At 40.2% G+C, this 71,261-nt stretch overlaps 2 protein-coding genes and 2 non-coding genes across 5 annotated transcripts; 1 reads left to right on the forward strand and 3 right to left on the reverse strand.

Annotated features, from left to right (window-relative positions):
* Window positions 1-1,027: 1,027 nt before the first annotated feature.
* Window positions 1,028-1,119, reverse strand: LOC128379688 (small nucleolar RNA SNORD88). The gene has a single exon (XR_008323457.1). It is a non-coding gene; the product is annotated as a small nucleolar RNA SNORD88 (small nucleolar RNA).
* A 788-nt stretch (window positions 1,120-1,907) lies between these two features.
* Window positions 1,908-1,999, reverse strand: LOC128379689 (small nucleolar RNA SNORD88). Its single transcript, XR_008323458.1, has one exon. It is a non-coding gene; the product is annotated as a small nucleolar RNA SNORD88 (small nucleolar RNA).
* A 4,109-nt stretch (window positions 2,000-6,108) lies between these two features.
* Window positions 6,109-30,229, forward strand: si:ch211-51c14.1 (protein kinase C and casein kinase substrate in neurons protein 3). Of its 2 annotated transcripts, none has more exons than XM_053338516.1 (10): window positions 6,109-6,209; window positions 9,422-9,489; window positions 20,209-20,365; window positions 21,737-21,972; window positions 23,852-24,007; window positions 25,798-25,973; window positions 26,802-26,922; window positions 27,037-27,107; window positions 27,236-27,315; window positions 29,969-30,229. In XM_053338516.1, the coding sequence occupies exons 2-10, from the start codon at window positions 9,430-9,432 to the stop codon at window positions 30,076-30,078; spliced, it is 1,167 nt and encodes a 388-aa protein (XP_053194491.1). In that variant the 5' UTR covers window positions 6,109-6,209; window positions 9,422-9,429; the 3' UTR covers window positions 30,079-30,229. The 2 variants fall into 2 exon arrangements, with proteins under 2 accessions (XP_053194491.1, XP_053194490.1); XM_053338515.1 differs by lacking the exon at window positions 6,109-6,209 and adding an exon at window positions 6,626-6,768.
* Window positions 30,230-35,409: 5,180 nt separating this feature from the next.
* LOC128378945 (alpha-2,8-sialyltransferase 8F-like) lies at window positions 35,410-38,646 on the reverse strand. Its single transcript, XM_053338531.1, has 5 exons — window positions 38,576-38,646; window positions 38,020-38,164; window positions 36,175-36,287; window positions 35,960-36,052; window positions 35,410-35,869 (listed from the first exon to the last, which is right to left on the reverse strand). The coding sequence occupies exons 1-5, from the start codon at window positions 38,644-38,646 to the stop codon at window positions 35,410-35,412; spliced, it is 882 nt and encodes a 293-aa protein (XP_053194506.1).
* Between the last annotated feature and the right edge of the window lie 32,615 nt (window positions 38,647-71,261).

Genomic DNA, 71,261 nt, shown 5'->3' on the forward strand with positions numbered 1-71,261 from the left:
TAAAAGTTATAAACTCCAGAGTCTAAATGTTTACAGTGAATAAGTAAACACAGCTGCAACTTTGATCAATCATTTTTCTGGCAAAACTTAAATGAGTTTCTAACTTTGTACAATGGGGACAATTTGATGTTTTTCTTTGGGTCACATGACTCAAGGAATTAAAGCAAAAGATTTAGATTTAGTGCCACAAATTAATCAAACTTCATGGCTTTTAGTTCATTTTATTATATGTATAATACATCTTCAGCGTCACATTGTCACTGCCAATCAATTAAAAAAGCAATGGTGACACATTTATAACTGCTACAGCATTTATACAAGTTATAACCTCCACAAAGAGTCTAAATGTTTAACACAGCAACTTTGAATTATAGAGAACTTGTCATTTTTCTGGCAAAACTTAAATTGAGTTTCCAACTTCTTACAATGGGGACAATTTCATGTTTTCTTTGTGGGTCACATGACTCAAGGAATTAAATATCAGAAACAAGCAACCTGAAGACAGAACTGCTTCTTAGAAGATATGAATGCAATCTTTCTCCATCATTAATGTTTCATAGACTAAATGAATAACCAAAATCATTAGTTAGAAATCATTAGTTGCAGCCTTAATAAATGTAGTGTTTCTTCTACAGTGTGGTTTGTAGTATGAAAAGTGAAGCAACAAGACAAAAGTGTTTCAGATGAAGAATTTTATTTGATTAAAATCAGAAACACAGTACAGGATCATTTTACAGTAGAAAGAACATTAAAGAGGATGACATTACATTTTATCAGCTGATCAGGTTTTTGATGTCTGCAGGAATTACCAGAAACACAAGGAAGAGTCCTCGAGAAAGCAGAGCTGCACTTCTATCATTACAGATATCCAGAGCAGAGTGTAACAGATAACAGATCAGCTTTCAACACCATACCTGCACCAGGAAGTCGTCTAGGAATGACCTCACCTCTTTGAAGACCTGAAACAGACATATGAAGCGTTAATTTCTTGTCATGATCTTCATCTTTGTCTAATCTGTAGTTTCTTTTTCTCCTCAGTAACTCTGGCTTGTCAGGGCCAGAGGTGCACTTTTGTCTTCATACTGACTCAGAGCCCAGTGCAAGTCATCAGGGGAGAAACGGCTAAAGCTAAATGAATGCTATTCACACACAGAACATATAACAGGAAGTGGACTGCAGCTGTCCATATGTTCAAGTATAGTTTAACTCCATGATATTGAGTTGAAACCTCGACTAATAACGGCTTCTTAAATCCTCGTTTCTGTAGTCACAACACCAAAATCTACAGTTCTGTGACATTTGAAGGTTTTATTTGCTAAATATTCTCAACGCACAGGTTGCTACTGGGTCTGTGACACCTGTCGAGTATATAATCATGTTTCTTACAGACCTGCTACACTTAAAATCTAATAATTGGCAGCTGAGTCCTTTTTTAAGCAAATATGCACAACACTTGCTGGTTGTGGCTTCTCATATTCTCTTAGTTATGGAGAATAGTAAATAATATGTTTGCATTTTGGATTTTTGATCAAGTCATTTGAATGATTTGATGAGCTCAGCATATTTATGACGGGTATTTTCCCCATTTTCAGACACATTTAAAGACTTAACTGAGCAGTCAACAGATCAATAATCAAAGTAATCATTCATTTCAGAGCCTGATTTATTCCTCTGCAGTGTTTCACAGTGTGCCACAAATTTGGAAAATGTTCATCAGAAAATTGTTTCTTGAGCAAATATCTACCAAGAGAGCTTTTATAAAATGATATGAAAACAGTGCCCTCTACCTACCTTAGTTGGACTTTATTGAAGAGGCAGCTTCACGTATTCAGAGACCTGAAAAAAGGACAAGAGGATGAGTTACTGTACTGCCAAGATCATCACTGTTGGATCATCATTAGCTCTGTTTTCTCCTCAGTAACTCTGGCTTGTCAGGGCCAGAGGTGCACTTTCTTCTCCATTATGTCTCAGAGCCCAGTGCAAGTCATCAGGGGAGAAAACCTTCAAACTCTACCACACATAAAAAGGTTTACGATCTATTATTTGACTTTTTCTTTCTTGTTCCTAAAGTTTAATGTTTGAGCTTCACGGTGCAGAATGATGTATGAGCAGAGTTTGACACGAAGAGGCTGTTTTCTCATTTATCTGCTGAAAGAGGAATTGGAAATCTGATTTTTCTTTATAGGGTTAGGCCTACAAGCACCATGTGAGACACCAATTAGTACTGAGCCAATCCCTGTCCAATAGTCAATGTGAAGCCTCAAGTAGGAAACTTATTTTTTATAAGTTATGGATTTTTATTAAATAGCTGAGAAGCAGATTAGATGCATATCTAAAAGGATATTAACAAGTAAATTGAACTATTTTAGTGTAACAACCATATCAGACAATTCATTCTCCAAAGTAGAGTATTTTATAAACATCTTAAATCTGAATGAGGAGTTTTAAGACTTTGCACCACATGGTCACACAGATGTTGAAGGAGCAGCTCATACTGTTCAGGGACCTTTAAGAGGAATTAATTAAAAAGAGCAATATCAATCTTGATTTTGAGTGTTGACAAAAATGTGTAACTACTCATTTAAGTGTTATAAAATGCTCTTTAATGATTGGAAGCTACCTGACTTGAGTGGTTAGCTTACATGCTAATGCTAGCCTGACCACGTGGAGTTAGGCCCACAGATACTGACCAGCTACTTTAACAGCTAAAATATAAGTTTTAACAAATGGCACAGTACCAAACCTCATTCATAAGAGAGGTAATTTAATAGTTTCTTGTTCAACACCGTGAGGATATGAGTCCTTAAAAAAAGGGTAACATGCTAACATGCTAGCAGTCATAGCCACGTGTGTGTGTGTGTGCTGAGTTTGGGATGTAATTAAGCGACGTAACTGCTCAAATGTCTGTAAAGGAAATTAAGTGTTTTAATTAAGAGTTGCTAATTTTACCTGCAGTTATTAAACAAAATTAAAAGGATAAAATTAATCGCAAGTATGCATGCTGCTTAATCATAGCACAGAAAGACAGTAGTTAGGTTGCAGAAGCTCTACTAACAAGTCATTATTCCTCATTGCAATATTATCCTAAACTAAACACATCTTATGTTAATAAACCTAATATTAGTGAATATATCTCACCATTTGCACCAGAGAAGTAGCAGTTGAAGCCCACAGTGTCTGCAGTCCAACTGAGAGAGAGAAATGTGCTGCAGCAGCTTCCTCGTCTCTCCATTTATTGCCGGCTGGAAACTGGAGAGGTTAATATCTGTATTAGCGCCCCCTGCTGGACAGGAGGGTAAGTGTAGGGGGCAGATTCATATTAAAGGAAAGGTTAATCTTTTTTTTTTAAGTGTAAAATAACAGTCAGGGGTCTATATTAATAATTAAAGAGGTTTTCCTTGCTGTAATCATTCCTCCTGTTCATATTAACTATTAAAAGATTCCCTTCAAATGTGCGTTCAGTGTAAGTCAGGGGTGTCAAACATGCGGCCGTGGGCCAGATACGGCCCGCCGAGGGGTGCGATCCGGCCCACTTGCCATCCAGTGCTCTTTTCCTTCCTTCCATCTGTCCTTTCTTCGTTCCTTCTTTCCTTTCTTTGTTCCTTCTTTCCTTTCTTCCTTCTGTCCTTCCTTCCTTCCTTCCTTATTTCCTTTCTTCCTTCCTTCTGTCCTTCCTTCCATCTGTCCTTCCTTCCTTTCTTCCTTCCTTTCTTCCTTCCTTTCTTCCTTCCTTTCTTCCTTCCTTTCTTCCTTCTGTCCTTCCTTCAATCTGTCCTTCCTTCCTTTCTTCCTTCTGTCCTTCCTTCCATCTGTCCTTCCTTCCTTTCTTCCTTCTGTCCTTCCTTCCTTTCTTCCTTCTGTCCTTCCTTCCATCTGTCCTTCCTTCCTTTCTTCCTTCTGTCCTTCCTTCCATCTGCCCTTCCTTCCTTTCTCCCTTCCTTCCTTCTGTCTGTCCGTCCTTCACTATCTCTCTTTCATACATTTCTTTCCTCCTTCCTTTTGCCTGTCTTTCCTTCCTTCCCTTCTTATATCCTTATTTCCTTCCTTCCTTCTTTCCTTCCATCTTTTTAATGATCCACATTTACAGTCATTTTTTAGCATCAAATTCCCTCTTAGTGTTTCCTCTGTTGAGCTGTGGTTGAAGTATAGCAACAAAAAGAGAGACTTTGACTCTAAAAGGACTATAACATTGAAAGATATCTACTTGATTTGACTCATTTGGATGATCAAAGCTTCATATTTCCTTCAGATAAACTTTTAAATCCATTTTTGCACAAAAGGAGCGGAGGACTCATAGTTGTACCTCCTACTCCCATTTAAAAAAATATATAATATCAGGAATTTATGCATCTTCCACATTTATATAATTGCAGATTACCTTTGCAGAGATGTTTTATTGTATATTTTATTTATCACTTTTACCAATATGTGGGTACTGTTGTGTCAATTTTGAATGTATGCTCAATAATGATACCATATCTTTCCTCACCTTAATATTATAAGTGGATTATGAATCATCTAAACGTCATTAACAGGAAGAATAATTACAGTAAGAAAAACCTGTCATGTGATTGTTGTTATAAGACAGACTTCAAAAGGTTGAACCCATCCTTTAAGAAGAATTCTAAATATTCCCAGCTTAGCCTTGATACGTGAACTAAACTACAACACATTTTCCATTATGATTTTAAAATGCCTTTCTAACTACGTGTCTGCTCATTACAAATACATGTTAGTAGATGTCAAACAACATAATTACCATTGTGTACACTTGCGTAGACATTCATGCAACTTTTTAAGTGTACTTTTTGTAATCTGTATTTGAAAGTAAGGATGAAATAAATTCAGGACTTTTTTTATTGAGATCTAAACTTGTCTCTACTTGAATAAAACACTTCTGGATTTTTTCCGTCTATTTAACTATAAAAACAGAAAACAAAGGTTTGCCTGACAGCTTTAATCACTATAATAATTCAGTCTCTTTACAAGTGTGTATTGTGAATTCAAATCATTTAATGTCAACCTTATTCCACCTGTTTACTTTTTTCCGCCTTTTAGACTATTATCATTTTAATTGCAGTGTTGTCACGATACTTGTCTACAATCCCTCCAGGTTTGATTATAGGATTATAAACGTAGAATTACTAGTTCTCCTAAGAGCAGGTTGCAGCTGGCTGTGAGCTTTGCGACGAAGGACGGACGTCTAGTTATTTTACGTGACATGTTCTGGCAAGGTGAAGCTTCACAAAATCAGCATAGCATGAGGTGTTACGTCACCACCACCAGTATGTGAGGGGAGAACAATCCTTCTTCTTCAGGGGTCTCTGACTTCAAAGCATCTCTGCCAGAAAACACACACACACACACACACACACACACACAGGATGTATCCTCCAGCTGTGGAGGCAGGCCTACCAAACTATCCCGAGGGACTGGTGTTAGGGGGTTGGAAAAAGGGGGCATGAAGAAAAGCACACGGGGGGACGGAGTTTCCCTAATCTGGTCATGTTGCTTTTATGCATCTTTGTAAAATAGCTGTTAAATAGGAAATCCTGTTAATAAAGGCTCATGAGCATTCACAATATACTAGTTGGTGACTCAGCTTTTGTATGACATGCACACACATGCACACACACACACACAAACACAACAAAAACACAAGAACACAAGAACACTTTATTAGCACTGCTCTCTGATTGAGGTGAAGCGAGGGACAGAAAGATAAAGAAAAAGAAAGAGAGAGAGAAAGAGATAGAGAGAGATAGAGATAGAGATGGTCACCGACATGTGGTGAAGTACAAACAACAGGAGAATACTTCCTGCAGCTGTTTTAAAGAGAGAGACAGGCAGAGAGAGAGAGAGAGAGAGAGAGAGAGAGGAAGGGAGAGGGAGGGTGTGAGGGAGGAGAAGGAGGGAAGAAACAGGAGAAAAAAGGAAAAAAAAAGAAGCCAACTCATCTGATACAAACAGTGGGCCAAAGAAAGGGGGAAGAGCAGGAGCAGCACTGTCCAGAACGAGTGGAAAAATCAGGAGGCTGAAGAGGAGTGTACAGAGGACGGAAAGAGAGAGAAAGAGAGAAGGAGCCCGAGAGTGTGCAGGAAAAACTGGGACTGAAAAGAAGTTTTTAGCCTGAAAAACAAAAGAAGGAGAAGGAGAAGAAGAAGGAGGAGGAGGGGGTTGAAGCAAAGAGGGCCCCAATATTGAGAGAGGTAAGAGACTGGAAGCAGCTTGTTAACCTTCATTGAGTTTTATGGTTGTATTTTAAAGTGATCTGATGGAGTGATTGAGCTCCTATTTCTGCTCCGTGTGTTCATTTGTTACTATATATTTCCTCTATGCAATGTGTGTGTGTGTGTGTGTGTGTGTGTGTGTGTGTGTGTGTGTGTGTGTGTGTGTGTGTGTGTGTGTGTGTGTGTGTGTGTGTGTGTGTGTGCTGAGTTATGTGTGACAGATGAAACGGGGACAGGGGGAGGAGTGAGTGTGTGTGCCAGACAGGGTGCAGGATTCAGGGGGTGAAAGAGTTGGTTGGTTGAAAGCTCCAGATGGACTCTTATAACTCACATAAGAGTCAGTTTTAGTTGGTTCTTTTCTTTTCTTTTTTTATTAAAGTGTAAAGTTAAAGTTTTAGATACTGGAAAAGTCAAGTAATAGTTAGATGAGTGGAGGACTTTTGGAAAAGTGAGGGAACAAATTTCCTGTCTGACCTTGCCAGGAGATTATAAAAAGTCTGGAGAACCCATGGTGGAATAAGATCTGTGCTTGGAGGTGGTAAGTTATGCAGTATACTCTCCATTGTGCTTATCAGACAAAGAAGTAGTATGCAAATCCAAGTACGTGATATACATACTTTAATGTTTGCTGCCAGTTCTTGTAGCTCATTGGACCTTGGAAAGCAGGGAAGATCAGAAAGTACAGCCAATGTTTTCTAATTAGTGTTTGTTTCTCTTTAAAGATTTAAGTCTTAAAGTGCTTATAGATATCAAGAATACAGTAAAATCCAAGCCTATCTGAGGCCCTTGAAAGCATATTTGAATTGATTATAAGGGCTCAGAAATCATATTTGAAAGGCTTTTGGTGCCACAGAATTGATTCCAGTAGATATGGATTTGTGCATCTTTATGCTTATAAAGAGTATGAAATCATATTTGAAAGGCATGCAAGAAGATCACAGCTAAGCTAGCAGATGGGAGGTTGCACTTTTTACAACTTTGTATAAATCTTACATGTGTCATCTTTTATCTTACATGTAATTCAAACCAAACGTCAGAAAACTGGAGGCTACCCAGTAAAAACTTGCACAACATTATTTGAAATAAACCAGCGAGATCAGAGCTCCCCCCCCCCCCCCCCGCCCCCATGCTCTTCTGAAAACTCGGACACAGTCATATCCCCAAGGAAAGCCAGCCAGAGAGGGGACAGGAAGTCGAGGTCAAAGGTTAAAAGAGAGGCGATTCATTATTTTTGTGACCTCCTACAGCTCCGGGGTTGTGTAATCTTCGAGACCCCAGCGGCAGGGACACGATAGAGGCGAGCTGAGGAGGATCCGGGTAGAGAGACACAGTGAGAGAGAGAGAGAGAGAGAGAGAGAGAGAGAGAGAGAGAGAGAGAGAGAGAGAGAGAGGCATTGCATTATGCTCTTAGTGGAGCATGTGATGCCCCGTGAACAGCAGGATGTGGAGGGAAATCATTGAATCTAATTGTGAAGCCTAGCAGAGGCATGAGGAGAGGATGGCTGCAGGGAGGAAAAAACAGGCAACAGGCAACAGGCTGAGTCTGGGTGGAGTTCAGCTCCGGGTGCATTGAGGGTTTAAAAACACCAAAAGGCAAAACCTGCTGTTTAGTGAAATATTTAAAAAGTGGAAAATTTTTCTATTGGGAGAATGGAAACCACACCGTCATAAAAGAAACATTTAAAGATCTCAATTTTTTAATGTGGATCATTTCATTATGAGTCACACAGAACTTTCTAGGTATTTACGTCATTTTCTGACCATGTGAGCTTGTGTCAGTTTAAGTGCATGTGAGCTTGTGTTTGTCTTTTTGCATAAATAATAAAAAAAAAAGAGCAGATAAGGCCGCCAGCATAAGAGAGGGGGAAAAAAATAAAAAGTGAGCGTGAATGATAGGATGTGCTGACCTTTACCCCTTGTTTATTTTTGGATAGCTCATGTTTCAAAGCTGGGAACGCTGGGATAAGATACTCCATGTTTGCTGATGTTGTCATGGCGCATGAGACCCTGCCTCCATTTACTGTACGCCTCCTGGTTTAGATTTACTGTACACAACATCCAACGACAAATGGGTGCAAAGAGTTTACAAGATCTCCATTATATGAGTAACACGTGGTAACAGTACAGCGCTCACTAATTTGAGGAGATATCAAATGCTTCCATGTCTACAACCATGAAATAGATGCACTTTACAGGATATGGCTTCATAATTGATAATATTTTTCTGTATGGGAAGATTTTTTGTGGCTGGCTCTGAATTTAATAACTGTCCTAAATGTAGGTTGGGAGATAATCGATGAGAATAAAGTCAAGGAAGGAAAGAAAGGGAGGGAGGAAGAAGGAAGGAAAGGAGGAAGGAAGGGAGAAAGGAGGAAAGAAAGGAAGGGAGGAAGAAGGAAGGACAGGAGGGAGGAAGGAAGGAGGGAGGGAAGGAAGGAAAGAAGGAAGTAAGGTAGGAGGGAAGGAAGGAGGGACGGAAGGAAGGAAAGAAGGAAGGGAGGAAGGAAGGAAGGAAGGAAGGAGGGAGGGAAGGAAAGAAAGAAGGACATAAGGAAGGAAGGACTGAGGGAAGGAAAGAAAGACATGAGGAAGGAAGGAAAGGAAGGAAGGAGGGATGGAAAGAAGGAAGGAGGGGAGGAAAGTAGGCCAGAAGGAAGGGAGGAAAGAAGGAAGGAAGGCAGGAGGGAGGGAAGGAAGGAAGAGAGGAAGGAAGGAAGGGAGGAAGGAAGGAGGGAGGAAAGAAGGACATAAGGAAGGGAGGAAAGAAGGAAGGAAGGAAGGAGGGGGGGGGGAGGGAGGAAGGAGGGAGGGAGGAAAGAAGGACATAAGGAAGGTAAGGAAGGAAGGGACGAAAGAAGGAAGGAAGGAAGGAAGGAAGGGAGGAAGGAAGGAAGGAAGGAAGGAAGGAAGGAAGGAAGGAAGGAAGGAAGGAAGGAAGGAAGGAAGGAACAGTCAAAACAGACGGGGTCAATTTGACCCGGGAGGACGACAGGAAGGTTAAAGCATGTCATGTGGGGTTTTTGTCATTGTGTTGAATTGGCTCATTTTTAGATGGATAACGTTTTAATGCTGATACTGAAATGACGAAGCCTCCAGAATCTTCATTAGTGAGAAAGGTCAACGTACAGATGATTAATAAGCAGAGAGTGATACCAAAGTTTGACCTCATCACTTCCTCTTTACTCTCTCAGACATCAGGATGTCGACGCCGCCGTCAGAAAACAGCTCTGAAGATGATTACAACCGCAGCTTCTGGATGGTAAGGTTGTATGTGTGTGTGCGCTTTGTCTGTGTGTCTATATGGAAGCCTATGTGTGTGTGTGTGTGAGAGAGAGAGAGAGAGAGAGAGAGAGAGAGAGAGAGAGAGAGAGAGAGAGAGAGAGAGAGAGAGGAGGGAGAGAGAGAGAGAAAGAGAGAGAGAGACACAGAGAGAGACACACAGAGAGAGGGGAGAGAGAGAGATAAAGAGAGAGAGAGAAAAGGAGAGAGAGAGAGAGACATAGACAGAGAGAGAGAGACATACAGAGAGACAGAGAGAGAGAGAGAGAGAGATAGAGAGAGAGAGAGAGGGAGAGAGAGAGAGACACAGAGAGAGAGAGAGAGAGAGAGAGAGAGACATAGACAGAGACAGAGAGACACACAGAGATAGAGACAGAGAGAGAGCGAGAGAGAGAGAAAGAGACAGAGAGAGAGAGAGGGAGAGAGAGAGAGAGAGAGAGAGAGAGAGAGAGAGAGAGAGAGAGGTATACAGTAAATAGCTCTTTCCTTGGTGTCAGTGACCTTCTAGCTAAAACAGTCTAAACAGTTTGTGTCGTTCAGGTTTCATATCAGCGTAAACAAGGCTGTGCTTTCATTTTTAAAAGTGAAATACTCACTATCTTACTCTCTGCCTGCCTTTCTCTGGGTCAACTGTGTGCTTTTAGGTCATTAGATATTGGCTGTCTGTGTTCACTCAACAAATTAGACAAGGCCACTACTCAGGGGAAACAAGATAATTATCTTTTTCTTTTTTCTTTTTACATCTTCACTGCAACATAAAGGCTCTTTTATGTGTTGTGAGTTCTGCTGGATCATTTCTGCTGGATAAAAAGTACAGTATGAAATAATGTCTACTGTACTTTTAAAAAACAACAACATGGTTTTGTCCCGAAGTTACTTTTCTAAACTTGCTTTCAGTCTTTGTGGCTAAGCTAAGCTATGCTAAGCTAAGCTAACTGGCTGTAGCTTCATATTGGACATGACAGTGGTATTGTAAAAAACTCTCCTGGGTCAAATTGACCCCGTTTTTGTTTTGACTGTTCCTTCTTTCCTCCCTTCCCTCCTTCCGTCTGTACTTCCTCCCATCCCCCTTTCTTCCCTCCTTCTTTCCTTCCTCCCTACCACCCTCCCTTTCCTTCCTCCTTTCTTTCCTTCTTCCTCCCTTCCTTCCTCCTTTCCTTCCTCCTTTCTTTCCTTCTTCCTCCCTTCCTTCCTCCTTTCCTTCCTCCCTCCCCCTTTCTTCCCTCCTTCCTTCCTTCCTTCCTCCCTCCCTCGTTTCCTTCCTCCTTTCTTTCCTTCTTCCTTCCTCCCTTCCATCCTTCCTTCTTTCCCTCCTTCCTTCCTTCCTTCTTCCCTCCTTTCTTCCTTCTTCCTCCCTTCCTTCCTTCCTTCCTTCCTATCTCCTTTCCTTCCTTCTTCTTCCCTTCCATCATTCCTTCCTTCCCTCCTTCCTTCCTTCCTTGACTCGAGGACAACAGGAGGTTAAATGACGTCATAATGACTGTCAAAGACTGAAAAGTGCAAAACCAGGACCAAATTCAGACCGTTTTATTATTGAAGGTAGGCCTACTGTATGAGCTGGTTGCTTTCCAATCGGTTAATCATGTTTTTGATTTATTGATTAGTTGTTGGAAAAATATCAATTAAAGCCAAAGGTGACATCTCAAAAGTCATAACCAACAATCCACAACCCAACAGATATTCAGAAGACTTAAGAAACCAGGAAATATTCACATTTTAGGAGAATTTGGACACTTTTCCAATTAATCGATTATCATAATAGTTAAATGGACTAATCATTGCAGCTCTGATGTCATAGCTTGGAAACCTAGACGAGATTAAGACAGGAAGTAAAATATATTAATATATCAATATCAAATGAATAAATGACAAAGAGTAACGACATGAATAATACCATTCATAGAAGAAACAATTAACTACACAATGTTATCTTGAGTAGAGCTTTAGATCATTTGCAGCACACTGTAAATTAAAACTGAGCTTATTCACACCAAATAATAACACTCGATGAGACAGCTGATGATGCACCGCCACAAAAAGCTGAAATGATTCACAGTTTAATTTCAGCGTTTTAGCCTAAATCCTATAATGTCTGTCACGCCTTATTTTTTATTGCAAATGACTGTTGCACTGCTGTAAATGTAAATCCCTCCAATTCAGCACCAATAACAAACATCATACTACAGGATTTTAATATTTTTTTTGAAGCACTCCACACTCTGTTGACAAGACATGGAGCCGTGAACATAACATTGGAAGTGGCCTGGCGACGTCTAATTCAAGCGTGCTACCGCTTTAACATTGGCTTTGTCTCCCGTTGGCCTTAATGGGCTGCCCCACTTTCATCTCTCGCTCTCTTTCTCTCTCCCTCCTGTAATTTTGGCAGCCTCCCGTTGTGTTGGATGTGTTTCCAGGCCAGTTCCTGTCTGTGTCATCCCACCGCCGCCATGCTCAAAGGCTGTCTGTCATTAAAACTGTGAACTTAAGCTCTTCTGCTGTAGAGTATACAAGTGGGGCTTTTCACCTTAATAGACACATACATCCTGCTGTGACACTTTGGACCCTTTACTCCCATACAGACAGTATGTGTCACCCACAAGGCACCATATAATCAACCTCTAATATGACTTCACTCAGCTCCTCTGACTCATTGTGCTGCCTGTTTAAAGAGCTCAGTATGAAACCAAAGATCTTAAAGCTGAAACAGACTGTCCGTAGATGTTAGCCTGGACTGATCTGGATTGACGATGCCTCTTTATTCTTTTTAAGACAAACAGTTTCTGCCAGGTGTTCAGTTAATCTTTTTTTAAGTGCCGTGCTGTGTTGTGTCTCATGAACTTTGTTTGAAAAGCACTTAAGGAAGGCATCGATATCAAATATGACACATATATATACTATTTCTACTTCTATTAATACTACTACTGAAGCTACAATACTTACTCTCTGCTATTTTAAACTACTACCACCACCACTGTTACTACTTCTATTAACCCTCCTGTTGTCCTTGAGTCAAGGAAGGAAGGGAGGAAGAAGGAAGGAAGTATGGAAGGGAAGAAGGAGGAAGGAAAGGAGGGAGAAAAGAAGGAAGGAAAGGAGGGAGGGAGGGAGAAGGAAGGAAGGAAAGGAGGGAGGAAGGAGGGAAGGAAGAAGGAAGGAAAGGGGGAGGGAGGAAGAAGGAAGGAAGGAAGGAAGGAAGGAAAAGAGGAAGGGGGAAGGAAGGAAAGAAAGAAGGGAGGAAGGTGGGGGGAAGGAAGGAAGGAAAGGAGGGAGGGAGGAAGGTGGCGGGAAGGAAGGAGGGAGGAAATAAAAAGAGAAGGAGGTAAGGAAAGGAGGGAGGAAAGAAGGAAGGAGGGAGGAAAGAAAGACAGAGAGAAGGAGGTAAGGAAGGAAAGGAGGGAGGAAAGAAGGAAGGAGGGAGGAAAGAAAAAGAGAAGGAGGTAAGGAAGGAAAGGAGGGAGGGAGGAAATATAGAGAGAAGGAAGGAAGGGAGGAAAGAAGGAACAGCCAAAACGGACGGGGTCAATTTGACCCGGGAGGAGGACAGGAGGGTTAATACTAATACTGAAGCTACAATACTTACTCTATGCTATTATAAACCACCACAACTGTTACTACAATACTACTACTACTCTATAATGAAGTGGCTGTAGCTGTATTCATAGTATGCATGCTGCAGTATAGTGTGTAGAAGGTGCTACTATAATACTTTTACTGCACTTTAATTGCTGCAAACTGTTGCTCCACTTCTTCTGCTTGTGGTTTCACTTTGTCTGAGCACTGACACGCTACGGATCTCTGGACAAGATCAGTTATATACATGAAATGGGATTTTTTTTTTTTTTTTTTATTCCAGTAAAGGAACCGTACCGTGGCCATTTTCCTTGATACTTGGTTTTTTGTAGCTTGGACAGATTCTCTAGTAGCGGATTTGCATCTGCCTCTGAGATTGGCCAACTGGGTCTCTGCAGCGTTGCCGTTGGCCTCGAACTGGATTCCTCAGCTGTTTCTGTTTAATTCGCAGACGAGTTAGAGGAGAGTCGGTGTAAACCACAACAGAGGCATAAAGAAAGAAAGTAAGGAAAGAAACGACACAGAGAGAGAGAGAGAGAGAGAGAGAGAGAGAGAGAGAGAGAGAGAGAGAGAGAGAGAGAGAGAGAGAGTGAGAGAGAGAGAGAGAGAGAGAGAGAGTAAAACATTGATGTAAAGATCACTAATTTGATTCCTGATCAAGGCCTTAAAAAAACGAGTGTTTTATTAGAAGCACATTTGCTGCTGTGCTTTTGATTTGAAGGCTGTTGAAAGTTGGGGGATGGATTCACTCACTTTTTTTTTTACTTTTTTTTTGGTTTGGTGCTGTTTTTCCTCCAGTCCATCCACACTTGTCCTGAAAAGATTCCTTCCTAATGCAATTCCACAGTCCTTGTTCTGTGTAAAAATGCATTCCTCAAGAGGACATCACATGCTTTTTGTGGCTTCCTGTCATATATATACTGTTATTATGTCTGACGTCTAGGTTAAACTTCCTGTCGTCCTCCCGGGTCAAATTGACCCCGTCTGTTTTGACTGTTACTTCTTTCCTCCCTTCCTCCCTTCCGTCTGTGCTTCCTTCTTTCCTCCTTTTCTTCTTTCCTTCCTCCCTCCCTCCTTCTTTCCTTCCCTCCTTCTTTCCTCTGTCCTTCTTTCCTTCCCCCCTTCCTTCCATCTGTCCTTCCTTCTTTCCTCCCTTTCTTCTTTCCTTCCTCCCTCCCTCCTTCCTTCCTTCCTCCCTTCTTTCCTCTGTCCTTCTTTCCTTCCCCCCTTCCTTCCATCTGTCCTTCCTTCTTTCCTCCCTTTCTTCTTTCCTTCCTCCCTCCCTCCTTCCTTCCTTCCTCCCTTCTTTCCTCTGTCCTTCTTTCCTTCCTTCCCTCCTTCCTCCCTTCCTCCCTTCTTTCCTCTGTCCTTCTTTCCCTCCTTCCTTCCTTCCTTCCTTCCTTTTTTCCTTCCTCCCTTCCCTCCTTCCTTCCTCCCTTCTTTCCTCTGTTCTTCTTTCCTTCCTTCCTCCTTTCCTCCATCCTTCCTCCCTCATTTCCTTCCTTCTTCCTTCCTCCTCCCTTCCTTCCTTGACTCGAGGACAACAGGAGGGTTAAACATGGTCAGAGGTCCTAAACTTGAGGTGCACATATGTAAAAATGTGGCCTTCAAATCTAAAACCAGTCAATCTGCTTCTGTTTTGTTTGCTAAGCTATTTCCTCTTCCTCCATGCCCACAAACGACCGTCTGTTCCTTAATCTAATAAAAGGGGTGAAGCTTCCTTAAGTTGATCAATCATAACATATTTGGCTTATAGGGAAGAGACAAAAGCTAGGATGGCCTGTTTTAGACAGACCTGTTGTCCTCCCGGGTCAAACTGACCCCGTCTGTTTTGGCTGTTCCTTCTTTCTTCCGTTCCTTCCGTTCCTCCCTCCCTCCTTTCCCTCCTTACCTCCTTCTCTTTTTCTTTCCTCCCTCCTTCCTTCTTTCCTCCCTCCCTCCTTTCCATCCTTACCTCCTTCTCTTTTTCTTTCCTCCCTCCTTTCTTTCCTTACCTCCTTGTCTCTTTCTTTCCTCCCTCCTTCCTTCTTTCCACCCTCCCTCCCTCCTTTCCTTCCTTCTTCCTTCCCTCCTTCCTCCCTCCTTTCCTTCCTTCTTCCTTCCTTCTTTCTTCCCTCCTTCCTTCTTTCCTCCCTCCCTCCTTTCTTTCCTTACCCCATTGTCTCTTTCTTTCCTCCTTCCTTCTTTCCACCCTCCCACCCTCCTTTCCTTCCTTCTTCCTTCCCTCCTCCCTCCCTCCTTTCCTTCCTTCCTTCCTTCTTCCTCCCTCCCTCCCTCCCTCCTTTCCTTTCTTCCTTCTTCCTCCCTCCCTCCCTCCTTTCCTTCCTTCTTTCCTCCCTCCTTTCCTTCCTTCTTCCTCCCTCCCTCCCTTCCTTCCTTGACTCAAGGAAAACAGGAGGGTTAAAGAGCCAGTATAAGATAAATAAGGTGTTTTTTTTAACTATACATCATGCAAAGATATTCCAATAAAAAACTATAGACCTGGAAGTGTGCATCATATGTCCTCTTTAAGCTCAACCCAAAGCTGATATGAGGCTTCAGCAGATCAAATCCTCCAAAGTCTTTTTGCTATAAAATTCCCTTTCTGTGTTTGCCTTTCTTCCCTTTGGTTCAGCAGGGAAGCAGAGTCCAGGAAAACACAAAAGGGAATTTTGTTGTAAAGCGACTGCCCCCTTTGGAAGATATCCATCTGATTGAACTAATTTAGACTCACAGAAGCTTCATATTAGCTTCAACCGTACTTCTGATTTTGAGATAATATTTTTGCACAGAACAAGCACTGTAGATTTTGTTCCCTCGTCTCTCACATTGGAACTGTGCTAGAAAAGGGATCGTTTCACATTCGGAACGGAGAGGAGGAACGATTACAGACACCCAAAGAACCCTTTCATGTGCGTATATAGCATGAAGATAGACTTGTGAAAAAAATATGAACCTATTCTTAAGCTTAAGCCTATGAAAGGAAAAAAAGCAGCAGGGTAGAAAAAATCATTTATGGAAACGGGAGATAAGAATATATGATGGGAAATTTAAAAATCATATACCTATATAAAATATGCATTACTAAAATTAGAACATTTCAAGAAGGAATATGTGTAACTGAATTAAGACATCTTTCTTCTAAACATTAGACTGTCTTTAATTGATTGATCTACGTTACCTAATAGCATTGACTTACAAGTGCTGCTAGCGCTGCCAACATAAATTGACTTAACTGATTGACCTTTGCAGTGCCCCTGACTTTAATGAAGCACCAATTAAAATTCTAATTAGGATCTAAGAGCTCATCAATTAGTGATGAAGTGCAAACTACAGAAAACGCTGATGCTCACAATCGAGAGAAAAAGGTTGTTTGTTGTTATCTGAAAATTGAAATATCTCCTTGCAAAAAAAACAAACATGAAAGTAACATTACAGTATATGAAAAGCATGCAGACAGAGATCAGCGCTATAACCTAATTATGAATCTAATCAGAGTGATGCAGTTCCTTATAATATGAAAATCAAATTTCATAGCAGTAAAAGTACTAATAAATGTGTAACTAATAATATTAATGATGACGATACGCTGCTCTGCTACACTTAACTTCCCCGAGTAATTAATTTATCAATATAGGAACTGGAACTCTATTATTAATGTTTCCTGTAATACTTACAATATTGGAGTTTCCGACCTTAAACAACTCATTATGAGCAGAAACAGCTAGCTGAGTTAAAGCAAATAAAACAAATTGAAATAATAATAATACGTAATACACACAAAAAATAGATTTTTTTACTTTTTTAATTTTTTATACCATACCTACTTGTGTCTATGTTGTATACATGTATATGGGTCAAAGACGTATAAGGTTTTCAAAGTAGCAAAAAAATAAAACAGCTAGTACAGTTCCCTAAAAGGCTTTTTTATGTTCATTGGAGTGTCACCTATGCACCTATGCATATTCAAGAATAAAACCAGTAATTCATTTTTATTGTGATTAGTAAGAATATACTGTGGAAAAATGTCATTCAGTGTAACACTAATTGTTTCTTTTATGTCCATTTATCACATTTATTTGGTTCTATATTTATGTTTAGACTGTCAGAAATATAACTACCCAGAAAAACATTACATTATTTCATTTTGAACACCACATATTTGATGCGTCATTCGTACAACTCTAAATTTGTTGAAGGTTTTTAGCAAACATATACTGCCTTTAAGATTTGTTTTTGTCTCTGTGAGTCAAAGAAGACAAATTACTGTATTTAAATATAAAATATTGGTGTTACACTGTATGACAATATATATATTCTGCTAGCATATTAGCATATTGTAGAGCTTCTCATTCATTATCACCATAGTTACATCTGTTGGCTGTGAGAAAGCTCCTCTCACTTATGTCTTCTTCTTACTCATGTGTATATTTGAATTTCATGCTCTATACAATGAGGGTTTTGTTTCCGATGAGCTAACACAACATGCCAAGTTATGTTGTGCCCAGAAATGTAAAACCAGCTGTCTAAGTGTGTCAGTGACTCCCAGATAGAGTATGACACACAGAGTGAGAAGGGAGAGTAGGAGTGAGTGCTGAGTAGGAGCTGACGGCGGCTGCCAGGAAAATCGCAGAGATTTCCAAATTCCACATCCACAAACAACACACTTGCTTCAGATACACTCTAGGCCTTTTCCTCTTCGGCCCTCTTGTCCTCCTTCTCCGTCTGGCTTTTTATGGCCAGGCCTCGTCCTCTCTGGTCCACTGACCACACCCCACACTGCCAATGGGAAACTTAATGCTAGTAAAGTGTCACTTGGGGCGAATAGAGGTTGACCTTAGACGACTGTGGTAGAGTCACAGCTATGAAAAGTGATGAGGATGCATGCTGACTACTGATAGACTAGTAGAGGTAGTGTTTCTTATAGAGGCTGGAGTCGTGGCAGTAATACTAATAGATATTTTACTTGGCAGATTTTTTGACATTAAAGTGTAACTCTAGTTTAAATGTTGTGTACGTGGTGGTTTAACTTACTGGGATGCTCCAAATGAAACAAAGCTTTGACACTTTGAGAAATACGCTCATTTGTTTTACTTTCTGAGAATTGCAGGAAATAAGAAGACATAACTCTCATCTAGTAAATATTAAAGATGCAGTCTGTATAATTTAGTGGTGTCTAGCAGAGCGGACTTGGCAGAAATTAAATATAATATTCATAAGGGTTAGGGTTAGTAAGTATGTTTTAATTAGTGTATAATCACCTGTAAATAAACATCATTGTGTTTTTGTTACCTTTATATCCACACACGGAGAGGGTCCTCTTCTATGGAGGCCGCCATGTTGTACTGCTATGTTTCTACAGAAGCCTAGAATGGACAAACCAAACACTGGCTCTAAAAAGGGGCCTTTCATGTTTTTCATGAGTTTCACTGCCGCTTTTGGTTCTCCTTATTCACTTGGAAGGGGAGAGAGAGGGGAGGTGTATTATTTTAGTCACAATCTACAGCCTCACCACTAGAGGTCTCTAAATCCTACACACTGGTCCTTTAAACGATATGCCTGATGATTTTATTAATTTATTTTTTTACTGGACACAGGGATCAGTTTTCACACAACTAGTAAAGACTCCAGGAAGTTACTGCTTTTGGCCAAGAAATAGTCCGGCACATGACCCTGTAATAAAACAGTGAATTTGTGTTTTTACGATTAAATAAATTATGTATAACCTGTTAATTAGAGAGTTTTAGAGGTACTGGTAGGTTGATTTTATTACTTTTAGACAGAGCCAGACAAGCAGTTTACTCTATGCTGAGCTAAGCTAACTGGCTGCAGCAACTAGATATGAGAGAGACATCTCACATTTGGCTTAGAAGTTAGATGAGAAGATATATTTACAGTGCTTTTACTGCTTGTCACAGTAGTAGTCGGAGTGAAAATGTCTATAGAAGGAGTATTTGTAGTTGTAATAGGAGTAAGTTAGTTGTATTAGGCTAATATTGATAGCAGCAGCAACAGTACTCAGTGTACAATTAGCACTTGAGACTTAAGGCGTACCTTAAAATAATTGTCAAGTAAAAAAAAAAGGAACAATAATCTTGTATTTTTCTCTTTTTTATGTGTCTATATTTTTCATATAGGCTTCTTCTTGTTCCTCTTTATGAAGCATAGTATTGTGTGGAAGTAAATAAAGTTTACTCACAAGAAGTAGCCGGTAGTAGTGTGAGAAGTACTACTAATGATAGTAGTACAGGTTTAGTGCTTGTAGCAGCAGTTTCTACTCTATGCTATGCTAAGCAATGCTATGCTATGCTAAGCAATGCTATGCTAAGCTATGCTAAGCTATGCTATGCTAAGCTAACTGGCTGCAGCAACTAGATATGAGAGTGCCATCTCACATTTGGCTTAGAAGTTAGATGAGAAGATATATTGAACTATAACATTATTATTATTAGTTACAGTGCTTTTACTGCTTGAGTAGTCGGAGTGAAAATGTATTTGTAGTTGTAACAGGAGTAAGTAAGTTTTAGTAGCACTAGCACTTTAGACTTAAGGTGTACCTCAAAATAACTGGAGTTTAACAAACTAAAAAAAGACGTAACAATAATCTTGTATTTTTTTCTTTTTTTGGTGTCTATATTTTTCATACAGGCTTCTTCTTGTTCCTCTTTTTAGTAAATAAAGTTTACTCACAAGTAGTAGCCGGTAGTAATGTGAGTAGTATAAGTAGGCCTACTACTAATGATAGTAGTAGGCTACAGGTTCAGTGCTTTTGTAGCAGCAGTGGCCTTAGTGGTTGTAGTAGGAGTAACTATAATGAAGCAATATGTTATTGTCTGGTAGTAAACAGTAAAAGCTAACATTTTGGGTGTTCAGTTCTAAGTTTATGGTCAATATAAACAAAATCAAACAACAGACAATTGGGAACAAACACTGAACAGATGGGTTATTTTATACTCTCCAGCACTGAAATGAATCCATAAAATTAAATTAAAGATTCTTCAAAATATTGCATATAAAATAAATATTCAATGCAAGAATATGGGGGTTTAATATCAGGGTTTAAGCCCTCCCAAATCCACTGGGCGTCCCTCCTTCTCACTGTGTATCTTGTGTAAACAATAGATCTTCCTCTCTCTTTGTGTCCTGGCAGCCTGGGAACTATCAGCGCACTGTGAAGCGAACAGAGGACTCCTTCCAGGCCTGTAATGACATCGTGGCATGTTTCCAAGAGAGAGCTCGCGTGGAGAGGCAGTACGCCCAGCAGCTCAGCGAATGGAGCAACAAGTGGAAGCCAGTAGTGGACTCCAGTAAGTGCAGCAGCTGCGGCTCCGTCTAATTTATCTAACATGATGATAATGTGAATACTAATCATCATAAATAAATCTCTCAATTAGCGGCTGTCATCAGAATTGTTTTCTATGATACAAAAAATAGTATATATAAAAATTAGATTAACCTTTGTGTCGTCCTCCTGGGTCAAATTCACCTTCCTTCTGTTCCTTCTTTCCTCCCTTCCTTCCTCCATCCCCCTTCTCTCTTTCCTCCTTTCCTTCCTCCATCCCCCTTTCTTCCTTCCTTCTGTCCTTCTTTCCTCCCTCCCTTCTTCTCTTTCTTTCCTCACCCCTACCTTCCTCCCTTCTGTCCTTCCCTCCTCCCTTGCCCCCCCCTTTCTCCCTCCTTCCTTCCTTCTTCCTCCCTTTCTTCCTTGATTTGGACAACAGGAGGGTTAAGATGTATGATGATGATGATGATGATGCACAAAGCAGTGGAGCATTGTTGGACATATAGCAATATTGAAATATTTGCAGTGTGTCATTATAACAATCTAAAAAATGCCAGATTGAAGTGTGTGTAGACTCACTTTTATTCTCTGGCTTTTAACTGTTTTAATTTCTTATCTGATTTCTTATCACAACCATCAGCTATGCACATATGTCTGTCTTTATAAAGCATTTGGTACAAAATCTGATCTGCTTTTTAAAATGCTATAGCCTATTACGGTGGCCGGAAGGTGCAAACCAAGATTACAACATGTGAAACACTTTTACAAAAGCTTGAGACAAATTCACATTTTGGAAAACATTTTTACGTATCATAAAAGAAAATGACATTACCATAACACATTTACAAGTACCGAAACAAATTTATAAATACCAACCATCAACCGGAAGTGATAACGTGGAGCAGCCAATACGAGCAGTTGTTGTCGTCGGTAGAGTTCATGGTGAGCCAAGATGTTGTTTTGCCGTTTGTAAAAGTGTTTCGTGTCTTGTTGTTAATTTGTTTTCTGAAATGTAAATTTATTTCGGTACTTGTAAATGTGTTATGGTAATGTAATTTTGTTTTATGATATGTAGAAATGTTTTCCAAAATGTAAATTTGTCTCAAGCTTTGTAAAAGTGTTTCACATGTTGTAATCTTGGTTTGCACCTCCCGGCCACCGTACTACATAAAATACACTTGCAACTTGATGCTTGATTTTTCTTTTAGTTTTTTTTAAAGATTTTCTCTGGCATAGACACCTTTATTTGAAAGTAGAGAGACAGAAAATTATGGGGGGGTGACATGCAGAAAGGTCCACCGGCCGGGACTCGAACCGGGGGCTCTTAACCACTCGACCACCTGCGCGCCGATGCTTCATTTTTCTGATCTTCCTTCGTCTCTTATTCCACCCTCAGGTCCACTGTACGGATCTCTCCTGAAGGCTTGGCACTGCTTTCTGTCCTCCGCTGATCGGCTGGCCTCCTTACACGCCTCCATCTGTCGCTCCCTGGTGTCGGAGGATGGAGACCGGGTCAGGACCTGGCAGAAGGACACGTTCCACAAGAAGTTATTTGGAGGCTTCAAAGAGTCCCAGGACACTGAGACGGGCTTTGCACGTGCTCAAAAGCCTTGGGCCAAACGGCTTAAAAAGGTCTGAAATTTTAATAAGAATCCAGCAGACTGTTTCTCTCTCTCTCTCTTCTTTTGGTTTCAACTGAGCCTGACAGATACAAAATAGATGAGGGTTGCATTCAAAGATACAAAATGCCTTATAAACAAATTAAAGACATTTTTCAGGTCTGTCTTAAAACAATACTCAGGTTCCCATATGAGCATAGAAATAGTTTTTACTTGCTGTAATCATTCCTCCTGTTCACACTGACCATTAGAAAATCCCTTCATAATGTACTTCTATAAGTGATGGGAGACAAAATCCGCAGTTGGAAGGAAAGGAGGAAGGAAGGGAGAAGGAAGGAAAGGAGGGAGGGGGGGAGGGAAGGAAGGAGGGAGGGAGGAAGGAAAGAAGGAAGGAAGGAAGGAGGAAGGGAGGGAGGGAGGGAAGGAAGGAAGGAAGGAAGGGAGGGAGGGAAGGAAGGAAGGTCCTTGTTTTGAACGAAACTTATTTGTTTATTAAAAGTTTATCTCACACATCACATTTACATTCTTTTTAGCATAAAATTCCCTTTTTTTGTTTGTGTTTCCTCAGATAGTGTTTCCTCTGTTGAGCTGTGGTGCAAGTATATTAACATAAAGAGGGACTTTGCCAATAAAAAGACTGTAATGTTGAAATATATTTAATTAATGTGACTAATTTGGATGGCTAAAGCTTCATATTAGCTCCAAATTAACTTCCTCTTTTTTTTCTTTGCACAGATGGACAACTATGGATTTTTTTTCACCATCACTTTGTAAGCACATTGGTCACATAGTAAGCTCATTATGAAGGGAAAGGGATATTCTAATGGTCAGCATGAACAGGAAGAACGGTTACAGCCAGAAAAAAAACGAGTCGGTGTTCATTTGGGTACCCGACTGATTTGCAAAATTGTGAGCCAGTCCTTTTACTGTAATGTAAATATTGATGCCATAATTTGGAATCACAGTTAAATATTAAACCACAATAAATAAATAAAAATCACCACTCATACATCCCCACACAAGCATTATGTTATTTATTAGTTATCTCATGTATCATATTTATAACCATTCTTTTATATAAGATCTTTACATAGAGACAGTGTAACAACATGTAGGATGGTTTCTATCCTTTATTAGCAAAGGAAAGTTAAATAAACATCATGCTCTTTTCTGCAGCACTTTGACATACTTTTAGTTTCACACATCCGCTCAGTGCAGCCTCAGACTTTCTCTGATGGCCAGTAAACAGCTGATGTAGATGATAGTTCAAGGCAGTCTGGAGTTTGTTTTTGGGAACATTTCTCCTTCAAACTCAGCCAGTCAAGGACTCCAGTGACCTGAATCAGACACATTTGAACCAGGAACCCGCTTCTCAACACTCTCTCACTAAATACAAAACTGTTTGACTGATTTGACTTCATTTTAATTTCACCAACAAAAACAAACAGTATTCAAATGAGTAGCTGCAGCACAATCAGGTGCACTGAAGCCCATCAAACCCAGTTTAACAGTGTGTGACTGACTGTTTTGAGCACACCTAAGGACAAGAGGACATCCATCAAAATTAGACTTACATATTGGCTTCAGAAATATCCACAGGCCCATCAGGGAATCAATACTTCAACTTCTACAACTGATTAAGTAGATGGCCTCAATTCAAAGTCCATATTTAGACCGCAGGGACCTGATGCATCGCTATTTAATCACTGAGATGTTCTTCTAAGGCAGATGCATCTGTTTTTATAAATTAGCTGCAGGTTAAATTGCTTTTGAGTGGGTGGTAGAGTTGCTTAAGCTCATGTAGACAAACCCCCTTTGTAACCTTCTTACAATACTTACCTAATGGACTAACACTTCCTGCATAGTAAAGGTGTTGTTTGGTTCGTACACAGCTGGATAAAGCCAGGAGAGCGTACCACAAGGTGAGCCGTAAGGAGCAGGCGGCCAGGGAGCGAGAGGAACACGCTCAGGGAAACCCGGACGTTGCCATCGAGAAACAGAAGAAGATCCAGGAGGAGAGAGAGCTGGCTCAGCAGGAGGCAGAGAAGGTACGCAACGCAACACGTGTTTCATCTCGTTATCAGGGAGAGAGAGAGAGAGGGAGGTAGGGAAGGAAGGAAGGATGGAAGGAAGTAAGGAAGGAAAGAGAGAAGGAGGGAGGAAGGAAAAAAGGACAGAAGGAAGGAAAGGAGGGAGGGAGGAAAACAGGACAGAAGGAAGGAAGGAGGGAGGAAAGAAGGACGGAAGGAAGGAAGGAAGGAGGGAGGGAGGAAAGAAGGGAGGGAGGAAAACAGGACAGAAGGAAGGAGGGAGGGAGGAAAAAGGACAGAAGGAAGGAAGGAGGCAAGAAGGAAGGAAAGGAGGGAGGGAGGAAAACAGGACAGAAGGAAGGAAGGAGGGAGGAAAGAAGGACGGAAGGAAGGAAGGAAGGGAGGGAGGAAGGAAGGAAGGGAGGGAGGAAGGATGGAAGGAGAGGAGGAAAGGAGGGAGGGAGGGAGGAAGGAAGGATGGAAGGAGAGGAGGAAGGGAGGGAGGAAGAAGGAAGGAAGGAAGGACAGAATGAAGGGAGGAAAGAAGGAACAGTTGTCTTTAATATTGGATATTTCACTAATGATTCACAATTGCAGTGTTTCTCTCTGACTTTATGATGTAGTCTGAAACATATTCTTGTATTATGTGTTCTGTTGTTTGAGTGGTTGCTGCCTATCTTGGCCAGAATACTGCTGAATAAGATGTGTGATCTCAGCACAGTGTCCTTATTGACTCCGAAATGTGTCATTGATTAAGAGCATCCTGTGGACTATTTGACCATTTGGGTCAGTCGTGCCAAGATACCAAACAATACCAACAAAAGTCATATTGGCAAGTGTTTTATGAGGAATGGGATTCATTTTATCCATTTGTTCAGCCTCAAGGATCAAAACACTGTATTGTGAAAGCTGAACACCAGAACAAAGATGGCGCCCATTTAATCCTCTAAGAATTGCTCAATGGGGGCATATGCCAAATAAAGTGAGCTTCCTTCAGTGTTATGCAGTCTGCTGAATATACGCAGTAGTGTTTCCCTCTTAAATCGCTTTTCTCAGCTCAAAGGAAGTTTAACTAATTCTGAATAAAATAGTCAATAGTGACGTTGTCTGCTGTTTGAAGTGGTCTGTTGACAGTTTTACAGACATCTATTTCACAATGGTGGTCTATGGGGAAGATGCTTTTTGTGCTATAGGTGATTTTTTTGCTGCAATACTGCAATTGGCCACTAGGGGAAATTGTGTCTTATAATACATCCATGGAAATAACAAGAAAACCATAAATAGAATACCTTTTAATTTCACCACAACCAATCAGTGTCATTTTAAATAAGACACTAATTGGCACATGGGAGGAAAAAATGACATGTTCAATACCTGAGAAGGAAAGTATTATTTGAGGTAGGCGTTATTTGGTTTTGTAAATTTAATGTTGGCTTAGGCTTTAAAGTAAAAATGGTAGTTTCACAGTTTCGTGTCTGTTTTGAGGCTGTTTGATTTAGCTTTAGTTTTTTTTTTTTTTTGTATAATGCAAATGTTTCTGTCATTGCTCTTCCATTTAAATTCAGTGTTGTTGAAGGAAATACTGTAGTTTTAAATTGCCAAGAGGTGCAAGAACTGCAAGATAAATGAAGCTTTACTTTAGGAGAACAAGCAACATGACATTATGGTTTTAAAACTGAATTACTTTAATAATCTCACTTTTGATATTTACTCAAATCTGGTTGTGTCAAGTTAAAGTTTGTCTCGGGTTATGATCCTTTGATGGTGTTTATGACTGTGTGACACTACATGTATGTTAATATTTCCAGGTTCGTGCCCGCTATGAGAAAGTCCTGGAGGAGGTGAACCGCTACGCTCCTCGCTACATGGAGGAGATGGAGTCCATCTTTGACCAGTCGCAGGAAGAAGAGCGTAAAAGGATTCTCTTCCTTAAACAGGCTTTCCTCTCCATCCACAAACACCTGGACATTACCAACAATGAGAGGTTAGCCTTGTGTGTGTGTGTGTGTGTGTGTGTGTGGTTGTAAAAGGGGTTATTAAACAAAGAAAAACAAATCTTTAAACATTAAATCCTCTTACTTATTAAAGATCAGTGTGTGTTGGCAGACATGGAAAGCTGTTTTTTTTAATTTGTGCTTTTCTCAGCTTGCCTCTTGCTGTGCAGTCGGAACTAAACATGTTAAAATCAATACTTTGACTTAATTTAGCCCTAATTAAAAGCCGTTCCACTACGTGTTACCACATGAGTGTTCCTCAGTGACTCATTTCTACTCTAATAAAGGAAATAATAGCTAAGACACAGCAACTTAATTACTTTATAAAATCTGCAGGAGCCACATGGGGATATGTGAGGTAGATGATGATAGAAAATTATATACTCTATTAAACTGCTTAATTTATTGGTAACACTTTAGTTCAAATGCTTTGGATGGCAGTGCATGCAGATTCGAATTTTAAATAAAGTTTTATTTCTGTATAATCATCTGGGAAACATCAGTAAGTTAAATTCAAATTAATGCCATGCCATTAACTATATAGCTGTCCCTCAGGGTGTTCATTCTGCATGTTGAGTTTATCATATCATACTCAGAGATTATGATGAGTAGTAAAGCCTTATGAGTACCACTTCAACTTAATTGGCATCATTTTGCTGTCTTGGGCTGACTGGACTAAATAATTAATAGTTATTTGAAGGAAAATGCCAAAAATGTTGATGGAAAACGTTTAAAACTGACAGCAAAAATATCTTGAATGGTTTGGATTTTGAATTTTTCTGTATGAATCTTATTTTGGGTTGCTTACTGTCCCGCAGTGTGAGGGGCGTGTATAACGAGATCCACAACACACTGATGGCCATCGACGAGCAGGAGGACCTTCGCTGGTGGAAAAACACCCACGGGCCCGGCATGCCCACCGACTGGCCTCACTTTCAGGTATTTTTTTTCCCCCCACTATTTTTATTCTAAATTAAATTAATGTGACATTCAAGTGCATATTAACTGCATGTAAATATTTATTCTGTTCAAATGTTATGGGTTTATTTTTAGGAATGGACGCCCGAAAAGAAAGCCAAAAAAGGGAAGAAAGAAGTCGAACAGAAAGCAACGATAGAGAGAAGGTGAGTAGATTCGTCCCGGAGGAAAGTTGTTATGTGCAAAGTAATCTGATGCAGTTTAGCTGATCACACATCCATCTGTCTCATTGTTTCTTTCTTTTTGTCTGTCTGTGTCTTTCTTTTTCCACCAGTGGGATGATCGGAGGAGTGAAAGTAAGAGCTCTGTATGATTATGTTGGCCAGGAGACGGACGAACTTTCCTTTAAAGCAGGTAAACACACAACTACAAACCTGCAAAATGTACTTTGTGTGCACCATTGTTTGTTTGTCTATTTATTTGGACAATATTGAAATAGAAGATAAAGTAAATAAAAGGGTTAAAAGAAAAATAAATATACATAAAATCATAAAAGATGTGCAAACAGAGCCAAATATCTAAATAAAATAAACATTCATGCACTCATTTGAGACCATTTCTCCCGGCCAGCATGCCCATGTGGGCCCCATATGGGTTCAATGCGGGCTACATGTGTACTGAGTGGGCATGGGCATGAACTGGGAACATTTTGCAGGTTCCACAGTGTTTCAGTAAAATGGGCCCCACATGTGAAGCCCAGGTGGGCCCCATAAGGGATATAAGTTAAGTGGGCATAAAAACAGGGCAAATTGTATGGGACCCATATTGTATCAGAAACATAGGCCCCACATATGTAACTCACCCAGTTGGGCCCAACCTGAAACCCAGTCAAAACCCATATGGGCAAACACAGGTGGAGTTACCATGGAAACTGCAGACAAACCTACATAGGACCCATATTGCAGCCCAAATTTAACCCTTATGGGGCCCACATGGACATGCTGGGTGGGTATATTACAACAGAAGTTATCTCAGGCCACTTTTCACCTAGAGAAGGTCTAGACTGTACTCTTTTAATTTAAATAGACCCAACATGAGCAGCACTTGGCAGCAGCAGTCAGGAAAAACTCTCCTTTAACGGGAAGAAACCTCAAGCAGAACCGAGCTCTTGGTGGGCGGCCGTCTGCCTTGACCGGTTGGGTTGAAGGAGAAAGAAGGAGAGAGGGGGAGAGGGGGAGAGGGGAGCACGGCAACAACAATACTAATAATGATAATAGAAATATGACTAATAGTAAGGGTGTCAGCAGCAGTGGGAAAAATTAGTAATACTAATAGCCGCAGTGATGAGGCATCAAGCTGGACAGCAGTCGGCCCGCAGCTGTGAGAAGAGAAAGCACCAAACTACAGAGAACATGCCAAGTTAGTAACATGCATTAATGGTACATGAATGCATGCAGATTGCAGAGCTCAGTGCATCATGGGAAGTCTCCTGGCAGTCTAGGTCTATCGAAGCATAACAAGGGGCTGGTCCAAGGAAAGCCTGGCTGACCCTTAAAGTTTATAAAAGAAAGGAAAGTTTTAAGTCTACACTTTAATGTGTAACTGAAAGTTACCTTTTAAAAACACAGTAATCTTGTAGTTGTAGGAGTGGTTTGAGGTTCTTGGATATGCATGCTGGAGCTGATGACTTCCTGTTTTCATCATTGTAAATAGTGCTAAATGTATTGAAACATCAATAAATACACTCAACAACTTGAAGTTTATAGCAGCCTTGTAAAAAAGGGATTCTGTATAGTCCCTCTGTATCCTACACCAAATCTGTTCTGTAATTGATCAATCTTTTGCAGGTTTGTATTATGAGCCAGAGCCCAACTTTATTTATATAGCATCTTGCTTACATAAGATGCTTTATAACAAGAGAAAAATAAACAGCATGGGTTAAAAATAAAATGGAATAAAAAAAAAAACAACAAAAAAAACAAAAAAGAAAAACATTGAAACAGATAAGAAGAGATAAAAGTTAAAATACATTTAACCTTCCTGTCGTCCTCCCGGGTCAAATTGACCCCGTCTGTTTTGACCGTTCCTTCCTTCCTTCCTTCCTTCCTTCCTTCCTTCCTTCCTTCCTTCCTTCCTTCCTTCCTTCCTTCCTTCCTTCTGTCCTTCCTTCCTTCCTTCCTTCCATCTGTCCTTCTTCCCATTCTCCCTTCCTTCCTTCCTTCCTTCCATCTGTCCTTCCTTCCTTGCTTCCTTCTTTCCTTCCATCTGTCCTTCCTCCCTTCCTTTCCTCCTTCCTTCCTTCCTTCCTTCCATCTGTCCTTCCTTCCTTCCTTCCTTCCTTCCTTCCTTCCTTCTCTCCTTCCTTCTTTTCTTCCTTCCTTCCATCTGTCCTTCCTCCCTTTCCTTTCCTCCTTCCTTCCTTCCTTCCTTCCTTCCTTCCTTCCTTCTCTCCTTCCTTCTTTTCTTCCTTCCTTCCATCTGTCCTTCCTCCCTTTCCTTTCCTTCCTTTCCTTCCTTCCTTCCTTCCTTCCTTCCTTCCTTCCTTCCTTCCTTCCTCCCTCCCTCCCTTCCTCCTGTCCTTCCTTGACCTGAGGACAACAGGAGGGTTAAAAGGGGACACTAAATAAAAACAGGTGTAAAACACAAGATAAAACACGGATTAATTAAAAGCTTTGCAGTAAAGGTAAGTTTATCTTATTAAAATGTTTAAATAACGGAGTGATATATAATATAAAATAAGAGTAATAGGAGTAATAAAAACATAATGTGGTGCTGAAATTAAACACAAAAGGTATCTTGCTTTACCGATAATCTAATTTATAATTTTTGCTATTTTAAATGATATAATACATTTCATTTGTATCGCACTTTATGTTCACGGTGAATCTCAAAGTGATAGATGAGCTCAAAAAATACATTATCTCTTTAAATGTTATTAGATTTAACTGGTAATAAAATGAAATGTTAACGTTAAGTATACAGACTAAATCACAAAGTATGAGTAACAGTATATGTATAAATAGTGTAATTATAATTACAATAAAGAAAAGTCTCTTTCTTCCTGCAGGTGAGGAGTTCTTGAAGGTGGAGGATGAGGACGACCAGGGTTGGTGTCGGGGGATGAAGGACGGCGGCTGGGAGGGGCTTTACCCAGCCAACTATGTGGAGGTGGTGTAGTTACGGCATGTTAGACTGAAACATGAAAGATCTTATCGATTCACACGCTATATTTCACTGTGGGAGTCACAAATATGTTTTAAAAGTATGAAAAACATTTTAAAAAACAACAACACCAATGCTGTAAAGAACAACACCAAGTAGCTGTTAGCCAAAGATCTGTGATGAGAGTTTGATCACACATACAGAGATTGTGTTGTGTGATCTACCTGAAGGATTTTGACAAATGTTTTAATATATACAGTATGCATAGACCACTTGTATTGAAGCCGTATGATACACAATGCTTTAATGTAAAGTAAAATATGCTGGACTCTAAAGGTACACTATATAACTAACCATTTGGTGCTAAGATTGCATTACAGTACAGGACTGCTTTCCTTTTTTTTCTTTTTGTTTTGTTTTTTGCACCTCAAGCTATTAAAAATGCTCACAAAGCTTCACCACATAAGAAGAAAGTGATGCTAATAATGTGATTATAATATTTAATACCGAGCAGCCTTACACGTGGAGAGATTGATAGATTTAAATATGACCTGTTCTGTTTTTGTGGTTTAAAGGAACAGGCTGAAATGATGAGGAATGTGGTTGTTTGCTGTCAAATAGCTACACAGTGAGACGAGGAGATGTCAGATTCATCTGTGTGGGGGAAACTGTTAGTCTAGTGCTATCAACAGAGAAAAACATACAATCCAAGAACTCCAAATGCTGTCTTTGTGTTAAAATGGTAAATGGACTGTACTTACATAGTGGCTTTCTAGTCTTTGCGACCACTCAAGGCGCTTTACATTACATGTCATTCATCCATTCACACACATTCATACACTGATGGCAGGAGCTACCACACAGGGTGCTCATCAGGGGGAATTTAACCATTCATTCACATTCATACACCGTTGACGGGAGCAATTTAAGTGTCTTGCCCAAGGACACATTGACATGTGGACTGGAGGAGCCGGGAATCGAACCGCCAATCTTCCAACTCTTCCGACCACTCTATCTCCTGAGCCACATCCGTGTTAACTTAAAGCTTTTATTAGAACAAACTATGATCTGTCAGTGTGTAATTTGTTCATCTTGGCTCATAGTGATGAACCTACAGAGAATTATCAGCAGCTCCTCTTGGCTTTACTGAGCTCATAGTTTAGTCCACCTGCAACTTTACTGTTTTGGTTCAATCTCAGAGCTCTCATAGTGTCGTTTTTGGCTCCAGAAGGCTCATGTTGTATAATGAAACACTTTAAAAAGCCTCTGAACACTAACTGCTCAGCAGCAAAATGTCTGGTGAACACCGCGGAGCATTTAGCAGCTAAAGAGCCACATATTTCCCTCAGGAGTTGGTAGAGTGCAAAAACAGAGCTAGACGAGAGAGAATATTAGACTTCACCAGGTGGACCGAAAACAAAACTCCCAATGAATGATAACATCGCTCTGTAACTGCTGGATGTGGAAATAAGCTACTTTTTCCTCAACAAATCAACTTAAACATTGATCATATCTCAGTGTTGTGTTCTCAAATTGTTCCTGCTGCCCCCAAGTGGCCAAAAAAAATCACTTAATGCAGGTTTAAAGTGGCTACAATCTCTATTTTTTTATTAACTATGGATTATGTGTCTACTTTTATGTGAATGAGGACTCAGAGTAACAAACACAGAGAGAACTATCACTTGATTTTGCAGTTTACTTTAGCTCCACAGAGCTTTATAGCCTCTTTCAGCTCATTGATTTGGTTTTTCCAGCCTGCAATTTTACTCTTTTAGTTCTCTCTCACTGCTCTCATAGTGTTTATTTTTGGCCACAACTGGCAGCTGTTTTCAGTGGAAACCCTTCAAAATAAAATCCACTACACCTGCTCAGCACCAAACAAGCAACCAGATAAAGTTATCAAACTATCTGGTGAACATATTGGAGCATTTAGCAGCTAAGATATTTTCTCAGGATTTAGTGCAAACCAAAAACAGCTAAGAAAAAGAATAATAAGACTAAATATATCGGTTTAAAAGCTGATAGTATGTCAGTGTTATGTTTACAGCGTATGTCTTCTGTTCCTAAGTTGCCAAATATCAGTTATTGTAGATTTAACACTTAGAAAATAGGCTTTTTTATTTTCACAGACCCACTGACTGCACACAACATCCAAAACATCCTGTCTTAAATCTCCTTTGAAGCAAACTTTAGGTGACTTTTGAATGTATTGACAACAAGATTAGCCGCTAAAAAAAAAGACGTATAACATATCTGTTGAAGATACTGACAGGGTTAGGTGTCAAAATCGTATACTGGCACACAGATCTACTTCGAATCAGTATAAGTATATTAAGAGTATGTATTCATGTTAGATTACAAACTGTGTAAACAGATAAAGGTTGAAACATAACCTCCTTTTTCATTTGGTGAGAGAACCGTGGTATAATCACAATAATGCACTCTGAGGCATACCAATATGGAGAATAATGGCATCCACATCATCTTATCTATATATTCTCATACTAAGACATCTTGGCATTATCACACGTTTAAATAAGACACTTTGGAGATCTTGGAGGGTGTATTTTTTCAATTTTTGATAAAGCAATGTCAGGATTTCCCCCCCTTCTTCTACTCTTCTAGTGTGTGCGGAGCTTGGACCTATTTCCACAGAACATGTTAAATGGGAGTTTCATGGGACTGAGATAATCTTAGCCACAAACAAGGCCCAGGTCTGAACATGCCCCAGATATAACATTATCTCCGCACAACATTCTCAGACATGAAATTGATATCATCAATCTTTTTCTTCAGGTTCTCGGTTTGACGCAAAAAACACGCATATAGAATTTCAGACTGTTCCTTTAAAGATAAGTTCATGGGGAACAAGTAGCTTTCCTGTCTGTCCGTAATATCAAATCATCTGTTTCTATTTCTATATATGTATGTATGACGCCTATCACAGAGAGCATCTTCTTTACCAAAGTAATGACATAGCTTTCAGAAACTGCCTTACAACTGTCCTTAGCCTTATTCAGTATCTGTGTATGTGCTGTGTGTTTATGCTTTTCCCTCCAAAAAAAACAAACACAAAAAAAAAAAACCCTCTTGTGGCAATCTGCCTGTCTTTTGGAAATAAAAACTGAAACTGTTTCACAAAACTCGAGAAGTGTTATTGAATTTGGGATGGAAAGAATGAGTGAATGTGTGTGTGTGTGTGTGTGTGTGTGTTTGAAAGCAACAGAGTTAGAGTTATTCCATTTATGTGTGTCTGAGCTTGTGAATCACCCTGCCGTCATCCTCTACTGAAGTCCCTGAGTCCTGCCTGTGGATGTTATTGCATGTGCCGAGCTGTCAGCTGTCACACACACACACACACACTAACACAACAGTGACTTTTAAGCCTCGTGTCTGTGTCAAGGCGACTGTGTCCAGGTCAAACGCTGCTTTTTATCTGAGTCAGATGACATCAACACATGGTCATCATCAGTCAAGCAACGTCTGAGCAATGTGCAATGATGAATACTCCACACCTACACACACATAGTTTAGTCTCAAATACAAGCAGATAGGAAGATGTAAAGAATGTTTCTGTTCACAGGACTAGACGAGATAATGATACCACCATGGAAGGAATTTCCTGATGACACTTTTCTATGTTAATCTATCTGTACAATCTCAGAAGAGAACTGAACACAAGTGCTTTTATCTGTTTCATCAAGGATTGTGATTAATGAAATAAACAGTTCCAGAGATGTTTTTTTTTAATATATATATTTTTACTTAAATAAAAATAGCAGTTCCACAATGTTAAAATACTTCATGACAAGGATTTTAAAAGATTTAATAGAGATTTCTTGAGAACTTGAGAACAAACTACTGGTTTCAGAGGAACTACTATACTCCTTCCTGCTGGAATATTTAGCACCTAAGATATTTATCTCAGGGTTTAGTGGATACTAAAAATAGCTAAGAAGACAATGTTAATCCATATCTGCTGGATGTCTGGAAAATGTTTGTCAGTTTAAAAGCTGATAATATGTCAGTGTTGTGTCTGCTGCTCCAAGGTTTCCAAATGTCAGTTACCCAGGAAGGTTAACACTAAATAGGCATTTTCATTTTCACAGTCCCACTAGCTGAACACAACTTCTTAACCATCCTGTCCTAAATCTCCTTTGAAAGCAATACTTTGGTGACGTTTGGATGTATTGGTAACAAGATTGGTCGCTACAAAGACGTATAACATGCCTGATGTAGATACTGACAGGTTGGCAGGCGTCAAAATCTTATACTGGCACATAAATCTACTTCAAACCAACAAATAAATTAAACTGAAGGTAATTACAACAACAGTATGTTTTCTTCATGTTAGATTACAAACTACTGAAACATAGTCTCCTTTTTCACTTGGTGAGACAACAATGGCATAATCATAATAATAAACTAAATCATGCAAACTGGTACGTGACATAAATTAAACAATATACATTTATTAATTTAAACTCTCTATTCCCTTTTTCCCCCCAAAAATAAACCCACATTTATAAAGTCACATTATTTCAAAATTAACTCGCCAGGAGTTTTAAAGTTTGGTCACTTACAACTTCTAAAAATAGAAAGCTGTACGTATGTGAGAGGATGTGAGGGAAAGGTGACATTCCCAGTTGCGCAATACACCTCCCACGTTTGCATTCCACCTTTGTGAGACAGAACCTCCTGAATGTATTTAATAATAGTATTTCTGTCTCTGTCTCTGTTTGGTATTTGGCTGCCCACAGAGTATACGCTTGATGGTTTCCAATCAAGGTTTGTGTGACAAAACCCATTATCTAAGGAGTGCCGAGGAGAAACTGTCACTCCCAACATGACTGCATATTTTGTGCTGGTGCTTTTCATAAGATGTTTCGTAAGTGTTTCATTCAGACAATCTTCATGTAAAGGAGGCATCTGAATTCTTTAAATTACATTCAGTGTCATCTAAAACTTCCCATGGTCAATCAAATGTCTGTCATTAATTAAAAAAACAAAAAAACTTAACATCAGGCACTGTGATGGAGACCCCCTACCCACCCACCACACCAAGTCTTCATAGTTAAATCAAAATTACTCCCTCCAGACACCAGCTGGAACATTTGCAGCAATAAATACAGTTATAGATACAATATAGGACTGTGTCTTATCATTAGTGCATTATGATTTCTGTGCAAATGTCTTGGTTGCTGATAGGCTAGCTTAGCATTAACTGTAAGTTCAAACATCCACCATGCTTGGGTGAAAGACTTCATGATTGACTGGCTTCGCCCAGAGGCACCGTGCCCCTGAACTATCATCTGTCCCCAAGTCTGGGAACTACTTTTCACATGGTCAGCAATTTCCCAGATGAAGCTTGAGCACACCCTCACTGTGCAGCTTCAACAAGACGTTAAACTCAGCAGGCATGGCGTGCATTGGCGAAACCTTCATGTCATCGTAGTAGTGATTAGACAGGGGATACAGTTCATATGGGTGATTACTGAAGGGCCAGAACCCATACAGTTCCACATGGTCACATATTTCCAGTGCTAAGCTTGTCATGATAAAGCCAGTGCTGAGACGTCTTGGTTTTAAGCCCTCGCTTCTCCAGAATATGGACAGATTGCGAAGGTACCCAGGGTTGAAGAAGACGGGTTGAGCAGGGCTATCAGAGTCCTCAATAGTGTAGGCGGCACGCAGGGACACCTCTGTATTAAAGCTATAGGAAAAGGCAGGAAAGACAAGCAAAGCGTTTCCGTAGCTTTGCAGACTCTCCACAAATGGACGGCGACGATTCATTAGAGACTCATATCTGGGGGAAGAAAATAAAGCAGATGTGAAGTAACAAGAGGTGAGGAATATTACAAGAAGACAGTCAAATGAGACTCATCATTTTGCTTACTTCCTTAGGAGAATGCTTGGGTTTGCTGTCACAATATCAGTCTTGATGCCCACGTGTTCTTGATAGTCACTTTTCAAAGGCGGTAGATTGCACCTGAATAAAACCAACAAAGAATATACAGAAATGTTTGTATGGAATTTCAGCAGAGATGAGTTTAATTGTGTTGATTAACTGTCATCAGCATTTCAATTGACTACACTGGACGCCTGTCTCACCTCAGAACAAACTCAGCTGAATCGATGCTCTTTCCACACTTGCTGTCAGTCAAGATACCGCCGTTCCCAACTAGAGCGCATGTTCTCAATTTTTTACCCACAAAAGGATTCTCCTGGATTCAACAGACAATTAATTAATATTAGTAACACAGTCATTAAACAAAATAAAGACATAGTATACACTATTTAGGGCATACTGTTCATTGAAGACAAAAAGACATCTTGAGGAAGGGGCAGCTATACACTTATTTTATTGAAGTTTATTCAGCAAAGATTCAGGAGCAGGACAACACTACAACTGTGTCACCTAACTCTCTCCTCTCTTTCTACTTTCGTACCCTTCGTAGGGTCCTGAGGTGGTCTGTGCTGCCCGTTGCTACGTTGGACTTGGTGTAACCATGCTCATCAGTCATTTGTTCTTAATAAATCATTTAAACACATTTTGTTGATGGTGACGTCCTTGCTTGTAAAATTATTTTTATTGGTTTATTCTGACTGGCTTACACATGGCCTTTTTTTTAGTGCAAATTGGCTACACCGAAATTCAAGCACTCTGAGAGCATGTTCTGCGTCATTATGAGCAATGGACCCTAACAAAACTACACAAAACGTGACGTGCAAACGCTGTAGAAAACCGATCGTTTTGTGTGTGTATGTGTGTGTGTGTGTGTGTGTGTGTGCCATGTGCCAAATGCCCATGACGCCCATATCTAAATCTCGACAAGATCTCGTTCCATCCTCTTGTCTTTTGTATCACTTATCTTTTTTAAATAGGCCTTAACTTATGCTACTCTGAAAGTTTTGTGTGTAACATTACATCACACATTACAACATCACTTGCCCCTCCACTATGTGACCTTGTTCATTTTCCCGTTAAGTGCATTCAGAGACACAATTCCAGACATAAAAAAAGTTTCCATTGCTATTAAAAAGTTTGCTAAAAAGCTACTCAACTTTACCGACTCTAAATGTTGTCGGTTTTGCTTTGTGTACAATATGTGTACTGCGTTGTTTGTCCAATTGTTTCAGTGCCATTCATTGTGTGTATGTTTTAATTGTGAACTGCCAAGGAATTCCAGTAAAGTAAAAGTAAAGCTACAGGCTCATGCCAAGTCATCACTTGTCATTTTGGATTGCTTCTCACACTTAAAAATAACTTAATCAGTAATGCAAACTTAATTAGTAATTAATGAGCTCTTACTGTTTGTCAGAGTTGATCAGGAACAACTCAGTAATTCACTGATATTTATTTATTACCTAATAATTAATTATCAGAAACTGCCACCGCCCTTACTGAATTAATTCCTCTCTAGTTCCACAAACAGTTCATCTCTATTCTAACAACTGAACAACATATGTTCTTAAATGTGTGTTAAGCTGTACTTTGAAGTCACATTAACATAGATGACATAATTCAAAGTCTGTGTAAAGTAAAAATAAATATGTGTTCTGAGTTTGACATACCACAGAAAAGGGTGTTGTTAACCACTCTGCAAAATTTGAATGATTAAAAAAAATCGCCAAATATATGAAATGAGGCTTCAAAGTTATGTAAAACTTCTCTGCTACCAAACGCTGTGGGCGTTCCCGCCGAATCCGCTGAAACCCCGCCCCCTACCAAGCGTCACCTAGCAACCAAAGTCACCACCTCTACCCGAATCATGGTCTACTCTAGGGTCAGGTGCTAACTAAGCTGCTAGCTTGGCGGCTAACTAAGCTGCTAGCTTGGCGGCTAACTGTAGACTGTAGTAGTATTTGAATGTATTACCTCTACAGCAGCAGGGGCAGGTAACGCGGCGGTGATTTTCAGATAGAGGTCATATCCTTGAATGATGAGCAGCATACCTTTGTAAAGACGTGGAATATCTTCGGGGTAACCCTAAGGTTCTTCTTCCAGTCGGCGTCGTACACAAGCCTTGATCCAATCGGAGTGTTTTCCTGGGTGACGATGGCCGTGTCGAAGCCATTGCACTTCCTTCTCAGCTTAGATCTGGGGAACCACAAGGACTTCAATACAGCCTGTTGACACTGACTGACGGGTAAGTTTCATTTTCTTTATTCATAATTAGCTAAATAAGAAGTATGCAAATTGGCAGTTACTTAATTCTTTGAGGTTATGAATTTCAAAATGTGAACAATTTACTTCCATAAAATTCGTAACTGACCAAAAAGCAGTCTCAGTTCCTTGGTGAAGACTGTCTGTAACCATAAATCACATGGCCAATTGAATGGTTACTTGGATGACATCTGCCAGTCAGGTGCCTCTATTTTAATGCACATTTTTACTTTTACTTCTTACATCTAGTTGTTGTTTTTTTTTTTTTATTAAAAAAAGAAAAACATATCTCACATGTTTTTTTATTTAAAGCTTTGACAGGATGTTGGCTTTTTTTTTTTTTACCTCAGTTTTAGGCAATTTTCCTCTTGCTTTATCCAGGTGTGATTGTAACGCTGCTTTATTTTATCGATCATCTTCCTGTGAGAGACACACACACACACACACACACACACACACACACACATTCCAGAATATATGAATATACAAATACTTCACTGTTAAAGCCATAATCAGTGTATGTGCAGTGGAAGCTTCAAGTTTCCACATCACACTTGTTTGAGGTGCGTATTGTACAAGAACTGGCTTGCAAAACAGTTGTCATGTTGCAAATTGTGCTTGTAGTCACACCCCTTAAAATCTGATTTCTATGAGCACAGAGAAACTTGGATGTGAAAACAGCCTTCTAGTGTCAAAGTCCACATTTATTATTCTACACAGTGAAGCTCAAACATCCAACTGAAGGAACTTTTAAGGAGGAATCACGAGTGTTTGCTCTCACCTGCAGCCTTTACAGACATCACGTAGTTTGCCCGGATCCTTCTTGGGACAAGGCAATTTAAAAAATTCCACGTCACTGTGAAAACATAAATGATTAGGAGTGACATGTAGAAACCAGAAAATCAAGTCAGATCAAATCAAATCTGGGCACATATTGTATGGACTTGACTGTTGATGTCAATCAAGCAGAAACTCCAGTTTGCTCTCACGTTGTTGTTTAATTATTTTCATCGTTTTCATTTGATTTTAATTGACTCAAAATATACAAATAGAAAATATAGAATTAACAAAAAACAAGTGAATCCTTCCTTTAACCCTCCAGATCAAATGTGCATATTTGAACCAACCCTTTTTACCTGTCCCTCAAACAGTAGGGATCATAAATCCTGTAACATTATCCTTCTATTGTCTATAATTACTGTAATTACAACACAAATAACATGCACGGTGCAGCACTCATAGAACAGAAACACAATTAACTTCATACTGACTCACTCTTCTTTTTTTTTTTAAAGGGAAAAAAAAATTGAAAATAAATAATGATCTTATTCTGTGTCATTATTTTTCAGTCTAAAAGCTACCTTTTCTAAATTATCATTTAGCCATCATCATTATTGTAACACACATGATGAAATGTTATGTGAGCATACCTTTACCAATAGTTTGAGGGCAATTAAGCTACAACAATGGCTCTCACATGACGTCTAAACCGCCTGTAAACCGGTCAGTGCTGCAGTATGTGTTGCTTGAAAGGATTTATCCTCTTCTTCCTCATTTTTTAAGCCTCTGACATCAAAAGCTACACAACTTAAAAATCTGCCTGAAAAACCTGCTTTACCTGTAGCAGAGATGTGGCAAATCAAATGTAAGAAGGTATAAACCCCCCCCCCCCCCCCCCAAAAAAAAACCCCACACTCGTACCAATCATAAAATATCAATTTAAATATAAATACAATACAAATTTTTCTCATGTAGAAACTTGTATTAACACTTTATAATAAGGGCACAATTCCCACCTTAGTAGTGCATGACTCACTTTACTTCACATTACTTCAACACTTACTTTATAAGAAATGAATGAACGTTAATTGGCAAAGACATTAATATAATAATTGATAATTATGTGTTTATCTGTCTTTTATATTGATGCTTCTACTTTTTAGCGCTTTGAGATTTGCTTCAAAAGTGCGTCACAATTAAAATGTATAATTATCATTATTATTATTATTATTATTATTATTATTATTATTATTATTATCTATCAAAAAGAAACAAATTAACTTCAGTCAGTTCAATGACATTTAATGACATTTTCCACATTTCTCTGCCAGAAACTTTACCTTTAATATTGCGTAGTATTGTGAAATAAATCATGACACAAAAAAAAGCACAGTTACAGCAAAGGTGGTTAGAAAAGTGAACACTTACTCGAGCCAGTACCAGGTGACAGTGGTCAGCAAGCTCCCCAAACAGAGGATGATGAGGATCCAAGGGACATGTGAGCTCCCCTCCGTCATACCTCTCATTTTACTTTACTGTCTGCCTTATTATCTGTTTTCTATCACTTGTTCTCTCTTGTCTGTTACCTCACACACCTACACACACACACACACACACACTTGCGCTCTCTCTCTGTCTCTGAAGGGTGAAGAGGCTCTTTTCCCTTTGTACTTTCTTCGGTTTCCTTTTAACACACCCCACTCGTCTCAGTTTGGGTTTACTGTTTCTCTTCCTCCTTGAGTGAATAGGATATCCCTCCTCCACTTTCAGCCTATCAGATAATTCTTGTTCTTGATGAGGCAAATCCTCTATCTTCTGTACTTTATCTCCTATCTCATTATGGTTTTTGTCCACGTACTGTATGATGTGCAATCGGTGTTTTATTGCTCCACATCAGGGGCGGAGCTAGAGGATGGCTTTTGGGGCTGTGGCTCTGAATGGCTTCTCAAAATTCATCATTATTCTTATTCTTATTATTATTCATTATATCACTTAAGGGCATTATTGACTCTTCATGCTTCTATTATGTAGATGTTTTTATTTTTATTATACTGTATTTCGTTCTTGTCATGTACACGGCTGGACTGAAAAAGCACACCATCCTGTAATGATTTGGTTACATGAGGGAAACCCCACTGACATTGAGATGTTACCTTTATGTAAATGTATAAACAGAAACAGCAGTGACTATGCTTTAGTGTTTTACAGCCAGAGCATGCTGATCTTATATAATTAATGTCTATGTGTAAATTAATAGTGAACAAGATCTCTTGTAAATAAGAGGAAGTCATATGTTTATGTCAGGTTTAGACGATACTGGGTGATAAACGTGTTCTGGAGTTAAGCAATAACCAGATGAACATCAGCTTTTACTGTGCAAATATTGACTGTCTGTCAAAGGCAGCGAGGAATCTGGGTGTGACTGCTATCTTTTTGAGTCTTACAGTAATCATCTCTAAACTTATTTTTATCCAAGGCCCCTATCTCACGCCTTTATGTAAACAGGTAGTCTCATTGAAATCCGGTTCTCTTTTTTTTCAAAAGCCTTGAGACCCTGTGTACAAAAATGTCACACATGCAGATACTGTAGATAAGTAGACAATACATTATTCAGACATACCGTAAAAACCGTTGCATAAGTCTATTTTGTGGGGTGTCAAATGCTTTTCTTTTAAAGACTGGTTTATTTTAATGCACCAGTAGTTATTAATTTATAATAATTTTATACTATGAAATGAAAAAAAACACACATATTACAGCTGAAACAGAGTGTCATCATAGCCAGATCCAACCTGGTGCCTTTAACCCTCCTGTTGTCCTTGAGTCAAGGAAGGAAGGATGGAAGGGAGGGAGGAAGGAAGGAAGGAAGGAAAGAAAGAAAGAAAGAAAGAAAGAAACAGGGAAGGAAGGACGGAGGAAGGAAGGGAGGAAGGAAGGTAGGAGGGAGGGAGGGAGAAAGGAAAAGAGGAAGGAAGGACAGAAGGAAAGAGGGAAGGGGGAAGGAAGAAGGAGGGTGGAAAGAAGGAAGGAAGAAAGGGGGATGGAGGAAGGAAAGAAGGAAGGGAGGAAGGAAGGAAGGAAGGAAAGAAGGAAGGAAGGAAAGGGGATGGAGGAAGGAAAGAAAGAGAAAAGGAGGAAGGAAGGAAGGAAGGAGGAAGGAAAGAAGGAACAGTCCAAACACACAGGGTCAGTTTGACCCAGGAAGAGGGTTAAGCTGCATCTTATACACAACACAGCACAGCAATAGAAACATGTGTGAGTCTGATTATCGATACAGAAGTACAACCTTTTAAAAAAGTTTGAATGAAAACTGAGAATCCATTTGTACCAAGGTCTGTGCGTACAAGTTTAACAGATAATGTTAAAATATGCTGAGAGCTGACATCAAAGGTGTGTTTGAATGTGCTTATTGTGCCATGACAATTAGACAGTTTTTCAAGTAAGATAAATGTCATACTATGCTGCTCCCTTCTGTCTGTCAAAGCAAACCAATCCAGCTTTTCTTAAAGTAGGCAGTGGTGCGTAGTGAAAAAGAGAAATGCACTATCAACACAGAATCAAGAGGCTTTAGATTAGAGGCAGAGGCATTACCGCCAGAATCAAGCAAAGGCAAAATTGTACATTGCACCATTGTTTTCTGACTAGTGGGAGCGTGGGAGAAACAGAACCTAGAAGGGTTCGGATGTGTGCACTGGGCTGGTTGCTCTTAGGTGACCTACTGTAGAGGATAACATACATTTTATTTTGTCAGAATTTAATACTAATAATTAATACAATAAAGGCAAAAAAAAAAAAAGCCCAGCAAGCCCATAATTTATATACAAGTTGAATAAAAGAGGACCAAGAATGGACCATGGTGGTACACCTGTTCTAATATTAAGTGGACTTGATTTATAATAATAATAACTTTATTTATATAGCGTCTTTAAAAACAAAGTTTACAAAGTGCTTTGACAGACAAAGCCAAAGCAGTACAATACAAAGTAAGAGACACAATATAGAGAGCAGTAACAAGACTTGATAAGATGAAGGTAGAGGACAATGAAATACAGTAAGGACATGATGAAAATACAATATAAATATATATGAATAAAATAAATGAGATAAAGTAAAATACAATGAATATAAGATAATGACAATAAACAGGTCTATAAAAAGTGCAACACAGTATTGATGTTTGTCTGAGGCTTCAATGATATTGTTCAGTACATATATAGCAGTGCCATTACCTTAATCCTGACTGTTGTGGTTTTAATAAGTTATTACAAGCTAATAACTGTCTTAGTTGAGAATTTAGGATAGACTTCAAGTAGGTGTTTTGCTAAGTAGGACGATTTTGAGATTGGATGGTTGTTGTTTAGGTCAGTATAGGATCAGTTTTACAGATGTTTGGACTTTTACCTGTTTTAAAAGACAAATTAAAAATATGGGCTAGCGGTGATGCAATTAAAACAATGGTTCAACCTAGCGACCTAGCATCATATGCACCATGAGGTCTATCTAAACACCACCTCAGCTGTTTATTTTCATTTGGTTAAAAAATAGTGGAGTTAGAGCCATCAGCCGAATGGCTTAGTACAGGCGCTAACAGGACCACCAGTGTATCTTGTAAGTTACCCCACTAATAATGCCTGGATTGTTATCAAACTTCTACAGTAGTACAAGTAGGGTCTTTACTCATAAATCCATGCATTGGAAAGTTTGTAAGTACACCAGGAGTTTATTAAAATAAACACTTACCTGATGGCTTTTACTCTGCTGCTAATGCTAAAGCTGTAAACATCATCGAAATATCGCGCGATCACGCACAGATCTTTAGATGTGCTGTACGGGTGTCTCACGAGACCACACGGTATTTCAGTGATCGCGCATTGATTTATGAGTGAAGACCCTATCTGTACTACTGTAGAAGTTTGATAACAATCCAGACATTATTAGTGGGGTCATTTACCAGATACAATGGTGGTCCCGTTAGCGCCTGTACTAAGCCAATTGGCTGATGGCTCTAACTCCACTATTTTCCGACCAAATGAAAATGAACGGTTGAGGTTGTGTTTTGATAGACCTCATGGTGCATATGACGCTAGGTCAAAATTACGCCAAACCATCGCTTTAAGTCAGCAGACTCAGCACTGAGATGGAGGAAAGTGGTTTGCCGAGAAGCTTGCCTCGGATTACTGATTTTAGGGAAAATGTAACTCCAGAAGAGGGATCCTTTTTGTGAACCAGCACTCAAATCTGTTGCATTGGAGTGAAATAAAATGAAATCATGGTTAAAAGCCTCACATATCAGATTTGCTTGTTATGGTTTAATTTTCAACTCAAATGTTAGGAGGAGGCGAGGTTGACGGTCTGCCTTTGATATTTGCAAATGAGGAAATGTAGAAGCCAGATTTGGTTTTTCGAATGAGTCTGAGACAGCTATTTCTTATGTGTCTGAAAATCTGCCAGTCAGCATGAGTATTTGTAGTTTTGGCCTTTTTCCAAACTGCAGAGCTTTAGAAATGTTTGGGGTGAACCAAGGATTGGAACGGTGTTTTACTCAAAAAGAATTTATAGGGAGCATATTTGCCAAGAATATTATTAAAGATGGTATAAAAATGATTAAAAGCTAAATCATGGTCAGAAATATTGGTTGGTAGAAGTCATTTAAGTCATTTTCTGTAGTAAGCAGGGATTTTATAAAATGTCTTTCTTTGTGAAATCCTTTGGAAATGTTTGATATGTTCTGTTTTAACATCTTATTCTTTTTTATTGTTTTATTATTACTATTACCGTTTATTTATTTTTTTATTTGCCTTTATTTAACCAGGTCTGTCCCATTGAGATACAATGACCTCTTTTTCAAGCCTGGCCAAGACAGCAGCATAGGAAAGTTACACAATTAAGAACACACAGAGAAAACTCACACAACACAGAGACGATAAAATACATGCAAGAGAAAGCAACAGGGCTAAAACCCAGGATTTACATTGAGACAAGAACAGGTGCGATATGTGGCCGCTCCAATGGCTCTCACACGGGTTTTCAAAATCGCAAGGTTGATGAGCTCCTTCAGCTTTAAAGTTATCTTCTATTGTTACTTCTGTGCCTCTGTCCGTACCTCTGCGGTCCCCTTTGCCTTCTTTTACCTGCCTCGTTTGTTTTTCTTTTAAAGGTGTGCCATTTGCCTATAAACTGCATACCTAACATTAAGAATGCAAAAAAAAAATTCTTTTCATTCTTCCTCAATGCCATTTCCCACAACTCACACACACAAGAACAGGAAGTAGCATGAAATTACTAGTTTTACACAAACTTCCTGCAGGTATTGAGTTCATCTTACCCAATAATTATAGTAATGATAATAATAATAATCTTTATTTGGATAGCACCTCTTTTAACATAGTCACAGTTACAAGTGCATAAAACACAAAAACATACTGAAATAACACAACAATAACAATTCATTTTTTTTAACTTAATTTTTATTGAGTTTTTCTTAACAACATGACAGGTACATGTACATTTTCCCCTTTTGACAGCTGCACATAGTCTTTACATATATGTAAGACAACTGTAAAGTATATCAACTTATAATAAAGTCCAATCGAAAAATGTGTATATATAATAAGATGAGATACAATTAAAGTAATGCATAGCCTATACCATAAGTACAATAATGCATATAACATACAATGGTGAGATAATAGTCCTGTTGGGAACCACAGCACTAGTGTATGCTAATCCATCGTCTATACCTTAAATCCAGCAGGCCACACAATGTAAACTTTTCACCGTATGTAAACGTCTATAGACCATAATGTAAACTTCTAACCATTATGAGCCTCAGTCTTAAGTCTTCTGACATTGCAAACTGTATCTCTTGTGTTCATGAGATCTAATTATGAGCTGAGAGACTTCAGTTCAGTGTCTCCACTCTGAAAACAAAACATACACCTGTACAATCTAATCAATCCTGAACAACTTGAAATGAGCAGATAGCTTGTGTGTAATGAAGAGAAAATAATAGACTAATTAAAATAACTTTTCAGAAACTTCCAGTCTTGCAGAGAAACAGGAACCAATGTAAAAGTGAAGAGGGATCAAATGATTGGTTTGATCATGTTAATCCAAAATTATTGATGTAAGATCATTGCTTTTGTCGTGTCTGTGTGGAATGTGTGTCTTGTTATCATTAGGAGGGGCATTATTCATCCTTTGCATTGGCCCATATCAAAACAAGGTAGAAGCTCTGAGTTTCGGGTGTGGGAACTAAGGTGTCCAGAAACTGTTTATGACATGAGACCCTGACTTTGCGGATGCATGAAGAATATTTTATATTATATTTTTTATAATTTATTGGCCGGTTTCACAAACAAGGCTTACGCCTGAAGCCAGACTAAAAGGCTCATTTAAGCTTGCTTAACTCAAAGAGACTTGCACAGGCATATCTTACAATAAGTATATGGTTTAACCTGTTCTGCATTAAACAAAGCCGATTGCAAGAAGGAGGATAATAGCTAATCTAGGACTACATTGAAACCCAAATAAATCCTCCGAGGTGGCAGGTTTGACTTCTGCTCGACAAAGTTTGTGAGAGAGCATGGACTACTTGGATTATCTAAATGAAGACCAACATGCAATATAGAGGCCAGCCAGACGAGTCCTTGTTGAAAGGACTAATCCACTGAATTACTTTGATGAAATAACTTTTCGGGCCGCTTTCATGTAGTCATCTTCTATTGGGTAAAATGATATAGGTTGTTATGTCTTACCAACCACAGACGATTTCTTCGTTCCCTTACAAATGAAAATAGTTTAGGCTTGCTCTGTGTTTGTTGAGATGGGTTGATGCCACTCTGTGTGTATGCTGTCTCCTCATTGAGCAATAATAATTGTTTAATCTTTAACCCAGCAGTGTTTTGTGCATTATTTCATATTTGTGTTTAGTGTGTTCAGACATTTTCCACGACATTATTCTGGAGGTTCCATCGAGATGCTGCAACCTGTTGCCCGTTTCAAGGAAGGATGATCATCCTGGTCGCCAGGGCAGCTACATTAAGTAACTGAGGAACCTCTACCCCATCCTATTGGGTGTGGTGGTGTTTTTTTCAGAGATGCCTATGATCTTCCTTCCACTGAAACGGGATGCAGTTCATCTGACTTTATAATTTCCACAATTTCAGCAGCAAATACCACATTAAACTTGCTGAAAGTGAATGTACAGTCACTGTGCATATTATAGGTGAACTATGTAATCATTATCACTTCAATCTGGTCCCAATAAGCTAAAGACACCATTTTAAGTGTTAAAATTACTTAAGTGACCTCAAGATCTTAAATGAATAGATACTGGACTCACTGTTATTCTAAAATAATAAATCAATATCACAAGAAAGGTTTTTAAACATTTATATTGTCCAATACTCAGCGATGGTACCCAACTAAACACATTTAGATGTACATGCATCTTAGTAAACATTAGAGGTATTTGCACTTAATGTTTTTACTTTTTTGTAGTCTTTAATGCCATTTTATACTTCTACTACGCCACTTTTTTGGGGGGGATCAACTTTTGTATTGAAAAATGTACAATATATATATTTTACATCATATACATTGTTTTTCTACCTTATTTCCCCCCACATAATAAGTGCAAACAGATATACAGAGTCACTTACACATTTTCAGTGAGGTAACAATATTTGAACCCCTTTATATCCCCCCCCACCCCATATAATACTACGCCACATTTTGAAGCTAAATACTGTACTTTTTAGTCCACCACAATTTGATTGCAATTGTAACTGAATCTGGTTAAAGGCTAGTCGGCCTCAACATTGAACTACTCCACATGGGGTTAAGAGTTGTTGTTGGGAGCCCTGCAGATAATGTAACAACACAGAGACGTGACCTATCAGCAACACCAATGAATAAAAGCTTCACAACACGTAAAAAAAAAAAGGCTGGTTAGCAGCACAAAGACTACAGGCAGTAGCCAACTGGCAAGTGGGTAAAAAAAAAGTCACTTTGTCATGAGTCATCCTTCATCTTGTTTTCAACAAGCGGGAAAGTACATTTATGGGGAATGACAAACGGAGTCTATGACCTGAGTGCTTGTTTTCTGCAGTGAAGTGTTCTGCCAGCTCTGATATGGACTCTATTCTGTCTTGGCTTTAATCCACAGAACCTATTAAAGAAAAAGGTTATTACCAGCAAATACACCGCAATCCTGAGTAATCACACTCATCTTCAAAGAAGTAGGCTATTTCTTTGCCACCGGGAGTTGAGCCTTTCAGGAAGACACTGACCTTAATTCATCCTTTTGATAAATGTAAAAATGATGCAAACAATACATGAAAGAAAAAAAGAAAATGACACTGGCTGCTCCACCTGTGGGCCACGAAGACAAATCACACTAACTTTTAATTGGCACTGACGAAATTTGACCTGCGTAGCGTTTAATGTCTTTTCCGGTCATATTAGAGGAAGATGTGAAGGGTTGCAGGTTGTCATTTTACAAGAGAACAATGAGAAATAGTTACATCAATACTGGAAATTTACATCTTAATTTTATTCTAACGTGCACTGTTGACATCTATTTTAACTTTCACCTCTCCAAACTCCAACAGAGCACCTCTAAGAGCAAACTGGTCACTTCACTCTGAAGTATAGTCATTTACATTCATTAGCTCGAGCTCATTTCATACTGTAGGTGCAACATAAACACACACCCATAAATCTGCAGCTCATTTGCATGCAGCCCCACACTATTTAATTTAATACCACCAAGCTTTTAAATGCAAACTGCTCCACAGTGTCGGCTCCTGATCTCAGTGAGGTCAATATAGACTCTCAGTGCATGAGTGCTGACCCTTTAACTCATATTTAACACAAAAGACTCTGATTGTTCGTGAACCCACATCAAATAAACGGCTAATTTCACGCTTTCTTGTCAAGTGGAGGCCTGCGTGTCAGCCAGGTTGATGTCATCCAGCAGAGGGAGCTAAAAGATCAGCAGCACAACACTTAGAAAACCCTGTCTTGAGGAGAAATATGCACGCTGGGGTGGCGGCATAATGGGAAAATGTCTTTATTCCCTCATCTCTCATGCGGTGACAGGCAGAACTTTAGGTTGCCATGGAGAGAGCTACTGAAACAGGCCATAATTAACAGAGCCACAGAACTTGGTTCAATGAGTCATTATGTTTCGAGGAGTTAATGAGGAAATCACATAGCTCCTCGAAGGCAAATGACTCCGTATGTGTATAATGTGTACATGTGATAGATGTTTGAAGTAACATCATGAGGTGAATATCACTGTACACTCCCACCAGGGCTAATGATGGGCATGTGATCTGCCCTCATGCAGTCTAGTCAGGACCTGTGTGTGTACGTGCGTGTGTGTGTGTGTGTGTGTGTGTGTGTGTGTGTGTGTGTGTGTGTGCGCGTGCTCTGGTGGGTGCATTAGTATGTGTGTTTGAGTGTGCTGGAGTGCGGGAGTGACTCATCTCCTTGTCAGGGAGACACAAAACATATGAACATTTTCTCAAGCTGTCATACACACATACACATACACTTCCCAGTGTCTCTCTCCAGATGTACTGTCTCTCTATCTTGCTCTCTATAAGAGGAGGCTGCTGCCCTGGGGAGGCTCCTGTCACAGCTAAGGGCCAACAGTGGACCAGCTCTGGGGGTTACATAGTGACCAAGAATACAGGAAAAGCCACCCAACCACCTGTAAACCTGCCAAGAGCACTTAAGCGCAAACCATCTCATACAATTTGTCTCAAGGATGTCTAGAAAATCCCACTTGACTCTCTTGCCTTAAACAACACTAAGGCCTCTGACGGGGGATGCTTCCCCTGGAAAAGCAGAGGCGAGGCAACGGCGAGAATGCCAAAGGAGCAAAGAGTCACAAGAGCAGAGCACAGAGCGGTGAGCAGGCGGACTTCAGGCCATACTGCAGACCAGCCAAGTCCAGAGGTTAAACCTTCAGGGCGCCGGCCTGCAGGGGCCAGCTGTATCAGCACCAGGCAACACAGCCATCCAAGTAGAGAGGACAGGACCGCCTATTTTGGCCACTGTGTGTATAAGCATGCTTTTTATTTCAAACTGCCCAAAAATAATGAGCAATCAAGAAAATGGTTATTCTCGCATTTCAATTAGCCTAATTAAAGAGAGGGCAGCGGGCTACTCAGAAGAATGGCAAGCAGTACAGTGCGGTGTGTATTTGTAGGTGTGTCTGTGTGTGTGTGTGTGAGTGAATAAGAGAGAGAGAGGCTCTCCAAGGGGTTCAGCTGGAAGAATGCATCAGCAGTCAGAATGAGAAATTAACCATTTGCTTTCTTCCCCCCACAGCCTGAAGGAGATACACAATCTGGTCTGCCGGAGAAGATCCAGAGTCATACAGCGTCTATAAATTTATCATCAATCATTTATATCAACAAATTATAAGGTTGGAATTGTTCCAGATGTGAGAAACAATGCCGGTCATAGATGTGTTTATTCGTAATTGTCCTCATTGATACTTGGTGGCGTCTTTTTCTTTTTTTTATCATGTGGATGTGGAGGAGTTAACTGTAAATTCAGCATCCAGTCTGACAGTGAGAGCCAGATGGTCATGTAGAGCACTTACAGTGACATGGGTATACACAGCTCCCCCTGCTGGAACACACACACACACACACAAACACACACTCACACACACAAATATATTCACACATTGAACATCTCCAGCAGATAACAGCGCCTGTGATTTACCCATCCACGCCCCCCCCCCCCACCACTCCCTTCCCCTTCCTCAACTCTTCTCTCCTCTCTCACTTCCTCGCTCCTCCTCTTTTCATTTCCCTCGGTCTCAGTCTGATGGCCAGAGTTAATAGGCTGCTGTCTAATTGCTGCTCATTAGCTTGAGTAACCAAACATGTGAGACGCAGTGAAAAATAAACCCCAAAACCCCCCTCCTCCGGCACACACTTGCCTCTGCGCTGTGTTTTTGCAATTCCCAATCCAAGTCATCCTCCTCCCCGCCTCTTTGGCTTTCTGCGCATTACTTACCTTTGTTTATCGCTTCATTTATCAGTTTTTGACGCTTCACTCAGCCTGAACTGGAAAACATCTGAAAGACAGGGATGAATAAGTTCAATGCCAAACCAAATAAACACAACACTTTCACAATATCTTACGGTGGAATGGAAGAAATTCTGATTAAAACAACCTTGAAAACTTACACAAAAGCTCCTTTTTTTAAGTAGTTCTCTGAATTGTTGAATCATCATCCATTCAGCGTCAATGTACAACTGTATCTCCTTTGCACACGCATGACACACACACACACGCACACACACACACACTGGAGCAGGCTTATTTATTGTACCACACACATCCTAGAAATCCTCATAATGCATACAAAACACCCGCCCACGTGTACAGACACAAACATCGGCGAGGCCAACCTCCTGGCCCACACCCTGTTGGCATTTGGCAGGTTCCCTATATTTGGGTAGTGCCCCTCCCACGAGCCCAGCCTTCTCAGCTCCCCTCCCTATTTAATCTATCTTAGAAAAACCTCAGGGGTTTAATTCCTCTCTCAAGGCAAAGTGCTTTGCTGGCATGGCAGCCAAATCCATACACAAGGAGTGCATCAAGCTTTAAAGTGGACATCTCAACAGCGGAGCAGTTTAGTCAGAGTGACATGAAATATAGAGCATAGTGTGTCACTGTAGAAAAAAAGAAAAGAAAAGAAGAACGAAATTGGTCTAGGACTGCTGCTGTCAGAGAGGATGTGGATGACTGTGGTGAGAAACACTGGAAAGACCGAGCTGGAATACACAATACTCGCAAATATACACACACACAAACACACAAACACACACACACACACACACACACACACACATTGCGATATGCCAAGAAAATTATTTACTACTCAAGAGCAGACCCTAAATGATTAGATTAGTCTCCTGGCTCTGTGGCTCCTATAGCCCCAAGAGACAGCATAGGACAAGATATTACTAACATTAAAGATGCAACACAAGAGATGACAGATCAGTAAGTATGATTAGTAAGAAAGGCCGAAAAAACAGAACCGTACTTAATAATAAAAAAAATAGCACTAAAGACTTCACCAAGCCCCAAAATAGCCTCTAGTCGTCAGAGCCTTTTCTCCCACCTTATATACTGACGCTTGCTGCCCCCAAATATTAATAACTGAGACCAAAATATATGTAAATCGTCCAGTCAGGGAATCTGGTTTGCATCAGTTAGCTTCTATTGTCTCTCGTTTGGAGCCAGGACTTTCCACACTCTGCAAACACACCCCGCTACCTCAGGCTGAAGCAAACGTTGGCTTCATGGGAACACCGAGCGCTGCACACTTATATTATGTCAGCTACTTGCTAAACTTACAAGCTAAACTGTGCTAACAGGGCAGGTAACAATAGTCCGACTCATTGTGAGTCCCGGAGCCGGAGAGAGCAGCAGGTGAACCAATCGTTAATCACAGATGTGAATCAGTGCCCACATAGCAGATATCAAAGCCACAAGTCTTCAAATCTTATTAACAATGCAATCATTGCAATGACTTCCAGGACACTCATGAGAGGGCCCGAAAAAAAGTGATTGATTTTCGAAAGGGACTCAATTGGAGCCAGCATCTAACAGTCATTGGTGCCAAGGTACTTCTGTATTAGCCTCAGCCTCAAGCTGTGGTAATTGCCACTTGGTTTAAACAAACCGTCTGACAAACACTTGCTTATTTACACATCCAGCAGGTGCCTAGCAACATTAGCATTCATGTGGAAGCATGTTTTCTGGACACCTGGCAAACTTAAGCCTGATATTTACTCTCCTTTAAGTCTCCACCAATCCCTGAGGGAAATAGCCGGCTCGTTAGCTTCTAAATGCTCAACTGTGTTCACCAGCTAGTTGCAAACTTCATCTGTCTGCTGTTTAGTGTTGCGAAGAAAGGATTCAGTTGCCTGCTGTGGTGGGACTAAAAACAATACCATGTAAGAGGTCGAAAATAAGTTGCATGCCCTCAAACTAGAACAATGAATTGAAATACATTCCATAAAAGGAAACTGGAGAGCTGTGAGTTCATAACTACGAGCGATTCCTTTCACATACACATAAACATTTGACCCATTGTTCAGATTTAAATATTGACTCTAGCAGATTTAAATATATTAAGATTTTAAGCTTCTTTCAGAGCCTCCTTGAGGCTGTTCCAACAGTTTTAGGAGCTCAAGAACTCAATGCTGCCTCACCAAATGTTCTCGATGTAAATGGCCAACTCGGATACCAAATTCAAAAATGCAAGCCTGTCCCGACTTATCATACAGAACACCAAGTCCTCCAAAAAATCACATAGTAAAAAAACAAAACACACACACACACAGGCAAGCATTTCTCTCACTTATCAGAGAGAGCATGTTGCCACAGAGCCGTCAATGCCAAAAAGCAATTGGTTGTCAAAGCTTCATGCACTGTCTTGCACACTGCAGCAGCCTTTTGACCTCAAAAGCAGTCGCTTGTGTAAGACTCCTTACACATCGCCCACTAGCTCCTGCCACAAGGTTTCACCAGGGTTCACCAGAGGACTTTGAGGTTCCTGACCTTAACACATACCGCACAGGGGCCTGTCGAAACTGCTCGAGGGCAGAGAGGTTGGAAAAACCCCCAAAGAGCCTGGCCGAGAGACTGCACTGACCTGGCTCAAGTTCGCTCAAGGAGTTCTCTGCCAGATGCCGTGACTGTGCTAGCTAGTGATGCTACTGAAGGTATCTGATGTAAGAAATAATCAAACAAAGAAAGAAAGAAAATAATTAACAAAGTAGGTAAAAGGAGCGAATGGATGAGTCTGATGATGAGAAGAGTAAAACTGAAGATGGTGAAGGCAGCGGCTTTTGGGTGAGGGGGAGTCATGACAAAGAAAATGAAAAGCAACAGAAGAAAGACAGCTATGAAAGAGAGGAAGAAAGAAAGAGAGAGAGAGGTGGGCGATTGGTCCTATGAGAGAGTTGTCATGGTAACAAGTGATCATGATGAGAATGATCAGAAAAGACTTTTTTTGAAAGAAAATGCAAATAGATACTGAAGGATTACATCAGACAGGAAATGCTGATATAGGACAGTATGTCAGAGTGGGCTATGTGTGATGTAAAGCAGTTATATAGTTCAGTTTTAAACTTTGGATTTAACAAATAACTACTCAGGCTTAAGTATGACAAATCAACCCTGGAGAGAAATATTGTTTTATTAAATATTCAAAAGCAGTTTTTAATAAGTGCTTTGTTTGTGCTACTCTTTATTGTTCAAGGATCGTACTGCATTCAGAATAAGACACAATTATATTAATAAACATCATGTGTCGTCCATTAAGTTACAGGTTGTTTATTCTCAAACTGTGAGCTGAATCTCTTACTGAAGCCTATCTTGATGACCCATGTGGTGTAAGAGTCACTACAGGCACATATTAGTATTTAGTCAATTGTTTCTGTTGTAATCACATGCTATATAAGATCTAACATAATTTAAGCATAAAGTTTATGTACAGCTAAATATACCTCCTATTATTCTGTTCTCAGTAGATAGGGCCATAAGGTAGTTTTAATGAGCATGTGCTTAAATTGTCATAAAAATGTGCTGATAAGAGACAGAGCAGGGTTGTCAAACTCATTTTCATTCAAGGGCCACATACAGACCAATTTGATCTCATGTGGGCCGGATCATTAAAAAGATGGAAGGAAAGAAGGAAGGAAGGAAATAAGAAGGGAAGGAAGGAAAGACAGGCAAAAGGAAGGAGAGAAGAAAGGTAGGAAAGAGAGATAGTGAAGGACGGACAGACAGAAAGAAGAAAGGAAGGAAGGAAGGGCAGATGGAAGGAAGAAAGGAAGGAAGGAACAAAGAAAGGAAAAAAGGAAGGTAGGAAGGACAGATGTAAGGAAGGAAAGAAGGACAGAAGGAAGAATAGAAGGAAGACAGGAAGTAAGGACAGATGGAAGGAAAGAAGGACAGAAGGAAGAAAGGACAGATGGAAGGATGGACAGAAGGAAGGAAGGAAAAAAGGAAGGTAGGAAGAACAGATGGAAGGAAAGAAAAGAGCACTGGATGGCAAGTGGGCCGGATTGCACCCCTTGTCGGTCCGTATCTGGCCCGCGGGCGGCATGTTTGACACCCCTGATATAGAGGGAATCTGCAAGTAAAATCTTATTGAAAGTAACTTTTAACTGTGTATATTGTGTATACATGATACAGCATGTTACAGTCAAAAATAAGAAACTTTGCATATTTGGCTCTTTAAAAATTGGGTGAAATACATTGATGTCATATTGTGAAAATGTCCTGCTCAAGCCTCCTGCAGTAGCACTCAGCTGTAGTGGTCTTATCTGAAATTGCATGTCATGTAATGTGCCATACTACGATCCATGACAGACTTTTTTTTAACATGTAAAAGATAAATAACACTTTGAATCCAATCCAATATACAGTCTATTTAAAAGCTTTCAGCTACACATGCCAGTGCAGTTTGGCCATATTCATTTTCCTCTTGACGCATTTAATCAATTAGTATGTTTTATTTCCCATGCACCTGCAATTTAGGCACCAATTGTTTGCTCTCTTTGGACATCTAACTGTTGCAATCCCCCCCTAATTACTTTTAGATGAGCCTTAATGAGGCAGACCGTCATGAACCTGCAAAAGGAGAATAAATACCAGAGGGGAGATTGTAGTGGTCTGACACAACCAAACACAGCCAAGTATCTAATGTGGCATCTCGTATACAAGCTCTATTATCTGACCTATTTTTAGTAATGTTTTGAGATCTCAGGAATTACCTTGGTGATGGCAGTTATTTCATAACCAATAAAACTGACAAAAAATAAAATAAATGGTAATAAACTCTATAGTTTCTCTTTAAATCTTTATCCCTCATTTTGCCACAGGACTTGCAGAAGTTGAAATCCACTTATGCTCAGTTTTGTTGGTATTGCTGAGAAAGTAAAACTTGGTGAGCCACGGGCAACTTTGAATGTCTTTCCCCTTTGGCAAGACAAGACAAAGCAGACCGACAAAGACACAACTTTAAAACTAATGTCTGTGTCTGTCTCCTCTGTTTTGTCTTGCCAGGAGGGACAGCACCCCTCTACTTTGGGTGGGAGACATACTGTTGAGTGTGGGGCAATGTGGTTGAATTAAAGCTGAGAAATAGTCCAGCAAGTCAAGTATGGAAATCTTTCCAACCAGGAGGCAATCGGTTAGGTCCGCTCTTGTCTCTTAAGGGCGTTTTCACACCTTATAGTTCATTCGTTCATTTTTAGTTCATTGGATGAGTTGCTACTTTGCATTTTGCCTTTGGGTCTGTTTGGTTTCACACAGGCAACATTTCAAGTGAACCAAAATATATCAACAACGCTGTGTGGGAGCTGTCACTCCGTTTATTGGTCAGAAATCTGGCGGGCAGAGAAAGTAGAGTTTGTTTTTCTTCCAGGATAGCTTTCCAAAATGGACCGGCAGAATTGGCTTATCTGTGTATTTGCGGTCATAATTTGGGCCTTACACCAAGCCACAATATGTAAACAAAATGGCACATTTGAACACACTTCAAAGCCAATGTCTCGCAATTAGTGTGTTGCTTCACGTTATACAAAGACATGCTGCTTTTAGTTGGCTGATGAAGAGAAGGCAGCGTATTTCGTCGCCACTTCGAGGTCGACCCTCGATTCATGTTTACAATACAAAGCTCTCTCTCAGCCCAACATAATGAACAGTACAGCATGTTTCCTACTGTTTGGTCAGATCAGGGTACGATCACATTCATAGCACTAGAGTTCATTTCTAATGGGACCAAGACCACCTCTTCAACAAGGTCTCGGTCAGGCGGGGAGTTACTTAGAACTGCATTCTAGCAAAAGGCCACCAGGGGGCGACCGTTTTGGTGTCAAAAGGACTTCCGTCTCTATACAAGTCAATGGAGAATTCACCAACTTCTCACTTGATTTCTAACCTCAGTAAACGTTTTCAAAATGTGTTTATGGTCTCAATCGCTAGTTTAAAGCCTTCTTCAATGCAGTATGATGTTCATTTGGGACATTTTGGCCTCCCTGATTTTATATTTGACGATAAAGCAGGGTATGCATTAGGGCGTGGCTACGTCCTGATTGACAGGTTGATTGACCAATGTCCTTGAGATCCAGCCCTCGCAACCATAGCAACCTCCCCGCTCTGCCCATGGCTCCGCCCATGACCCCGCCTCATCATTTATAACTTGGTTGTTATGTAATTAACATCAACATCAACACACAGTACAATGACTGGATATGGATCCATGAGAAGAATTTACAATATCTACTACATTTTAATGTGTGTTTTTCTTATTCTTAACCTTCCTGTTGTCCTCCCAGGTCAAATTGACCCTGTCTGTTTTGACTGTTTCTTCTTTCCTTCCTTCCTTCCTTCCTTCCTCCCTTCCTCCCTTCCCTCCTTCCCTCCCTCCTACCGTCCTTCCCTCTTTCCTCCGTCCTTGCTTTCCTTCCTCCCTCCTTTCCTTCCTTCCCTCCTTCCTTCCTTTCCTCCTCCATATTTTCCTTCCTTCTTCCTCCCTTCCTTCTTCCTCCCTTTCTTCTTCCTCCCTTCCTTCCTTGACTCGAGGACAACAGTGTTTTAGCTGCCCAACAGCAGAGATGTGGTGACCAACTTACAAACCCATGCAAAGAAAACGCCCAAAACATTTAGGATCCAATGGCCACAATCCTTGGAAATAAGCTTAATATTCTAAAGATTTTGTCCAGCAGTGGCCACATAACTCCCCCGCTGACCGTGCTCGGTTGAGGTAATGTTGCTAATAAACCACAGTGAGTCCCTGAGTCGCCTGATGTCAGCCAGCGCATATTATGTATGTGAATGGTCACTTGAGCGACCCTGGATTTAGATGGTTACCTCATCCTGGTGTTTCAACCTTTGCCCATGAAGATACATTATGTATGCTGCACCTTCTGCCTGGGTCCTTCAGCAACTCGCTTTAAAACTGCAAAATTTGGTTCCTCTTTGGGAATTTAAATCACTTCTGCATCTTTTCAACTGGCTGTGGATTACTTTAGGTGTATTTTAGAGTCTAATACATAAGTCTTGTAGATTTTTTTTTTTTTACAGGTTCACCTTATTTAACTTATTTCTTTAATATAAAAAGCTCAGGTTGTTTTTAGCAATCTCATAGTCTGTTCCTGTAATCCTGTAATATTTTATATCACTGCATGAGAAATGTCATCAATGATTCACACTACAGTATTTGCACTCTGATAATTTGATATATTTTTATGAGTCATATGTTATATTTTGTGCCATTTATTTTATGTTATAATATTGTTGCCTATCTTGGCTAGAGCACTCTTGAAAAAAGGACATATTTAATCATGAGGGCATCCTGGTCAAAGAAAAAAAAAATTGCAATACCAGCTGATATTGATTTCCTTTGAATCAACAACAGGTGTCAGCTTGAGAAGTTCAGGATGTTCATCTCCTTTCCTACTCGGAGCAACCTTCAGAAAGCTCCCAGTACGACTGAATTACTCTTTCCCTTTGTAACATGAACATGAAACATGAAAGAAATGTGATGTATAACCCTCTTGGTAATCAGAGCCCCTAAGAGTAATCACTTTCTGCTGCTTCTTTAATGTTATGTTGTTGTGTTAACAGTACACTGGAGACTTTAATACATTGACTTTATACCTTTAAGGCAATGCCTCCACCTGGCAATGGATGGAAGTATTCAGATCAAATGAGAAGAAGAGACGCTTGTCTTGAGGATAAACTGGAAGCAAAAGACCTTTCTCTGGCTATTGTTTGGAAGGGTATGAAATAAGTATAATAGTATAATTAAAGGATAACGCTGGCAGTTTTCTATATATTTCTTATTGCCAACAAATCTCATGTGCAGAGCCAAACCAACAATGACTTGATCTACTTACAAATATTGTAGTGTGTGTGTGTGTGTGTGTGTGTGTGTGTGTGTGTGTGTGTGTGTGTGTGTGCGTGTATGTGTGTGTATCTAAAGGCTGATATATCTTATTCCTCTGTGCTGTGGACCTCTGTTGTCCAAAAACTATAAAGAACAAGTCAATGAGCCACACTGCTGCACTGGGTGACATGTTACTTCACCACAAAGATTTATGGTGATGGTAGTCTGTTTAGAAACGGCTCCAAAGACTAATAAAATGATCACGTTTTCAGTCTCCGGAGAGTAGTTCAATGGAAGGAAGTCTCACTAGTGCTGCATATCACAACCTCCTTACTGAAGCTGACAAATGAACAATGTAGTAAATTGAAAGGGTTATTATATCTAGTACAAGAAGCTAGCTAACAATGGTAATCTTCATAATGAAGGAACCTGTCACACAGTGCAGTGGTGTGGCTCATTGGTATATTTTTAATAGTTTCTAGGCTACAGTGGAGGTCTACAGCACAGAGGATTAAGATGTATCAGGCTTTAGTTACACATAATACTTGTAAGTAGATCAATTAATTTGGGCTGGTTTGGCTCTCCACATGAGATTTGTTGACTATAAGAAAAATATCACCAGTCATAATATTTAAGTCTGAACTGGGAGCAAAAGTCTCTTCTCTTTGCTTTAGTTTAGAGGGGTATCATATAAGTGTAGTAGTATAGTATAATATAATATAATACTAGAAGCTTAAGTCGTCTATGTCCATGTTATCTTGGGAGGCAGGTGGATTTGAGGCGGTTCGGACACAAGCATATTTAACTTTGCCAATGAGAAAAAACTGTCTCTGTAATATTACTTGATGACTCTACTTGAGGTGCCAAAGACATACTTACTGTGTGTTGATGGCACCACAAGGGATCATAAGTGTTGCAGCCTCTGTATTTTGGTCTATCGTGTCTGTTTTGGGTAAAGAAGCTAACTGTTCATGACAGGAGAGACCCCAACAGTGAGACTTGCCCTTTCAAGATCTCACATCAGGACCTGCATGAGGTCCTTAATCAATGTCAGCATGAGATCTACATTGTGGCTCACCTCATTGGCAATTAAGATACAAGAACAAGACTAGTATCATTTATCAGCAGAAAATGTCAAACTTGTTTTTATCAACAAAATGAAAGTGAAAAAAAGACTCATGAAAAACTATTATGATGTGGTCAATGTGATGAATTATAAGGTGCAAAGCTTGGAGGAAACACCGGGCCTCTAAATACTCCCCTAACATTTTATATTTTATGGCAAATAAAATTTTAAAGCATTTTCACGTTACTCTTAACAACATTACATTAAAAAATTTGGACTCGGACACATCCTGCCTTATTGTCTTGACTTAATTAGTCACACTTAATCTCTCTCCATGAGCAGCCTGTCTCAGTCCATATGTCTGCAGATATGAGATATTTCGATGCATGTGCTTTACGTGTGAAAGCAAGAAAGCAAATGCCTCAGTGTGTCTTCAGTGCTCTTGCAGGAGTGGATAATTTGCCCCACATAAGAGAGATATTGTCATGCCAGTGGCCTGTTTTTAAGGACTAGTCTGATAGTGGATGCCGCCGCCGGCCGAGCTTTTAGTTTCCACTCTCAATCTCATTTGTTTAAGATTCACTTTCTCCTCTCTCCTTTCTCCTTTCTGCTCTCTCCTGTCTCCTCTCTTCGGTCTCTATCCTGGTTCCCCTCACTATCCTTCCCTGTCCTCTTCTGTTGTGTGTCTCATCCTCTCTCTGTGCTTTGCTGTGACAGTTAACAGAGGTCACTGTTTACTCTCATTTATCAGTCAATCATCGCTCGCTGCAGGGTTTCCAAACACACAGCTATGCTTCCAGTCCCGCATCCCATCTTTTACCATCACTGTTTCCAGAATGACGATGGGAGACAATAACATGCAATCACGGGACGTTAATTCATTCAACTAGGTAAGGGACATGCATCGTTTTTATTATCATTTCCTGTCAAGAGTCTATTTCTACTTAATTTCTGAAGGGAAATGTGTGATGACTGACAAGATATTATTATTCTGTCAGCAGGACAAGTTACTGTATTAGTAATGGGGCAGGAGATATATTATTAAGTGGTCAGCGTAATAAATCATTAGATAAAAGGACTCTTGAGATATTATTTTGTCCGTATGTTAAATTGTTAGATATAAAGAGTGACAAGATTTTATTATTTTGTCAGTGTGATAAAATCTTTGATGTAGATCACTAAATGCTCAGCAGGAACATTAGTCTCCAACGCTTTCTTTCTTAATGCAACCCCTTTTTTTTCAGATGTGGATTCCAGACCTGTTTCTAAATCTTTTTCCTTGATCTTTCCTCTCCATTAGCATAATAAAAAGCACCAGATCAAATTTGGATTCACTTAAACAAAAGGTAATTCAAGCGTCCTCTCTGTTCCCTCGCTAAGCCCATCTAATGCCCGTGATTAGCATTGTTATGAATAAATAACAGTTTGATTTGATGGGTTTTTTTTTTTTTTTTTTAAGTATTCAGACTAGTTTTTGAGAGAATTTTTAATAGCAAAGTTTATAATAAGACCAGGATGTTCTCTGTGCTTTGTGGCCCATTAGGTGTTGTTTGGGTACAGACTGGGAAAATGATTAATTCATCAGTGTGCTGTCTTTAAATATGAAGGTGCCTGCCTCCATCCTAACAACAGAGCTCACAGTGGGAGGACTTTCTTTTTAGACTAAAAATGATGAATGTGCAAGCTTCCGGTGTAACCATAAACATGACCACTGACACATTTTCTTGTGCAGCGAGACTACAGTATAAAGTGAAATATCTGCAGTGACAAGCAAGGAAATGATGTAATAACATGTTCACCGCGGAGACGGCAGTGATTGAGTGATTGGCGATCTGGAATTACACGGAGGAAAAGAATCAAAAGCACAAACTGTTCACCGTGTTAATTAATCATGGCAGCAAGCACACATGCAATGAACATCTTGAGGGGCAGAGGGATGACTTGCCTTACATAACTGCCAAAGTTGGCATGGTGTCAGCAGACAGCAGGCTAGAAACCCTAATGCAGGGGTTCACACATGTTTTCAACTCATTCACCCGCAGGATTACATTCCCCTTAGACAACAGACCACCTTCTAATCATTTTTTGCCTGATAGATTAGAGTAGATTGTTGTTGATTGATGTTATGTGCTACAGAACTGGACATCTGGATATCAAGCTGATATTCCACTCACATTTTCTCACTGAATGATCTACAAATCAGATGATAATTGAGTAACAGTTTATCTAAATTTGCTCTCTAGGAATTAGTCAAGGAACCCAAATAGCACCGTGAGGGATACCATTTTAAAAACTTTTAATCAATACCGAAACATATTCCTGTGGAGGGTTCTCATTATCTTCCTGGTGACGTTACCATCAACCAGGGAAACATTTTAATGTGCCCCTACTCTCCGTATATGAGGCCTGCAGGAGTATCATAATCTAATCAGAACTCCAATAAGACTTGTGTCTTGTGTCTTCTAACTAGATCACAGCCCCTGTATACCTCACTCTTGCGCTTCTCGTCAAGGTTTCCATGGCACACACACGCACACACACACACACACACAAATAGGAGAGGAGCCATGTCCTTTTTTTTGGCTCAGAGCCGAGAAACATTGGCCCTCCGTTCCATCTCTGCTCCCCACTGCCTGACATACAAGCAACACCTCCACCTCCTCCTCTTCACACCCCAATACACCCCCCGCCTCCACTTCCACCGCCTCCCAGGGATGTTACCATATAAAGGAGCAACATTTCATGTGCCCCCCCCCCCAACCCACCCACCCAAACACACCCACCTACTACCAAACACCATCACCATCTCTCCGAGGGCAGCTGCAGAAGTATTATTATCTAATCACAGCTCTAATAAGACCAAATAAGATCCCGGGCCTTTCCAACCCATCAATGTACCCTCTGGGCTGAGAGTGGCCATTACCCTCCACACCATGCACGGACCCCCACACCCCTAGGTACCCACTAGCACACACAAGCACACCAGCACACACACACACACACACACACACACACACACACACACACATTCACTCCACCTCTGGCTCTCTCTCTCTCTCTCTCTCTCTCTTTCTCTCTACACGCCCCACATACATCAGTATGTCTTTAGCACTGGCCAGGCTGTACAGGCAGTGACAGGAGAGACAGAGTATTAGTATTCAGAGCACAGGGAGGAAAAAAAGGGGAGAGCAACCAAGAGAGAGAGAGAGACAGGGAGAGAGAGAGAGAGAGAGAGGGAGAGAGAGTTAGAGGGAGGGGATAGTGAAATAGAGAGGAGGAAAATACACAAGGAGGGGAGAAAAATAAAAGAGAAGAACACAGGAAACGGGAAGGAAGAGAGGGGAGGGGAGAGATACTGTATCATATTGTTCATTTCTCCCTCTAAGTCTACCATCCCGGTTGCGGGGCTTATTGCTCGGTGCGTCTTAGGGAGAGAGAGAGAGAGAGAGAGCGAGCGAGAGAAAGAGAGAGAGAGGAGGGGGGTGGACAGAGCGAAAGAGGGCGGAATGCCCCTTTACAAGCGTCGCATCTGACTAAAACAGCGGAGAAGCTCGTAAATCGGAAATTGGACAGAGAAGGGGTGACAGTGGTTTCTGCAATGCCAAGGTAAGAAGATCTTCCTTTTGTTAGTCCTGTAGCCAGAATGCATTCGAGTCTGTGATATCTGCGATGTGTGTGCCTTATTCGCAGCATATCTCCTTTGATCCTGCATCCCGCACTGGGCTCTGCTGAATATGCCCTAAATCTAGCAGCATGTGTCTGTTTTCCATAAATATTTAATGTATATTATTTGTGCAACACCCTAGCTCTTCCATGTTGCATTTCTGCCATTGGTAGGTATATGTTTGGAGCCTATAGTGGGATGCATGCTGTGTGGAGGCAGTCTGTACAGGCTATGTAGGCTGCACGAGCCTATGTAAGAGATAACAGGCTCTTTATCTGTATTACAAGTGTATCAATATCAGCCTTCCTCACTGATGATGAGGGTTGAACTTTTTTTTTTTCCTTACACAAACGCTATTATTATAAGGCGAACAGACAGTGGAGGTGGGGGGGCTGGTGGTGGGGTGCGCGCACGAGCACGCAGAAAACACACAGAAGACAGGTTGACGTGCGTAAGACGTGCGTAATTCCCCCCTCCACCCACACCCACACCCCCTCCACCCCCACCCCCCTTTACCATCAAAGGCACAGTTCCTCTGGCTTCCCACCACAGATAACCATAATTATGCAAATTGTGTGAGAGAAAAAAAAAAAAAACCCTAAACCACTGAGACACACTGACTCACCGACTCTGACATAGCGGTAGGTGAAAAATGAAGTGAGGGCGGCCCGTTGTCTGTGTGTGTGAGTGTGTGTGTGTGTGTGTGTGTGTGATTACACTCCCTGTCTGTAAATAGGTCCCGCTCTGCAGCTCCACTGCTTGTGCAAGAGACAGGAAGAGCACCACCAATATCCCAGGGTTCCTGGCTGGTCACTTGTTTTCTATTTCCTGTCCCATGTTATAGATAATTTAGACACTTGCAGCTCAAACAGGTCCAGAGTGGTGGAAAGCTGTGAAAGCCTTGAACGGCAACCTTTAAAATGTGTGAACGTGGGATAGAAATAGGTAGAGATAAAAGGAGACAGTGTCAGCTTGGATGTGAACGGCTGTTTGATTGCATGTTTATAGAGATATATGGTCTTAAGCAGATATTAAGGCCTCCTCTCTCTCACCTCCTGTTATTTATTTGCTGAAAGGGTGTCCTGGAGCTATTATAGGACAGGCTAAATTGGAACAACCTCGAGGCTGAGGCTCGGCAAAGCTATTACCACTAGTCAATAGACATTAATATCCCCACGCTCAATCTTGGCCTCATACGGCGCAGTCTCTGTCCCGGCGAAAACACAGTACCGCTCCACTGGAGTAACCAAAAAGATATGTTGTAGTAGCCCTATCTGTTTACCCTTGTGCATCAATCCGTCACAGCCGAATGAGCAGAGAGGAGCGATGATAGCATTGTCTGAGGCAGACATCGTTGTGGCCCCGAAAGGAAGTGATGCAAAGCATAAAGGAGGATATTCCAGTGCTGGTGGAGAGAGGTCATGACCTCCATGAATCAGGGAGAGTCCTGACGAATGGTGGATGATCTAAGGATACAGGAGTACATCGATTTGAGGTGGTACAAAACATGATACGACCCAGCAGGGTACAGCAGCGCAGACAGCATCAAAGTCTGGAACAGAGAGTCGCAGGTCACAAGGCCAAGTCACCAGTCTGTAGAGTACAGCTGACTGGAGAGGACACGCTTTTTTTTCCTTTCTTTTTTTTTTTTTTAAGGAAACACTATTCAAATTGCCAAAAAAGGCACAGACAAGGGGAGTAGGAAATACGCTTAAACACGAGCAAATTTACAGACTTCATAACAAAAACAACAACAAAAGCATTCAGGACAAGGATGAGGGGTTCAATTAAAGATGGCTTCCAGGTACAGATGAAAATAAAAGAAAGAGCATGGCAGCAGATAGGAGGACTTGAAAGCAGGTTTCATGAGATCCGACTGAAACATCCTATTAGGTATATCCAATGGATTAGTCTCCTTTGTCTACAGCAGCATTATGTTCCCACACAAAAATGGGTCTGACTTTTCTCAGTTAAATTGTGCAATTATGAAGGTGTTCATTTTCTCCCCATAAAAATAGACTTTTTTTCCTTTTTTTTTTGGCGACAAATTAATTCCTATTAGCCAAAGCTTAATAAATATAGAGAGGAGTTGAATAGAAGGAGACTGAAAGAGGTTTTTATGACAACTAAATAAGAGTATCATCTTAAACCTGTCTTATTGTTAGCTGAACATTACAATTGAATTCTGAAAAACCTCAAGGAAAATGGCAACTTGTGTTTCCATCGCTTCCACTAATATAGATTCAGTCGTCTTTGAACTGAAAAAAAAAAGAAAAGTAAAATAGTAGCGGGGGTTAACGTACTCTCGGATTATTCCAATGCTCAAGAGAGAGATATGTAATTTGAATAGAAAATGAAATGCCCAATGATGATACGAGGTTGCAATAGATCACAGGTTTGTGGTAAGCATCTGAGCTGCTTCTTCTACTTCTTATTCAGCAGACAGCAGCGTTTCAAATGCCTTATCAGTGTAATTCCCAAACCCAGCTGAGGTGTGTGATTCATCCCTCAGAGACAGATTCCACATACAGATTTCACATTTCTGTCGCACTTTCGAACATGATCCTTGTTACTGAAAAAGCTGCCCCCTGGGTTTTATCAAATTCACATTCGCCCCTTCTTGGGGGATTTTTATGTTTGTTTGTATTATTTCTAAGCGGGGGAGAAAACCACAGGAAGTCTTGCATGAGGAGGGCTCAGCCAAAAAATAAGAAATCCAATACAACTACTCAAAAAAAGAGTGAAGGAATGCAGTCAATATTGGATAAATATTTATTGGTGTATGCCCCAGCAATAAGAAATAGGAGAGCTATCTGTGCCGAGTTGTTTTATTCCTTCACATTTCATATACTTGGTCTAATTTGTGTTGGAGTTTTTCTCCCAGCTCTGTGCACCTGAGGGTGGATCCAAATCTGTTACTCCTCTTGTGCAAATACGAGAATGATCCCTTCATTATAAGGGGATACAAACACCAACGCCTCATCTGCTTTATCGCCTATGAGCTAGATTGAGGATATAACGGATGGACTGAGCCATTAAAAATGAGGCGTTTAGTTGGTGCTCTTATCCCCGTGATTAACAGGGCTTCAGAGTCTTGCTCAAGGACACCTGGAGACTGCCCTCCCAAGAAAAACACATTGCAATAGGTTGTAATGTCCAGCGGCGCCAGACATGACTTTTGAAGTTTGGGGTGAAGTCTAGCTTTGGATGACGTAACTGTCATGATCAGACCGACCCTGTTTCAGTCATAACTGTAATATAATATAGTCTATCTCCATCCCATAAATGATCACATAGTTTAGCGATGTGTCTCAAGAGTAAAACATAAGAAGCTACTTTTGCCGAAAAAGAAAGTTGGAAAGGAGGCCACGTCTAAAACTGTCAGAATATCAAGTTTTAACAGACAAGTCTGATGTGTGTAGATGTGTAGATGTGAGTGTGGTTATACTCTAGCAGCCTGGTGTCAACGGGTGACATAATGGAGGTAAACACAGTGAACAGCCGGGCGTGATGGCGCTGTGCTCTGGCGTTGCACTTCACAGAGGCTGCGGATTTATCAACATATCAGGCCCTGCTGCTGCCTTCAGATACTGCAGGGATTTAATGAACATGAAGGAGAAGCTTTAAGTTCAAGTGTCATATTTTCCAACCATGAGCTTGAACGTAACTATGATTGCCCCCCGAACCATAATCCTGTTATTTTAGCCATGACGACGAAGGCCGTTTCATTTTAAAGGAGACATATTAGGCCTTTTCTGGTTTCCTGTTATTCATGTATTGTAATGATGTCAGATATCTATGTTTAACATGTTTGAAGTATGTAGAAATGTTCCCTGCTAGTCTAATCCAAGGCTGACGTCAGCTCGATGTTCATGCCCATAAACATCTGTCCATTCTGTAGCTTTGGTTGCTGTTACTAAGGTTTTCTCATGTGCACTGTGCGTTTTATACTCATATATTTTAGATGAGGTTTCAGCCAGAAAATGTACGTAATGTTTTTGAGTAAAGAACAAGTCGGCGAAAGTCTCCTGAGGGTTAGTTTTCCCGAGAGCTGGCCAATCAGAACAAAGTGGCTCCTCCTTAAAGAAACAGGAGCTACAGTAAAACGACCTGTTTCAGACAGAGGCTGAACTGAGGCGCTGCATAAAGAGCTAGTATAAGATAAATAAGGAGTTTTTTTTAACTGTAGACCATGCTATAAGATATTCAAGCAGAGCGCCAGACTAAAAATAGACCTGGAAATGTGCATGATACTTCCTCTTTAAGGACACAGTAAGTGTAACCCACACCACATGCTTCTCTTACCTCAACCAAGTGATCATTTTAACCCAAACCACCATCTTTCCCTTGACCTAACCAAGTGGTTTTTGTGTCTAACCAGATCCTAACCACAGCATTGTCACATCATAAATCATAATGATCTGATTTGTAACAGCTTTGGAAAACACTAACAAGATTAGAAAATGCTCCTTTGTGTGTCACTCTGGAGCGGACTTGATTAAAACGACATATTGGGTCTTTTATTTGCAGGACTTGTTGACACCTGTGCAGAGTTGAACTTGCAGCCTTGTTTGCCACTTTGCCACCTCAGCTAATTTAATCTACTGTTCAATCTGAATTACTGATTGTCTGGTTCTTGCCTTTTGGTGCAACTGGCCCTTTCACCAACCCCCCATCCCCTCCCCCCTGGAGATTTAGCTCATAATCTCATTGGCCAGTATCATCCATAATTGGACACTGATCTCCTCCAGTTTCCCCTTTTTTTTTGGTTTGGGCTATGTGATTGAACAGGACCCCCTCGTACCACTGATTCTCCTTTCTCCATAGTGTGATTAGACTGTGACCTTGCATGCCATCCTGTCTCCTCTGTCCAATCAGACAATGACCTTACTGGTCGACTGGTCTGTGTTGTGGCGTATTTGTTCCCTGAGAGTATCGATCTCAGGCAGAACAGCAGTCAATGGAGCGTCTGTGGGAGGTTTAGTGTTGCTCTGTACTCTACCAATGTGCGTTTGTCGGCGTGGCGCTATCTGAGTGAAGTGATTCGTCAACATATTTCTAAAGGCATATTTATCTGTGAATAACCAGCTTCTATAAATATTTTGCTCGTAGTAAATTGCTTCCCCAAACCCCTTGATTACCATTGTTGCTGTGTCACCCTCGTCGCCAGCTTCCTATGTTTTTTTTTCTGCCCTTCTCTGCTCCAATTTTTTCCCCCCTCCCTCTTTATCTGTCTCACCTCCAATTTAATGTCAGCATCTCTCTCATCCCTCTCTCTCTCTCTCTCTCTCTCTCTCTCTCTCTCTCTCTCTCTCTCTCTCTCTCTCTCTCTCTCCCTCCTTCTTCCTCTGTCTCTTGCCACACGTACACAATCATTCTCTCTTTCTTTCTGTCTGTCTGTCTCCTCCATTTCTTTGCCTCTCCCTCTTTCCTGATGCTCTCATTGGCATTTGAGGCAGCCAGTCTTGTGCCAGATAGCCATTCCTCAGAATGAGATATCCTTGGTTTTAAAGTCACTCAGACAGATTTACTATCTTAATGGGAGAGAGTGGAGGGGGCCAAGATGAGGGCTGGTGTGGGATGTTGGGTCTGGATGTCGTTTTGATTCGCTAATTTCGGATTCATTTCTGCAATTGGCTAAGCTGACTATGGACAGATAAATAGACTCTGCTTTTGCTGAGTCTCCTTTAGACTGACACACCGTCTTAATATGACAATCAGCTTTTATAAAAGAGACAGGGACAGAGTGAAAACAAGAGAAGGAAAGTATGTTTCTGTCTTAGAGAGAAAAAAAAAAGTAAAAGGGAGCTGAAGCGTTTCTTGTTTTGGATCTTGTTCGGAGTGAAATATGTCTTTGCCTAATGTAGTGATTGATTGATGACTGAGAGACAGATGGACACATAAGGAGCACTTTGCTAGGGAGGTGCCACTCAATGCACAAAGACTGACGTTGACATTTCACTGAACAACATACATCAAATGATCAATAGTCCTTCCTCTGTCCAACCAGGCACCTTGCTTGAGAAATAGGTCCACTGCTTTACAAGGACAAAACAGCTCGGAGGAAAAGTGAGCTGACCTCTCACCGTGAACATTGTTTTGGCAGTGATTTATTCTGAGACCAAACCACGGCCCCGTACGAGCTTTTTGGCAAGACATGTTCAATACTAGCATTGTGCAACACGTCTTTATTATTAGACACAACTTTGCATACATTCTCCTCAGTCAGAATCCCTGGAGACCCACAGACTGTGAGAAACAGGAGTTTGGGCATTGACCTGCTTTTATTTAGACAGAATGAGTTCAAAAATAAAGACAGTATGCTAAAGAAGTCTAGTTTCTCCTGGATGAAAGGACAAGGAGCACACACAAAAGGCAGTCAGACTAATTATACCTCCACTCTGATGTTGTTTTATGAGATTTTTTAGTCTAACAAACATCAGTGTGGGTGTCAGTCCCTTGGTGTCCTTGATGTTGTTAGTCACTGATGCAATTACCTTCATGCACCTTATTGATTGATTGATTTATTATTTTTTTAGGTGATGTTGGAGAGCTTTGAAAGAGTCTCCACAAATCCATGCCGGTGTGCTGCAGAGACCGCGGACACTTCCCAGCCATTCCTGTTGGATCTAGATGACTACGAGCTTAACTCTATTACCAATTTGCGGTGAAGAAAGAGAAAAAAAAGCCAGTTGTCTGCAGGCTCCTGTTTCTAGTCTTGGAAACATTAGGAAAATAACAAGCTAAAGGTTATGCATGCACTGCAGGCATAACTCCGCCTTTTCTCGGCCAAATCTGTTTGCAAGGAAGATTCTACATGTAGAGTTACTCCAGCTCCAGCTTGCTAATTCAACATGGCCAAAAACCTCGAGAGTCAAGTTCAATAAAGGTAAAACAGCATGACTTTATGACATTATTAAATCTAATGAAATGCTTTCATTTGGATATGTTTCTTCAGTACAATATATCGATATAACAAAATGTGAAGCTACTGTAAATCCAAAGGTTCTTCCAGCCAAGAGACTTTTCAGGAATCTGACCGTAGCAGGATATTTTACTTATATTTGTCGATTTTGTAAAACATTACAAACAAGCAAAATGCCCGTACCAAGTCTCCTTAACTCTCAAAGTGTTCCTTGAATATATTTGTTAAAAGACACTTGACACAAACAAGTTCATAATTAGCTCACTCTTATTACTCTGTGAAATATTTAATTAAGTTTTGAAATGAGTGACCCACTGGTCAGTTTTTAGACACTAAAATCATCAGTGTATTCCCAGGAGAGCACTAACTCTGAGGCTTCTTGCAATTAAGTATGCACTGCGTTGAGTGAGTGCATGAGCATTTGGCATCATTCAAAATAAGAAGATTAACTTTTAAGAACCAAAACAAAACATAAAAGGATTTTACTATACAGAGTGTCTATTAATACATTTTAAATATAACATATTAACTCAATACAGTCACAATTTTTGTCATACATAAGTTCAGCTGTCAAAAGTTACCCAAACTTACCTCTTTAATTTTCCAGAAGTAGCAGCTAAATGTACTCCTGTGCTAATTTTATAGTATCTTCTA

This window comes from Scomber japonicus, chromosome 18 (genome assembly GCF_027409825.1).
Source record: "Scomber japonicus isolate fScoJap1 chromosome 18, fScoJap1.pri, whole genome shotgun sequence".
NCBI lineage: Eukaryota > Metazoa > Chordata > Actinopteri > Scombriformes > Scombridae > Scomber > Scomber japonicus.

Coding starts and splice junctions, on each gene's coding strand:
- si:ch211-51c14.1 (XM_053338516.1), top strand. CDS start 9,430: ATGTCGACGCCGCCGTCAGAAAACAGCTCTGAAGATGATTACAACCGC. Junction 9,490..20,208: donor ACAACCGCAGCTTCTGGATG/GTAAGGTTGTAT, acceptor GTGTCCTGGCAG/CCTGGGAACTATCAGCGCAC. Junction 25,974..26,801: donor GACATTACCAACAATGAGAG/GTTAGCCTTGTG, acceptor ACTGTCCCGCAG/TGTGAGGGGCGTGTATAACG.
- LOC128378945 (XM_053338531.1), bottom strand. CDS start 38,646: ATGATCGATAAAATAAAGCAGCGTTACAATCACACCTGGATAAAGCAA. Junction 36,288..38,019: donor TATTCCACGTCTTTACAAAG/GTATGCTGCTCA, acceptor TGTTGAATCCAG/GAGAATCCTTTTGTGGGTAA. Junction 35,870..35,959: donor CCAAGCATTCTCCTAAGGAA/GTAAGCAAAATG, acceptor TTCTTCCCCCAG/ATATGAGTCTCTAATGAATC.